The sequence below is a fragment of the Tubulanus polymorphus genome, chromosome 1 (assembly GCF_964204645.1).
Source record: "Tubulanus polymorphus chromosome 1, tnTubPoly1.2, whole genome shotgun sequence".
Taxonomy (NCBI): Eukaryota; Metazoa; Nemertea; class Palaeonemertea; order Tubulaniformes; family Tubulanidae; genus Tubulanus; species Tubulanus polymorphus.
In genome coordinates, this window is record NC_134025.1 from 12,620,512 (window position 1) to 12,692,600 (window position 72,089).

The 72,089-nt window shown below is 33.8% G+C and overlaps 1 protein-coding gene and 1 long non-coding RNA gene across 2 annotated transcripts; both read right to left on the reverse strand.

The window, feature by feature from the left end:
• Nucleotides 1-29,416: 29,416 nt before the first annotated feature.
• Nucleotides 29,417-29,730, reverse strand: LOC141900645 (uncharacterized). Its single transcript, XR_012618743.1, has 3 exons — nt 29,661-29,730; nt 29,519-29,578; nt 29,417-29,436 (listed from the first exon to the last, which is right to left on the reverse strand). It is a non-coding gene; the product is annotated as an uncharacterized LOC141900645 (long non-coding RNA).
• A 5,331-nt stretch (nt 29,731-35,061) lies between these two features.
• LOC141903171 (uncharacterized) lies at nt 35,062-35,742 on the reverse strand. The gene has a single exon (XM_074791242.1). It carries the CDS (start codon nt 35,740-35,742, stop codon nt 35,062-35,064), a length of 681 nt encoding a protein of 226 aa, XP_074647343.1.
• Between the last annotated feature and the right edge of the window lie 36,347 nt (nt 35,743-72,089).

Below are 72,089 nucleotides of genomic sequence, written 5' to 3' on the forward strand. Positions count from 1 at the left end.
AAGAACTGACAATGAAAAAGGGTTACAGCTGTGACTGATATCGCTCCAAATTTCAATTCCTATGAACACTTTTAATATAAAGACAACTATTAACGAAACAGTTTTTAGAGGCGAAGAATCCGCGTTACCATCGAATTTTCAAAACTTGAAGGAATGGTTAATGCCTCGGTGACCACTGGTCTAGTACGCGGTTTTCTGAAATGAAAGTGGCCAAGTCTAAATAACAACTATTGTATCACATGATTTCAAATATTAGGAACCCGATGCGTTTAATGATTTGATTAATTGGTATCGCGCAGATTGGTTGAAAGACGGGTGTTAGTCACCTTGTGATTTAATTGTTTTTCATGCATCGATTAATTAATCTTATTATAACTTATTTGTAGGCGCATCCCGCAAACATTTTCTATTCGTTGAGTTTTCAAACGCAGTACTGTTCAGATGATTCGAGTCAAGTAGTAAAAAAGTTTATGTATTAGCATTACTATGCAGTGAAAATAACGCACTGCGGCAAGTGAGGTGCTGTGATCCAGATGTGTAACCCATTTATGGGTAATAAATTTCCATCATGTCAACGCCATTCAAAAACAGTAGCAAAACTTTCTGCTGGTTTCTAGAAATAGCAATACGACGACAAGCACTTTCGAATTCGACCACGATATTTGAGAAGTTTCGCTGGTGGTCAGTGATGGTCAATTTATGAATTTTAATGGCGAATCCTTTCTAGTTTCACACCAAAAGCGGTACCGGTATATCGTTCTTTCAAGAAGTTTCAATTGGTCAGTGGTGGTCAGTGATGGTCAATTTATGAATTTTCAATGGCGAATCCTTTCTAGTTTGACACCATAACGCGGTATATCGTTTTCATATTGGAGAAGTTTGAATTGGTCATTGGTGGTCAGTGATGGTCAGTGATGAATTTGCAATGATGATTCCTTAGAGGTTTGAAAACAAACATTACATGATAAATTTCCGAAATTCGAAGTCAAGTGGTCAGACTCGGGGATATCTCAATTGGTCAGTAGTAATTAGAAGATGGCGTTTTCAGATCAGCGGTCGAGCGGTCGAGACACCACTCATCACCACAAGTAATTTTTTTCCCTAATAAATGGGGGAGAATGAACACCAGCCAGAAAACAATAATGTTAATAAAAATCAATATTATTGCCAATATTGTAAAAAATACATTGATAAATCCCAAAAATCACGACATGAAAAAACTGCAAATCATATAAAAAATGTAATAGATTTTGAAACTCCAGAAAATTCCAATGAAAGAAAAGAACGATTAGAAAATATGAATGTGGATGAAATAAAATGTGAAGTTTGTAATGAATTTATAGAAAAAAGGAATTATAATAGACATCTCGAATCACAAAAACACCATCAAAATTTAAGTAATAATGTTTTAGGAAAAGAATATTTCGATGATAAACCTCAAAAAGTAAAAAAACCAACTTCAAAAACTAAATCCATTTCAAATAAACCTTACATGGAAAATGTTAGAAATTATATTGATTCACTAGAAATAAAAGATACAATTGAAATTTTAGAAACATTACATAGTAAAATTGGTCCTGCGGCTATTATATTTAGATTCTTTAAAGGTACAACAATAGAAGATTATAGTAAATTTAATGAAATAATAGAAAAAATACTAGATTTGATAACAGATGTTGAATATCCAAAAATTAGTATCTCTGGGAAAGTAAGTTTTATAAAGTCAGAAGAAAAAATGAATTATAATATTCAAACACTCTCTGAAGAAATAATTTCAAAAACACAAATAAAAGAGAAGTTAGAAAAAATATTAAATGAATTTAAACGTCATATTGAAGAAAGATATTTTGAGGGTTCTGGCTTAACATTGAATGAAATTATATATTTAGATTTAAATGTTTACAATACAAAAAGAAATAAAACATCAAAAAGTAAAACAATGTTTAAAAATGATTCAAACTTTACAACAGAAAAGGATATTAAAGCATCATCTTATATTAAATTATCATTAACGACAAAAGCAGTAATAAATATTCAAAATGAAGATAATAAATGTTTTCTATGGTCAATTATTAGTTGCTTACATCCAACACAGGAAAATGTTTGTAGGATAACAGATTATCGGAAATATGAAACATTATATAAAATTGATCAATATCCAGTAACTATAAAAATGATACCCAAAATAGAAAAAATTAATAAGTTAAAAATAAATGTATTCGAATTAATGCAATTACCAAAGACAAAAGGTGAAAATATTAAAGATTATACATTGGAAGCTTTATATTTAACAGAATATTATGATGATGAAAATGCTATAGATTTGTTATATTACAAAAAAGATGAAAATGAACATTATATGTGGTTAAAACAAATTGATTTATTCTTTAGAACAGAAAGTGATTTTAACAGCCATAAAATTTATCTATGTAGAAAATGTTTATCTAAATTTAGAACTGAGAATGCGTTACTAAAACATAAAGAATTATGTGATAATAAAGATTTTTGTAAATTAATAATGCCAACAGAAAAAGATTATAAATAGAAATTTACTAATCATAAATTTAAAAATATTGTTCCATTTGTAATTTATGGGGATTTTGAATCGTTGAATAAAGAATTAACTGATCAAGATAGAAAAGAAATATATAACAAAAAGCAATTATTAAAATCAATGGATAAAGGAAATGAATTAAATGAAGACACAATACAAGACCCACCAATTATAAATACAATTAAAAAAGTTCATCAAAGAGCTGCTGCTTATGGAATTTACATCAAATCAAATTATCCCGAATTATATGAAAGTCAATATATTTCTTTTAGAGGTGAAAATGTAGTTAATGATTTTTGTGATAAAATGATTGAATTAGAAAGTGATTTTGCAAAATTATTAAACAAAAATAAAAGAATAGTTATGACAAAAGAAGATGAAATTGATTTTAATTATGCAACTCATTGTTGTTATTGTGAAAAACGTTTTTATTCATTTGATAAAAAAGTTAGAGATCATGATCATTTGAATTCAAAATATCGTGGAGCTGCTCATGAAGATTGCAATTTACAAGCTAAAAAAGTTAATTTCGTACCAATATTATTTCATAATTTATCAGGCTATGATACCCATCTATTTATAAAACAATTATCAAAGAAATTGGGCGCAATTAATCAGGAAATAGAAGAATATAACGCTATGAATGAAGCAAATGTAAGAAAATATGATTTTAAACTATTAGCTAAAACATCTGAAAATTATATTTCATTTCAATTTGGTTGCATTAGATTTTTAGATTCTTATAGATTTCTAGCAAGTTCATTAGATAATTTATCAAAAAGTTTAGTTGATAATGATTTTGTTATAACTCGATATTATTATCCAAATGAACAAGATTTTAAATTATTGAGATATAAAGGCGCAATTCCTTATTCATTTTATAAAACACACAATGATTTTAATGTAACAGAATTATTAAAAGATCAATTTTATGATCAATTAAAAGAGGAGTATGTGAAAGATGAAGTGTTTAATAGAACATTAAATATTTGGAACCATTTTAAGATGAAAAATCATGGCGAATTAGTTGATTTATATTTAAAATCAGACGTTATGATATTGGCTGACATATTTGAAAAATTTAGAGAAGTTAATTTGAATCATTTTAATGTTGATCCTTGTTATTGTTATTCAAGTCCTGGTTTAACCTGGCAATGTGGTTTAAAATATACAAATGTAGAATTAGATTTATTAAAAGAACCAGATATGGTTTTATTATTTGAAAAATCAATTAGAGGTGGAATTAGTGGTGTTATGGGAGATAGGTATTTTAAAGCAAATGATGAATACAAATTATTATATATTGACGCCAATAATTTATATGGTTGGGCAATGATGCAACCTCAACCATATAAAAATTTTATATTAACAGAAGTTGAAAATGGTGATAAAACTGATTGGGAAAGCGCAATTGCGAGTTTAAAAGATGAAGCACCAATTGGTTATTTCTTCGTAGTTGATTTAGAATATCCTGAAAATATAAAGTTTAAAACTAGAAACTTACCTTATTGCCCAGAACATTTAACTGTAGATGATAGTTATTTAAGTGAATACCAGAAGATAATAAAACCGAAAGATCATGTTTTTACAGAAAAATTAATACTTACTCAAAATAATAAATACAATTATATTGTTCATTATAGAATGTTAAAATTTTATCTAAAACAAGGAATGAAATTAAAGAAAGTACATAGATATATTGAATTTAATCAATCGAAGTGGTTAGAAAAATATATAGATTTCAATACTCAACAGAGAACCATATCAAAAACAGATTTTGAAAAAGATTTCTTCAAATTAATGAACAATAGTTTTTATGGTAAAACATGTGAAAATATTAGAAATAGAAATGATATTGAATTAGTAAATAATTCTGAAAGATTAAGACATTTACAATCAAGTCCTAGACATTTAGGAAATAAAAGATTTGAAGATTATTTAACAGCAGTTAAATTAAAAAGAACATCAATGAAATTTAATAAACCTATATTTATAGGTTCGACTGTTTTAGAAGTATCAAAATTATCAATGTATGATTTTTATTATAATGTTTTACAACCACTTTTTGGGGAAAAGCATATTGAAATATTATATTTTGATTCTGTAACAGCTGACACCCCAATATTATTAAAATGTAATGATAAAATATTGATAAGAAGAATTTCAGAAATAATTCCAAAACAAAATGAATGTTATATTTCATATGGAGAAAAAGAATTAATACAAATAAATGGTTTAATGGATGTTTGGACAAGAAATGGATGGAAAAAATTAAAGAATATTATTAGACATAAAACAAATAAGAAAATCTATAGAGTTAGAACTAAATTAGGATTTGTAGATGTTACAGAAGATCATAGTTTAATTAAACGAAATGGCGATGAAATAAAACCAACTGATATAAAAATTGGAGATGAATTATTGCATAAAAGATTTTTCCAAAGAATGAATCATATGTCATTTGATGAAATTATTGATAATATTTATAATATAGAACCCGAAACATTAGAAGAAAAAGAATATTTTATCAAAGGATTTTTCATGGGTGATGGTTCAGCAGGTGTGTATAATTATGTTAATCGCACTCAATATTGCTGGTATTTATGCAATCAAGACTTAAAATTATTAGAAAGAATTAAGAAATTCTGTGAAGAAGTTTATTCACATAAAACATTCAAAATCATAGATGTTATGAAATCATCGCAATGTTATAGAATACTTGTAAATAATCCTAAAGATTTTAAGCCATGTAGAAAATGAGTTAACAGAAGAAGTTAAGGATTTATTTGAAATACATAACCCATCAGATTATGTTTATGATTTATCAACTGAAGATGGTACATTTAACTGTGGATTTCCATTAATAGCGGTCAATACTGACGCCTACATACTAAAAATCAAGACAAATGACATAACAAAAGACTTAAAAACATTAAAACATTATTTTGAATTTAGCTATTATCCTAAAGATCATGAACTATTTAGCAATGATAATAAAAAGATTCCTGGTAAATTTAAAGATGAATTAGGGGGTGATGAAATGATTGAATTTGTTGGGATAAGAAGTAAAATGTATAGTTACAGAACAAAAGATCATGAAGCTAAAAAGTTAAAAGGAATAACAAAACATGTGGTTGATAAACATATAGAATTTCAAGATTATATAAAGTGTTTATATAAATCAATTGTTATGAAACACAAAATGAATTGTTTAAGATCAGAAGATCATGAGATGTACATTAATGAAGTTGAAAAAACTAGTTTAAATCCATTTGATGATAAAAGGCATATTTTAGATGATGGTATAAAAACATTACCTTATGGCCATTAAAACATAAAATCAATATCATCATACTCGAAATCACTATTGGCTTCTTCATTTTCATTTAATTGTTCAGGTTCTTCTTCCATTCCATTTTTCTCATTTAAATAAAGTTCTATCTTGTTCCACATTTCATCTCGCTCTCTTTGTTTCTTTTTGTTTGTTAATTCGTCAAATGGAATTATAATATCTAGGTTTAAATAATTTACAATCTTATTTAAAAAGAATTCATAAATTATTGAATCTGTTATTCTATTTTCCAAATGATACATTAATATTTGTTTGAATATTTTTTTTATATTTTCCATATCTTCTTCTGTTAATTTAGGTTTTTCATAATAATCGTTAAATAATAAATATAAATACATTTTCTTTTGTTTTGTGTTAAATGTTGGCGGAATAATTGTTTTTATAATATCTTTTTTGTTATTTCACCATTTTCATTTTCTATTATTTTCATTTTTTCAAGCCATTGCATATATTCTGGAGTATGATCTTCCATAGAAAATATTTTAAAAATTTCATCTAGATAATTCAATTTTGGATCTATGAGAAAATCTCTAGTTTTTTCTTCACCCAATAAATTCTTTTGCCATCCACATTCATTACAAAATAACACAGTACCTTCTTGTCTTAAGGTCGCATAACTACATTGTGGACATTTTCGTTTATAATTTACTGGTAATAGATCTTCATTAAGCTCTTGGTATTTTCTTAAGTTTTCTTTATGTTTTATTGTTCTATTATGTAGATTTGAATTACTTGTTGTAATAATCAATTTACAATATTTACAATAATATGTTTTTCTTGTTAATTCATTATATTGTTTTTCTAACTTTTCAACTGTTTCTTCATTATCTGGTAACGTTTTCTCATATTTTATTTTTTCTAATAAATTATTTTTTCTTTCATTAAATTCAGTTTCAAATTTATTATAAATTTTATATATATGTACTTTACGAAATTGATGATTCTCCCAATCTTCTATATTTTCAGGGCTATATTTTATTCGACAAGGCTCGCAGAAATGATCTTTTATATTATCCTTATCATAGAAAAAGAAAGGTCTTTTCCAAATAACTTCAGGTTCAACTTCAGCAGAATTACTATTACTTTCATTACTATCAACATTGGCCGTTGCGCCATTAATTCTACACTTATCTGAATGTTTTTTAACATAATTTCTTGAGAATGATTTATTACATTTTGGACAGTTTATTTTAGGGGGTTTATAATTTTCATCATGTTTTTTCATATGTCGAGCCATATTACTTTTTCTTAGAAGTTCATCACAAATTTCACATGCTATCTTCTCATCCATTTATTTAGGAAAAATTTTATTAAAATTAATTTTTAGTGATGAGCGGTAATTTTTTTATGTTATAAATAATGGTAGAATTAAAAGAATACAGAATATTTGTTGATTCTAGAAAACTTAAAAATTATAAATCACATAATTTACTAGTACAATTAGATAGAGAATTTAAGAATTGTGTTGATTTAAAATTAGTAAATATAAGTTTATGTAACTCATTTTACAATATATCGGATAAAACTCTTGAACATAGTCTTTTTAATTTTTAATAAAAATAATCATAAATGGTTTCATCTATTTTTAAAACCAGGGTTATATAATTTAGAAACATTAGCCCAAGAAATTAATCGGAAAGCACGATTAAAACTTGAAAGTGAAGATAAATTTTCAATTAGATTTATAAAAAGTGATAGTTCTGATAAAATTAAAATAAAGTTAGATGATGAAAGCAAACATGCATTTATGGTAAGGAAACCTTTAGCTAAACTGTTAGGAATTAAACCACAAATTGTTACAGGAAACGTAGACGGTAATTCAAATATAATACCTTTTACACATTTTTATATTTATTGCAATTTAATCGATCCTACAAAAACATTTGAAGCAACTAAAGATACAACATGTAATTCTAGTATATTAAATATTTTACCAATGAAGAACGTTAAACAATTTGGAACTCAAATAAATTATAATTTAACTGAATGTGATTTCAAACCTTGTATTCCACATTTCAATAATTTTAAATTAGAAATAAGAAATCATAATGGATATTTAATTGATTTGAATAACTTTCCTGTAATTTATGAATTAGTCATAAGATGTAAAGAGTAATTTTTTCATTATATAAATGAATATAACTGTTGGACCGAGTATATGTTTTGGGTTTGATTTTAAACGTGAGAAAGAAATGAAATTTAACATTAATGATGTAATTACACATATCAAAAATATTGCATTTTCTAATGAAACAACATTTGAGTATGAAACAACAATAGATAAAGAAACTTTAAATGTAGAAAAGATTACTAATTTAATTAGAGAATCTTTAAGATTTTATGAATTAGATGAAGATTTTATCATAGATGATATCAAAAACATATTATCCAAAATATATGATAATCATAAAAGTAGTAAAATCAAGTGGATAATAACTGGATTATATAATGGCGCCTTACTATCAGTTGCAACTGATGGTTATTCAATGGTATTAAAAAAAGTATTCAAAATGGGAAGTGTTAATGTTGATAGATTTGATATAAATGATATTTTAAAATTAACATTAGCAGTTACTTTATCTAATTTAACTATTGATTATTTGGAAAAACAAAAATATATTCCTCCCATATAAATACATAATTTTTTTGTTAAATAAATGGCTTCTGCAATTATAACTATTATAGGATCGGCAATTGTTAACGCTTTGGCATTTACTGGTGGTGGATATTTATTTAAACATATTGATAAAAATAGTTCATTAGGAGAACAAAGAAGACATAACTTAGCATTAGAGAAATATAATAAAGCTGCAGAAGAATATAGAGAAAAACGACAAAACTATATGGATTATATTAACAAGGAATTATATGATCAGAAGATTTCACATAGAGATTTTCAATCAGTTGATGATGCAATGAGTTTATATAACGCGGTAACCAATAAAGAAAAATTACATCTATACAAACCTAAATTATCAGATTATTATACCCCAAGTAAAGAACAACAGAAATATGAAATAATATGGATTTTAGGTGGAACTGTTATTGTTATATTTGTTGCTTATAAGTTTACTAATTAGTAATTTTTTTCTAAATAAATGGAAGATAAAGTTGATAGTATTGATATTATTCCTCATGATATAAATAAAACTAAATTAAAAACATATTTAGAAAAACAAATATTAGAATTTGAAAGTGACTTAAAGATAAAAAAGAAAAAATATTTAAAAAGTAAAATTATATATTATTTGATTATAAGTGGTTCGGTTACAATTAGTTCTGTAATAACATTTCTAGTAATATTCAGTCCATTAACACCTTTAGCTATATCAATTGGTGTGTTAGGATTAAGTTCAAGTGTTTTAACCGGAATAAGTTCAAAATTGAATATAAAAAGTAATAAAGAAAAAATAAAATCTAATATAAAAGAAATTAATAAATTAAAGAATACACTAGATTATATAATAAGTTTAAATGGCCATATAACAGTTGAAGAACAAGATAAATTATTAAAAGAATTAATAAATTATAAATTTTTTAATTATATAAATGGTAGATAGTTTTCCAAAAGCTTTCCAATATAATAAATCAATTAAATATAATATTCCAGCAACAGATTTTAATAAAGATATTACATATAGAAATAAAGTTTTAGATTCATTAACTAATTTAGAAATTTATGTTACTGAAACTAATAATTTTAATGCAAAGATGGAAAATATATTTCATGTATATTTAATTAATTTTAAAAAATTGAAAGATGAAAAACAATGGTTATTGAAATCTAATATGAAGTATTGGCAGAACCAATTAAATTTTGCTGTTTATTGTGCAACAACAGGATGTGGAATTAGTTGGAATGATCATTTGAATAATTCTAAATATAAATTAATTCAAAGTTTATTTAGATTTCATACATACTTTCAAATCAGAATAATATTAAATGAATTAGAGTGCGCTTTACCAGGATCTAGATATTTTAAAGAATTAGATAATAATATTAATTTATCTAAGTTTTATAAGATTTGCAATGAATTTAATATAGATATAAATAATTCTGATTTTAGAACAAAAATTGGAACAATAAGATCACTTCCTTGCCCTAAAAAGGTTGCAGAATATTGTGCACTTCCCATACCATCTAATAGTTTTTATAATATCTATAATAATAAATTAGGTTATGGTAAAATAGAAACTAAGGATTTAGAAACATTAAATTTCAATAAATTACCGAAATTTTATGATCATTTTAAACAAGAAAACAATAATGGTTGGGTTTATTTTATTTTAGAAAATAGTGAAGGTTTTACTAAATCAGGTATAGAAAGAATAAATCAATCTATTAGAACTTATTTGATTTGTATTCTAGGATCACAAGTTGAAACAAGATCACCGATAATTGGAAATTTGAATACATCATTCGACACACAAAAACAATTTAAAGTATTATTTGAAGATTCCATACATAATGATAAAAATAGATCGATTCCAGAAAACATTATTAGATATCAAAATTATTTAGATAAATCACATATTAGATTAAATTATTGTATAGGCCCTAATCTATTAATTATTTCTAATGATTTAGTATTAAAGATGGGAAATATAATTGGTTATAATAATCTAATTAAAACTGCGACAATAAATAATTCATTTGGGTTAAATGATATAAATAAAAAGATTATCACTGCTCCAAAATTAATGGAAGGTGAAAAAAATAAAAAACATATTCAATCAACAGAAACTAAAACTAAGAATATTAAATTGGATAATGATTCCAAAATAAAAGATTACAATACTACAGAAAATATTAAAACTGATAATATTCAACATGATATAATTAAAACTGATAATGACAATAAATCCCATGAAAATACTAAATTAGCTATAACTTGTATAGGAATTGTAATCGGAGGAATATTATATTTTAAATTTTAATTTTTTTATTATATAAATGGATGTAGAAGGTGGAGAAGGTTTTCCATTGGATCCTTTAGATGAACCTGGTATAAGTGATGAACAACCACCTGATTTTGATGAAACACGTTTTAATGACGGTAATGACCCAGAATATAATAATAATTTAAATATGCCTGATTATATTAAAAATGCTGAATCACAATTAGATCCTGAAAATTTAGACCCATATTTAGTAAAAGAAGATTTAGATAATAAAAACAAAATAGCTAAATTAGAAGATTTAATTAAAAAATCTAAACTTAACATAAATGATGAAGACGTTGGACCTTTAGCAGATCAATTAAGATTTTTAGATAATGGTAAATGTTATTATCATTTGAAAGATGATTGTTATATTGCTATCACTCATAAAGATAATAAAAATAAAATATTAACAAAATCAACTTTGAGTGATTTACATCCAGATAGAATTAGAAGAATAAGTAATATTAATGATATAGAAGAATATTTAACACAAACAGAAATGAATAAAAATAGAGAAGTATTTAAACAAAGAATTAATGAATTATTTGAAATAATCAAAAAGAAATCAGAAACAGAAACAACTTCTGAACAGAATATAACTTCCAAAAATAGTAAACTTAAATCAAATAAAGTTCCGATTGAAAAACTATTACCGAATAGATTACTTGATGCAACAGATCAAGAATTAGAAGATTTAGATATATTTTCTGATAAAGCAATTAGAGAGATTATTAGTATAAGAAATGCATCTGATAAAATTGCGCATGATAAAAGTATAAGAGATTTTAAAATTAGAACTTTAGAAAAAGTTAACTGATAAAAATAAAGAAATAGAACAATTAAAATTAGATAGAGATAATAAAGTTATTGAAGAAATTGAATTTAAAAAAAGAAATACATATTTAGAAAAAGAAAAAGATGATTTAGAATATAACATAGAATTACAAAAAGAAGAAATTAAATTATTATTAAAATCATATGATTATAATAATAATAGATTAAAAGTTATTTTTAAAGATTTGTTGATAAAACCAGATTCTAAAATATCATTGAAAGATAGAATAAAGTTATTGTTTAAATTAGAAGGAATAACAATTCTTTCAATTCTAACAGCTGTAACTATGTTATTTACAACAATTGGTTTAGCTATATCAAATGCTTTAAAATCTACTCCTACTCCCACTCCCAATAAACCAGATAAACCCCCAGGTAATAATTCTATACAAGATAAAGTTAAGGATGGTTTTTTTATTTTTTATTACAGTTGTAAGTGCTATTATTTTTGGGTAAGTAAACATGATCAAAAATAAAGAATTAATTTTTTTGTTAAATAAATGAGTGGGAGTTATATAAGTCCTTCTAAGATTTCTAGAATATCTAATAAGCAGAAAGATCACATCGTATAATTACTCATAACCCTTCAAATATTAATCCCGATGAAACTTTATATGTTAGAATTCCTAGATTAACACAAAATACTTTTTATGTTCCAAATAGTATTTATTTATCAGCCGATATAAAAGTAACTGGCCATGATAACAATTATGTTGTTGATAATGTTGGAAGATATTTGATTAAGAAATTAACTATAAAGATTGGTCCGGAAACAGTTTTCTCATTAGATGATTATAATTTATTTATGCATTATAAAGATTTATGGTTAACTAAAGAAAATAGAAATAATATGATATTTCAAGGCATCCAATCGGAAAACCATAATAAATTAAGATCAGGAGCTAATGACGCAATAGTAACTCGTGCCGCAGATAATTTGATTAAAAAGATTTATGGAAGCAAATATAAAATTCCATTAGATTTTGAATTGATAAATAATAATGCACCTTTATATAAATACGCAATTCAAGAAGATATTATATTTGAGATAACATTTGCTCCTGTAAATGAAATTGTATTATCTAGCGTTGTTAAAGATATGAGTTATAAATTATCGAATATATGTTTAGAATATGATACAGTAACTGATGAAAATATTTCAAGTATAATTCAAACTCAATACAATCAAGGATTTTCATTATTATATGATTATATTGATAAATTTAAAACCGTAACTATTAATGCAAATGATGAAATAATTAATGAGAATATTAACTTCCCAAGAAGATCTATTAAAGGTATATTAATATTTTTTACCATTGCAACATATTCTAATGGCGCAATAAGGTAGATAATTATTATAATCCTGAAATAACAAAAGTAGAAATAACTATCGAAGGAATAGCAAATAAAATATTTTGCCAAGGAATGAGAATGATAGATCAGTGGCCAGAAATTAGAAAACATTTTATGAATGAAAAAGTAAAATCATTTGAAAATTGTAATATTAATCAAATTGATTATTATACCGGCAATAAATATGCATTATGGTTAGATTTTAGAACAACAGAGGATAATTCATTACATGGTTCTGGGAAAAAACTACAGAACACTAAAGATGGAATACAATTATTCATGAAAAAGAAAAAAGGAAGCTTAAATTTTAAAATGCATATTTATATTATATCTGACGCGCAATTAAATATTGTAAATTCACAATTAGATAGTATTCAATATTAGAAATATAAAGTTAAAATTAAGGATATATAAATGGGTGGTAAAAAAACTCCTAATACTAAAGAACAATATTTAAGAAATTTATATTACAACCCTGAGAGTTCGGTTGCTTATTCTTCTACTAAAAATATGTGGCGTAAAGTAAAACAAGATAAATTAGATAAGATAATCCCACAAAATTTAGTTAAATATAAAGATATAAATGAATTTATGTTAGAACAACCAACATATACAACACATAAAAAAATTGTTAGAAAATATAAAACTCGTAAAACTATGGTAAGTTATGTAGATCAACAGTGGCAAGGAGATTTAATTGATATGAAAAATGTTAAGAAAGATAATGATGATTATTGGTGGTTATTGAATATGATTGATATTTTTAGTCGTTATGTATGGAGCTTCCCACTTTATAGAAAAGATGCTGTACAAACATCAAATGTTTTAAGAAAATTTCTTTCGGATGATAAACTAAAACCAGAAAGAAATACAATTTGATGATGGAAAAGAGTTTGATAATTCACTTGTTCATGAACTCTTAGACAATCATAATATTGAATATTTTTCAACAAAATCGGATAAAAAAGCAGCAGTTGTTGAACGATTTAATAGAACATTAAGAACAAGAATGTGGAAATATTTTACAGCAAATAATACTTTTAAATGGATTGATGTTTTGCCAAAATTGATAGAAGGATATAATAATTCTTATCATTCTTCTATTGGAATGAAACCTATTGATGCTAGAAAACCTGAAAATGCTGAAATTGTTTGGAATAATTTATATGGAGCATTTCTTGTAGATGATTTTGGTGAACCTAAATTTAAAGTTGGTCAAAATGTGAGAATTTCTAAGTATAAAAAGATATTTGATAAAGGATACGATCGAAATTTTACTAGAGAAATATATAAAATAAAAAAGGTAATAACAACAAAACCATATGTCTATAAATTAGAAGATTTAGATGGTGAAGAAGTTGATGGCTACTTTTACGAAGAAGAATTAAGTTTAACTACTGAAAATCTAGAACAAGAATATAAAATTGAAAAAGTATTAAAAACAAAAACTATTAAAGGAAAAAAATATTCTTTAGTAAAATGGGTTGGATGGCCAGATAAATTCAATGAATGGATATTATCAAGTAAAATTAAAAATATATAAATGAATAAGGAATTATTCATATTTGAGCCTCATAATATGTTAATTTCTGGTGTAACAAATTGTGGAAAAACTTATTTTAGATTAAATTTATTAGAAATTGTTTATGAAAACTATTTTGATAATATAGTATTATTTTGTCCAACATATGAATTTAATCAAACTTATGATAGAAATATTACTAGGAATAATAAATTTATTATATTAGATCCTAAAACAGTAAAAGAAAATTTAGATAATTGTATTAAAAGTTGGTCAAAATGTGAGAATTTCTAAGTATAAAAAGATATTTGATAAAGGATACGATCGAAATTTTACTAGAGAAATATATAAAATAAAAAAGGTAATAACAACAAAACCATATGTCTATAAATTAGAAGATTTAGATGGTGAAGAAGTTGATGGCTACTTTTACGAAGAAGAATTAAGTTTAACTACTGAAAATCTAGAACAAGAATATAAAATTGAAAAAGTATTAAAAACAAAAACTATTAAAGGAAAAAAATATTCTTTAGTAAAATGGGTTGGATGGCCAGATAAATTCAATGAATGGATATTATCAAGTAAAATTAAAAATATATAAATGAATAAGGAATTATTCATATTTGAGCCTCATAATATGTTAATTTCTGGTGTAACAAATTGTGGAAAAACTTATTTTATATTAAATTTATTAGAAACTGTTTATGAAAACTATTTTGATAATATAGTATTATTTTGTCCAACATATGAATTTAATCAAACTTATGATAGAAATATTACTAGGAATAATAAATTTATTATATTAGATCCTAAAACAGTAAAAGAAAATTTAGATAATTGTATTAAAATAGCAATTGATATTTGTAAAGGATCAAATACATTATTCATTATAGATGATTGTGCTAATCTACATGATTCAAAAGTTAGAGAAAGTGAATTATGCTATTTAGCTTTCTCTGGGAGACATTTTGGGATAACAACTTGGGTTTTAAATCAAAAATATAATTCAATTGTTAAAGACTTTAGAGAAAACATTAGATTTCTAGTTTTATTCTACAATAAAGATAGAAAATCTGTGAATATATAATGAATATATGGATAAGTTGAAAAATATTAAAAGATCAAAATTATTATTTAGATTACAACACCCATTTAAATATGAATTTATTTAAATTCAATTAGTTTGTTAATCTAGTTGAATTCTAGTTATTAGTATTTGTAACAAAAATCAAATAGATTTAACAATATTTCAACTAGCTTGTTAATCTAGTTAAATTCTAGTTACATTCTAGTTAAATTCTAGTTGCAACATCACAACTAATTTTTTTGTTATATAAATGGTAGGTGAAAAGAAAATAAAATCTAAAAATGGTGATGTTCCAATTGAAAAAACTTTAGATGATTTAGGAATAACAGAAAACAAATTAATTCCAGATGATGGTGCTTTAAATAATGTTACAACAAATAATAATTATGAATATTATCTTTATTGCAAACATCAATTAGAAATATTAATAGCATCTGGAAAATGTAAAAAATTTGTCGATAAAAATTTAACTTATAATGAATTAGATGCAATGAAATCAAATGAAATTATTAGATTATTTAAGATTTATGAAGCCGCGAGAACAGCTAAAATTAATGACGCGATATCAGAAAATGTAGTAAAAGGTTATAGTAAATTATGTAATTATATACTACCAATTGAAAATGAAAATAGATTATATTCCGATTTAAAAAATGACTATTTAGTTATGACTGAATTAAATAAATGGATTGGATATTCATCATTTCAATTAGGTGGATTTATGACATTATTATCAACCGGGGTTATAACATTTTCAAATATTGAAAGTAAAAATATTTCTATAATAAATGAGCGAAGTGAAAGAAGCGAAGGAATTAACTGTGAAGAAAAAACCGAGAACTCAGAAACAAATTGAATGGTCTCGGCAATTAGGAATTAAATCACAAGAATATAAAAAAGCTGTAAAAGAAAAAATGAGTAATAAAAATGTTAATAAAAATGGTGAAAATATTGTTATTTCTACTCCTTCTGATAGTAGAATATTTGATAAATATTTATATTTTACAGTTGGATTTGTAATTGTATTCATTTTGATTGGGTGTGATTGGTATAAGAAATCAAATAAAATTCATGATGTTAGTAATTCTGAACCAACTGCTATCAAAAATGAAAGTACTTCTGAAATTCCAAAATTGATAATAAAAAAATGGATTAATATTTTAGAAAAAAAGCAAAAAAAAATAATTTTTTTTAATTAATTGAATATCTCACTACTTTTGTCTATCTATGCGGAGCAATCAAATTGTCCAGATAAGTCATTTCGGATTCTAGATATTCATTATTTTTATTAATTTATTTTTTTTAATTTAATCAACAATTTCTAAATCATGATGGCCGTCTTCATTTTTTCCATGATAGATTATTTTAGATCCTTCTAAATCTTTTAATTCCTCTGTACTCAATGAAACCCATTTATCAGGTAAAAATACTTTAAATTCTCGCGATGTACTAACATTACAGTAGCTTAAATTAGCTGATACTTTCTCTCCATATTTAGTTTTTATCTTTTTAATTTCAATATTTTATGTTCAATTTCTTTTGTAACATCAACTAACTTTTTTATTTCAAATTGTTTTTTTTGCTGGTTTTATTCTGTTATTTATTGTTGCTAAGAATGTTTTTCTATCTCCCATTTATAAGGAAAACAAATTACTTGTGGTTAAGAGTGGGGATTACTTCCCCCTGTATATAACAAGCGCGCTATTAACCGTTCTCACCCAAGCCTCACAGCATCTATTTATCCGGGTACAGTTGACACGCAATCACTGTACTACTACAGTAATAGCACACGCGTTAACCGTTCTCAGTAGAGACTCACTGTATCGATCTATCCACGCGCAGTTGTTGTTACGCGCACTCACTGTATATGTGTGTCACAGAGCAATCGTCCGTTCTCACTAGAGCCTAGCTGTGATGAGTGGTGTCTCGTACCCGGTTGAATTATTATTTTGAGTTATGATATTTTGAATTAAGATGGTGTGATTTATTGCTTCGAGTATAATATTTTCAACAATCACATAACACTTTTTCATTAGGTTCATATTTAGGTGTAACAATTTCATTATCTAAGTTACATTGAACTGCAACATCTTTATATGATTTTTCATTATCTAATTCACATTGAATACCAATATTTGATGAATTTTCATTATAGATAATTTGTTTATCATCGAAATAATCTTTTCCTAAAACATTATTACTTAAATTTTGATGGTGTTTTTGTGATTCGAGATGTCTATTATAATTCCTTTTTGTTATAAATTCATTACAAACTTCACATTTTATTTCATCCACATTCATATTTTCTAATCGTTCTTTTCTTTCATTGGAATTTTCTGGAGTTTCAAAATCTATTACATTTTTTATATGATTTGCAGTTTTTTCATGTCGTGATTTTTGGGATTTATCAATGTATTTTTTACAATATTGGCAATAATATTGATTTTTATTAACATTATTGTTTTCTGGCTGGTGTTCATTCTCCCCCATTTATTAGGGAAAAAAATTACTTGTGGTGATGAGTGGTGTCTCGACCGCTCGACCGCTGATCTGAAAACGCCATCTTCTAATTACTGTCAGTTACTGACCATCATGGTGTCACCATTGTGGTCTATAGCTCAAATGAAACATGTGGAACCGACGAAGGGGCCCAAAAGCGTTAAGTCATTTCCTGGAGTGAAGTGATCCAAAAATGCCCTAACTGGAAAAGGCAGTCTCTCAATTGGATGAAACCAAATCGGACAGGACAATTAAAATTTGGGAAGGCCACAGGCAGTGGTCTTTCTACGAAGCCCACGCGGTGAGCGTATTATTATGAAATCTTTTTTTAAACCACCATGTACCACGAAGTAATAAGCATCGTTGTAAGCACTTGAAACAGCCATTAACCACTTGAAACTGTCAGATCAAACATCACACCGCATCCCCGCAAAGAGGGGTGGTTCAGCAAACCGGAGTTTTCATTAGCCTCTCTAGACTACCCCGCCAGTACGGGTAGCCGAGCAAACCGGAAAACTCATAATGCGCCAGTAGTTAAATCACGCTTCGTGAGGCCAGGGGCTGGTGGAAGCGAGTTCGGGAGTGATACCGGACCCCTGGGTAAGCGAGGATGACACAGGTGCATCTTCAACCGTCAAGGGATTCGAACCCACTACGCTAAAGCTGTTCCCGAACCCCTTGACCTCACGAGTCGTTGGAGTCGTTACTAGCCGACCAGAATCCGGTCGTACCAATCACAGCGCTTGTAACAAACCGACAGTAGACTCCTGTTGGTTTTCCCGTTAAATGGACTAATCAGCGAACGTTTTACCGAACAAGGAAGTATTTCGCAAATCGATATATGACGTCATGCGCAACAGAGCCAGTAATGAAATCACGCTTCGTGAGGCCAGGGGGCTGGGGGAAGCGAGTTCGGGAGTGATACTGGACCCCTGGCAAGCGAGGATGACGCAGGTGGCGCAGAATTGGACAGGCGACCAGTCTAGTTTTGTAACCGCGGAGCGTGCGAAGTCACAGTGAGTTGTCGCGCGTAATTCTCCGGGATTCGACCCTGCGCGCGATGATGCGGTGATGTGAAAAAGGTTTCATTGCTCCACACGTCCGAAGTTGTTCTTCTAGCAGCTAATCCTATGGAAGACCTCAGACGACATACGAGATATGAGATATAACATACGAGATATGAGATGCAACATACGAGATACGACATATGACATACGTTATTTACAGTACGGGTGTCCGTCCGCTAGCGCAACCGCAGTGTATATTTTTCAACATCTACTCGGCGTATACTACGACACGTGCGCAGGCAGTGGCGTACATTAACTATGAATATCAATATGCGAAAAACGTTTCATTTGAAAATAAAAATATTTAAAAATATTCGATCAACCACTCCCGGGGACCGGCTTCTCGCTGTGACGTCAGTGGGCCACTCTTAGTGTGAGACACCGATGGTCCGGTGATTCGAGTTGGCTCCAAATACGGGGCTACAGCCCCTAAATCCACCAAAAACGCCTCAAATTCCATTTTTGGGTGTACAAAAATCCCTCAAAAAGAGTTAGCCATGGCCCTTCAAATTGGTGGTAATTAAGAATTGCGCCTAGTCAAGGGTTTAAACTTCGCGTTCGATCGAGTGTTTTCGATGAAGAATGAAAGATGTATGTATATTACGAATGCCGATGACCAAAGAGTCTTAAAAAAGTCCGACACACGCGGAATCTGTTTAGTGTACTATGATTTCAACAAATGAATTGAAACATGGACATGAATTAAGAATACTAAAGATATCATAAATTTATTGAATGAATTATTCATTAAATATCAGAATGGAGTTCCATTGTATCACTCTCAGCTCCTGGCCCTAGTCCAGCTGATTTCGTTTATCACGACGTTTTTTGCGACGGGTGCAAACACACCATACGAGCAACGTTCCGGTGTTCCGCTAATTCCCTGTCTAAAGAAATGTTACTTGATATTTCCATGGATCTCTTATCTTTACAAATGTAAGAGCTGTTGTGTTTTGCTGAAGACTTATTTATGTGGTTCCTGTACTTTTGTCAATAAACAGTTTTAAAACTGGCCATGATAATTGATAAGAATGATCTTAAATTGGATTCTCCGATTATGAAAGTTATTCAGATTCAGCCATTGGCCCTTTTCATGAAAGATGTCGGAAAAGAAAGATAGCCAAAAAGCCTTCAGAATACACAAGTACCTAAATTGAACAAATTTTCAGGGGAGGACCCCAAACTATGGCTTCAGAAAGACAGTGCCGCATACTGCCCTGACAGTTAGCGAAAACTGGCCAGTCTCGACTCTCAACGGCTGGTCTAGTGGACTCACCAGTCTACCCCGGTAGCTCGATAGGGATGGAATTTAGCTGGGGATTTCAAACCTTGAGAGAGAGCACGGGAGTTCTTAATCTGGATACCAGGGTGATGTGCGGGTTCCCGGGTTGTTTGGGATTCAAGAACTCAGGCAGAGGTGTCAAACAGCGGAGGAGGGGTACAAGGGGGGCGGGATTTCCGGCTGCGGAGTTTTTTTTAGAATTTTGATTTCTGATGCAGAAAAGCCGGCGGTTACGGCGAGCGGTGAACAGTAGTTATTTTTTCTGCAGGCATCGAGTAACCGGAACCCCGGCTCCTGAACACCAGGCCGTTTTCAGACCAAAGGAAGACAAGAAATAGCATAATATTATGAACTTGAACAGTTTGATATCTTTTTAGTTTTGTGATTTGAAAAACTTTTCGTCGCCCGCGGGAGAGGAACGGCCGGCGCGCCTAATAAAAAAAATTATTAGTCCACGGTGTTCACAGTATGGCCTAATATCGTTGTGTCCAGTCCAGGTGTCCATTATCCAAAAGAAATCTATTTCTGGTTTGAGTAAAATGTTGACTATGTTGGTTTTCATATAATTGACGATGACTGTACGCGTCACCATGTTAAACGATTTATATGCAGTAAATATTGAAAAAACATACACTGTGGTGGCGCTAGCGGACGGACTGTAAATAAGTCGTATCTCGTATGTCATATGTCGTATCTCGTATGTTGCATCTCATATCTCGTATGTTATATCTCATATCTCGTATGTCGTCTGAGGTCTTCCATACAATCCAACCAATCATTGTCGTGCGCAAAAGAAAGCAATTTACATGTGGATGGTGCATGCCCAGAAAAAAACGTCAGTAAGTAGCCATTATTGATTTGGTTGAGCAGGGGCTCGTCACGCCTGGGGGTCCAAAAATAAAATCAAAATATGACTCGGTAAAAGTGCAGATCTGCACCTGCTGCGTAAACGGTTCAATCAATTACATTAAATATCATTGTTTGAGATTCAAAATATCATCAGCAATAAGGGATATCGACAAATTCAAGTTCTTGAATTACTCGTTTGATGGCGCTAGTCAGAACCGGAAATTGGAACCTAAATCCGCCATGTTCTAGGCTAGTTCATTTGCAATAAAAATCTCTCGCTTCAAGTTTTTAGTTAGCGATATTTTACTTACTATACATAGGCACGCATAATCCTTTAAGTATGATATCCTGACAATGTGTTGAATTCGATAAAACCTCACTTTGAACGCTAAAGATCACTAGAAATGTCAACAAATTATCCGGTCATCCTTATTACCGAGATGATGTATTTTACCGAGATCAACCGAGATGAAATTTAATATAACATATTTATTTATTCCATATCGATTTTAACCATTGAAATGAAAAAACCATGTTATATCTAATAAATACCTCCTAGAGTCATATTTTACATATTTTGTCGGATATTTTTGGAAAAATAACTTTTAACTTTACCGAGATGAGATCGTCGATCAATCAAATTCAATGAAATTTTATTGCCAACCGAGTTTACGTTTTTGAAGTCAAAATTTTTTTAAATAAAAAAATATGTAAAATATGACTAGGAGGTATTTATTACTGATATAACATGATTTCAAGTGTTAAAATCGATAAGGAATAAGTAAATATGTTATATTTAATTTCATCTCGGTTGATCTCGGTTCATCTCGGTAAAATACATCATCTCGGTAATAAGGATGACCCAAATTATCAAAAATCACAAATTTAGCGATGACGCTCGAAGCAGCTAACGGAAGTAATGACTGGTGCCGGGTGGCATCACTTTCTTGTTGAGTTCAAGACTCTAAGGTGAATTCATTGCAGACTACACTGATAAATATGAAATAATATTACGAAATGAAATTGATTTTAGAAGGACTACACTCGTAGATTCATAATAAAAGTATGAAAAGTACCAGGACTCGAACCAACAATCGAAATTGGGCTGTCAAGTGCTGCCACCATGTGATACCTGGCAACCAGTCTTTACATCTTCAGCCGTTGCAAAATGTTTTTTGATAATTTTAGGACCTTTATAGTGATTTCTAGCCTTTGCAGTGAGGTTTTATCATATCCAACATAGCGGTAGAATAACATATTTAAAGGATTACACTTGACGATATATAGTGGGTAAAATATCGATCATTGAAAACTTGAAGCGAGAGATTTTCATTGCAAATGAACTAGAGCATGGAGGATTTAGGTTCCAATTTCCGGTTCTGACTAGCGCCATCAAACGAGTAATTTAAGAACTTGAATTTGTCGATATCCTGTATTCATACATTGCCATTGGTTAATTTTAAGATATCTTCACTAGGAAGATTTTAGCCTGGATTCTGCCACGGTCCTCCTTATTACCGAGATGACGTATTTTACCGAGATGAACCGAGGAGATGACATGTGTGATTGTGAAATATAACATGTTTATTAGGGTTTTCGGACTTTCGTCGAAAACCCTCTTGGAATTCTGTGGATTATTATTATTATTATTAATATTATTCCACTTTTTGGTATACCTTTGTCAGCGATATGATGTTGGCATTGAGCCAATTCATGTAAAATCGCGGTACGTTTTTTTATGTGAGCATTTGTTTCATTGGTTCTCGGCTTAAAAGACGTATAATCGATGCGATTGAAGACATGGCGAACCTCCGTCGATGACATGGTCAACTGAGTTAAAATTCTACGAAAGACTGTTTTTGGCGGGAAAATTCTTAGCTCTCGCGTATAAAATTGCAATGACCTCGATTGGGGGGGCGTTGTCTCTACGAACAAATGGGATTGTTTTTTGGATAACGGGGAATTCCGGCGCTACTAAAATTATGGGAAAGCCATAGAATGGTGTACGTTTCATTGGACTAGGTGCCGTATACGTGCCGATTTCAAATGCTCATTGCTGGTGAGGATGTAATTATTTCACTCATCTGCCATAGGTATTGTTTCATTTTAATACCCGGTGATTGTTTTGATTGACATTGAGGTGTAAGCGAATATTCACTTACACGAGGCCTCCACATGCACGCGGAGTGCTACACCACACACACACAAGCTCGTACAGTACACTACGGTGATGCTGTAACGCGTGAACGTTTGATATGAAAATAGGCTGAATAATCATAGCAGAAGATGAGCGCTGTGTTTTCTGTTCGATAGAATTTGTAATAAATTGTAATTTCTTGTGACCTGAAAATACTAAGCAGCAAACTAAAAGGTCTGTCGAGGTCTGAATATTGTAGTGGTAAATTCCAGGACTTAAAACGATCTAATAGCCGATTTCTTCTGTACCACCGATATTTTAGCTTCCGTGGCCAACATTGGAAGAGGTTTCCAAGACCCAATATTCAGCCACCCTCTGATATGTGATGAATTTTAGGCCATCCCAAAATAATGGTCTGTTTGCCGTAACCCGACCAACCTGACTTCAGAGGTACCGAGTGAAAACTTGTTTCTAGGATTCATTGAAATAAATTTTATTTTTGATAAAAACAGCCGACCGACTATGAGCTACGTATGTTTGAATTCTAGTGTGCATGGTGTGAAAACATGCCTTGACATGTGGCCTAGTTTAAGTTTCCAGGAAACTGGCAGTGTTCCAATAAGCTGCCATTCATTCTAATAGTGACTAAAGTGACTGAATAGCTGGTAACGTGAAAGCGCGCACATATTCAATGTACCGTTTCATTTTTAAGACAGAGATGACGCTCTGGACGAAGTTATAATTTTAGAATAATTCTTGAAATCTACGCTATTAGACAAATTTCCTGTGCGCAACGTAGATGATTTTTTGCGATATTGTTTCCATGTAAAAAAGCCCAAAGGTGAAAAATTTGTTTTTTTTTTGCCCAAAAATTTTGCAAAAAAAAAATTCTACCTACCTACCGACTCATCCTGAAAAGTTGAGTCGGTGTTGCAGCAAACAGACAATTATTTTGGGATGGCCTTATTTGAATGTGACCGGCCTTATTTCCTCTATCGAATGACAGCAACCGATCGATTTCGGGTTTCTGGAGATCCACTTCTACAGCTGTGTTTCGCCGACTCCTCACGGTCCGAGACCAACAATAGCCAAGACAACGATCGACAAACCTGCGGCAACAGGAATAAACAATATATAAGTTTATTAACACACATAGGTGTTGTCGGTAAGGACAACAAACAATGAATAATTCCCTATACAACATATCTTATATTAACAATTTAACATTATTTCATATTGATCGAAATGAAACTTTCCAAAGAACCTTCACCTAACTCACCCTAAACTGACACCACATAAATTCGATTACTCCGGAATTTACAATTTGTATTATATAAGATACTTATAAAGTTATGGATTTAAACAATATCTTACCTGCGGCAACAGGAATAAACAATATAGAAGTTTATTAACACACATAGGTGTTGTCTGTAAGGACAACAAACAATGAATAATTGCCGCGAAAAACCAGAACGCCACCTACTTAGAAAAAGGATGGCAGCACTGTACGGAACGGTTTCCCCTACAAGTTCACCCGGTTACATCTACCTCCTGGCAGAAAGAATATCGTCCTCGATATCAGGAAAATAGAAAGATAGATATATCAAATATATATATTTCGAATAAAATGCGCTATTAATTTTAAAAGTTTTTTTAAAATTTTTTTTTTAGGATTATATACTATCCAATCGTACTTTTTAAAAGCTTACTCATACCATAGTTATACTATTTAACCAGAGAATAAAAATTTGACACATGACTTATACATATTTCTACGCAAACCTTACTACGTTCGATTTAGTTTCACTGGTCAATTTATCACGTCCCATCACAGTTACACAATTTCAAAATAGCCGCCATAATAGCTTCATTAGAACTTATGGCAGGATCTTTTCCTGCAGCAAAGAGAATCTCAATTTTCTTTGTCCATGATGGGCTTAACTGTGTTTGACCCACCACATAATCATCAAATCTAGTAGGCAATTTGCGTACTCGCTGAGGTCGAGGAGACCTGACTTCATTATCATTATCATTGCCCCCAGCCACCCCACTTTCAGAATTATTCCTACTTTCTACTTCATCCTCTGTTTCAGAATGAAACACTACTGGAGTGTGACTTGCAGACGATTCCGTGACAGGGTCAGACTGCTCAATAGTTAGCGGAGGTTGACTAGAAACGTTTCTCACAATTGGAGTGGTAGAAGATACTGCACTGTCAGCTCCGGTGTTATCAATCAAATCCCCAGATTGGCGATCCGACTCCACCATCACACTCTCCGGTGCAGCACCGTCTAATTCGTCGACTATATTATGACCCCTTCTCTCTATGATTACAAAATCATCTAACGACTCAGTTTCGTCAACCGACTCGGTTTCGAATACCTCCAGATCCAAGCATGGAGTAGGTTTTTCCACAACTGCTCTCTCTTTAAGAGACGCCTTGGGCATTCGCAGAGGTACTGACAAGACCAACAATAGATTCCTATGCAAGGTTTTACGCTTGTTGGTTACAGTACTCTCCACTACGTAAACTGGTATTTCAGGATTGGGCTGACCAATCACAAGATAGGGATTTTCTTCCCACCGGTCGCCTAACTTATTCCTAAACTGACACCACATAAATTCGATTACTCCGGAATTTACAATTTGTATTATATAAGATACTTATAAAGTTATGGATTTAAACAATATCTTACCTGCGGCAACAGGAATAAACAATATAGAAGTTTATTAACACACATAGGTGTTGTCTGTAAGGACAACAAACAATGAATAATTGCCGCGAAAAACCAGAACGCCACCTACTTAGAAAAAGGATGGCAGCACTGTACGGAACGGTTTCCCCTACAAGTTCACCCGGTTACATGAATATTTTTTCATATTATATTAAACATATTTTTTTGAAAATATAAAATAGTTTCCCTGCCGTGCCTACCTGTACCCTACAAACTTTTAGACGTGGACCGCAAACAAATGTATATCTTTGGTCTTATTTGACTACAAAATAATTCTTTAGGAAAGATAAAATACAATATAAACTGTGGATCTTTGAAGTCACGAATTAAAAAGATTTTTCAAGCAATGCCCTTACTCCAAACAACCTCTAGCTTTCAAGGTAAACCACACTTTGCCCATGGGCAATTTATTTCGAACATAAAATGTATCTCGTCTCAGATCCGACAACTAATCAATAATACATGCTCTAATAAACGTTGAGGGAGATGAAGCGCTCTGAAAGCATTGGGTAGAATCCTTTGAAATGTTTGACGTACCTTAAAATCCGGCTTAATAACTGAACCCAGCCTGATTTTGATACAGAGCTGGTAGGCCTATATGTAATATCCCATCACCTCTCCCGTCGGTTAGAATCCGTGGCGCATTGGAATAGCGTTGTCTTCTCAGGCGCAAGGTCGCGGGTTTGAGGATAGCCATATCCGCATTTTCTAATTTTTTTAAAAAGGAAAATCTCCGTTTTTATAAGTTGAAAGTCATTTGATGCAATCATAATATTTCATTAATAACATAAATTAAAACCCAAAGCGCCTATAAGTCGTTAAAACCTACTACTAAATTTAGTCGCTTTAATATTTTCGCCAACTAGGCCCATGCGCCGCCTATCGTAATAAACGGTTGTTGTTTGCGAGTACGAGTGCGTTACCGTTTTTGAGACGCCTTTCTGAGTCGATGAAAAAAGGGTGGCTCCGAGAACACCCAACTTTGCAGCGCCATGCTCTCTTCTAAAATAGATCTTTCACTTCGGTACTCATATCAGCACGCTAAGAATATAGTTACTTCCGTTTCCAATTGGTGGTCATCATCTTCTACGATATTTAACATCACGTCATAATTATTCTGTCTTCTTACACCTGATATCTTCTTTCATCCTTTATTATCCCAGCTAGAGTTTTTCAATCGTCAGAGTACCAACTACGCCAGCGATGCCGGATCTCCTCTCGCAATACTTCTTTGTATTCCTACTCTCATTAATAATCTTAATCTAATTACATTTATACCATCGACCTTCCTTCTTTCATTACTACTTTTCAACTTTTTCAATAATCTTTATTTCCATCATTTAATATTTATAATAGGTAATATATACCTAGACTGGTTACCGCTCTCTCCTCAGTCTAATATATACCTAGACTAATTGTTAGTCTCTATCAATACAATATAGCCTAACTTTATTGAACTCTTAATTACAAGTTAAGCCGCAATAAATGATCTACGTCGCTTAGGGTATTTGTTAGCATGTATACACTAAACTCATTTTCTTTGCGCTTATAAAAGACCAGTGATTGCTCTGCGCTAAGGGTATTTGTTGGCATATCTCCAAAAGACGCATTTTCATATAACTGTTGCCTTCCAATTCGACCGTTGATGATTTGAAATAATGTCAGAAAACCCATTATCGCTGCTCTGCAGCTATATTTTTATTTATTTATTTCCTTATCGATTTTAACACTTGAAATCATATTATATCAGTAACAAATGCTGGTGTCATATTTTGATACCTGTCACGTTACGGGACCGACTTTTTCGTTGCCGCAGAAAAGTAGCGCTACTATGACCTATTTTCGCTACTTTTTTTTCTCCACGACTCCCAAGTAGATCCGAAAACATGTTATTTTGTTATTCGTCAGAACGCCATATAAATTCGCTATTTTCCGAAATATCGTTATTATTCTCGACAGATCTTCTTTAATATTTGTCAGAACGTCATAAAAATTCGCTATTTTACGAGAAATCGCTATTTTTGATTTATTGGTTTCACTCATCCTCTCTTTTCGTTAGAACGCCATATAAATTCGCTATTTTCCGAAATATCGCTATTTTTGATTTATTGGTTTCACTCGATCTTCAATTCGCTATTTTTACGGAAAATCGCTATTATTCTCTTTAATAATGTTTGTCAGAACCTCCAGTTTTTTCTTACACCCGTAACTTAATTTCCGAGAGGGGGGCTTTTACTCTAGACATGTGAGAAAGGCTCTTTCGCTAGCGAATATAAATATACATCATTGGCTGGTGGATTTTTTGTTTTCGTGTCTAGGGCATCCCCCTTTTTTGTACAGCCTTTACACTAACTGACTAAATAGCCTCATCAGCAAAGAAAAAAGTGAAACTCAATTTCAATATACCGGTACAATATATAATTTATTCAGTATTCAGTATGAATCATCCCCTTTATTTAGAAGAATCTGGGCATGCCCACTTTCCCCTCAGTTTTCTTCGCACCCCAACACATCCGAAATGGAACCATTTAATCTGACAGTTTTCATCGTCGTCACACCCTATCATCTTCCCAAATTCTTCCTGAAAATGTAACAAAATCCTTAACCCAAATTTGGAATACGATACATTACAATCGAATGTTTAAAAATACTAATAATAAGTGTGAGATTTTCTACTGAATTTTCATGGATGGAAGCTACATGAACACCAAATTTCGACAGATGAACTGGCATTCACGTGCTTTATTTTCTTTCTATTACTGCTCTGCAGCCTTCTTTTCTTCACCCCTGCACTCGTTTCTCGAATCAGATCTGTATTTGAAAAAGAAAATAAATTGTTACCAGTACGATGTAATATTGTAACGATTCGTAATGGTTAAAATTGTAAATTAATTTTCTCTTTAAATGAACAATCATTTTAATTAATCAATTAATCAAACTTGAAATCTAGAGAAGAGTTGTACAGCAATCAAATTACTAACCAGTTATTTGGCCTTCCTCATCAACCTTCCTCTTTTTTCTTTGGGATAGCCAGATTGTCAAGTCATCCATAGCTGCAGGCTCCGGTTGAGTTTCGATTTCTGAAATATCCAACGTCATTGTTATTTCTTGATGATAAAATGCTGAAAAGCTTATATCAAACTTAAGTTAAATCTCACCTGGTTCTGGTTGATGGATGACATTGTCAACAATTGGAGGCTCCGGTTGAATTTCGATTTCTGAAATATCCAACAAACGTCATTGTTATTTCTCGATGATAAAATGCTGAAAAGCTTTTATCAAACTTAAGTTAAATCTCACCTGGTTCTGGTTGATGAAATACATTGTCAACAATTGGAGGCTCCGGTTGAGTTTCGATTTCTAAAAGATCCAACAAATGTCATTGTTATTTCTTGATGATAAAATGCTGAAAAGCTTTTATCAAACTTAAGTTAAATCTCACCTGGTTCTGGTTGATGAAATACATTGTCAACAATTCTGCCCATTTCTGACAAAAGGGTGTATGTTCCTTATGTACCGTTTTGAGAAATTTGGCGTGAAAGATTTTTCGTTAAAAACCATTGCCCCTCCAAACTAAAAAATCACAGAACATTAAGAATTATACCTCATAGTGTTTAAGTATCCCCCTACACTGTTAGAAATAATCTTGTAAATTTACTAGGAATTCTTGGCAGCAAAGTTGACTAGACTGGGTTGTAAATTTACAATAAATTGTTCAATAACAATACTTCAGTAAAATTACAAATGCAACTTGTAAATTTTTACAACCCAGAATTGTAAATCTAGAATCTCGTCCAGTCAACTTTGCTGCCAAGAATTCTATGTAAAGTTACATAAACCACATGTAAAATGACAGTTAAAGCAACAAGTAAAATTGCAAACTAACAAATTTTTTTTATTAGTTTTAATTACAATTTAAAACTTCAGATTCACAAAATCTCGAAAGACATCATGATTCAACTCATGAATCAAATTTTAAAAAAGAATGTATGGGCAAATGAATAAATGTCTGTTCATACATGTGAATCAGTTTATTAGCTTCGACAGGCAGTAGTCCTATTGTAAGTTTTTGGCATCAATTTCATTTTTGGATTTCATTTATCCATGCCAAATTCTAACTACACCACCGGAAAGTGTCAAATTAAGCAACAGCATATCAAACCATAGAAACTTCATTGATTTGAGTGTAAGTCACTTGCCATATGCATTAAAGACTTCTATAAAAAAAATCAATGTGCCCATCAGTAAAAAGTGCATTGATATTTCAGCCATGGCACAATTCAGAAAATGTAGAGGACAGAAGAACTTGGACAGTAGCCGATCTTATTCCACTTTCTAAAACAGTGAATCCTTAAAACCTGAGAGGCAATGAAATTAGTTTAAGTTGAAATAGACATTAGCTCAATGTTCCCTTATCCACACTGCTTCAGAAGACATAGTAAATCATGTGACTTTTTAAATACACCATCGCAATAACAATATTCTGCTAAATGCTTAACAGTATTAATTACTGCAGCATTATTATTGCATTCTAAACCATATAACCAAACAAATTCCAGTAAAACTCACTTAATTCGGCTGACGGGGGACTGCCGCCCAGATTTCTTCAATTAAGTAAAATCCGAATTATAAATATCAGTTTACATGGTTCTTGGTTACATGGACCAAATAGTTTATCCGAATTAAGTGAAAATCTGGATTGGAAAATCCGAATTAAGTGAGTTTTTCTATATCTTAAATCTTTAAAAACCTAAACTCTGCATCTTTGTGCTAAAAACAATGAAGGAAATTATAGCAACACATTGTTGCAGTGTCAGTAAAACACAAATTAAGTCTTAAGTTTTTAAAAACTACTTGAGAGCAAAAATAAACAGAACATTTTTGCATTGGAGTAATTACACTAATAACAAAGATATATTGTAGAGCCTACTTTTTTTTAGTAAGTTATGGATTTTTTTGTGATATTTTGCTTAAGATTTTGAACACATACCTCAAATTGGTCACCAATTAGATGTATGTGTTCAAAATATTAAGCAAAATAATCCCAAAAAATCGATACCAAATAAAATTTAGACCTAAGCCAATCTCAGGAATCAATTATCCGTAATACATGTACGCATTTTTGACTGGTCTACGAAGGTTGATTAGATTCCCCAGTCCGACTCCATGTCCTTTAGGTCATTGACCAGACGAAAAATCTTTGGATCAACAAGATTGTTCTTTTTCTTCTTGGACTTTTCAAGTTTATTCCCCTTCTCCGGGTTGATGTTCAAAATACACCTATGATGAAAAAGACAACATAGAAAATTTGGACTAATGACGTTCATAACGCTCCATGCACAATCAATTTTCCAGGCCTAAATTATTTGATACTCACAAGTTAGCCTACTAAAATCACACTGGTCCAGGGGATAAGTGTTTGTTTGTTTCAATACAAAATCAATGAGACATGTCTACATGAAAACTAATAGGGGTCCAGGGACACTATGCCTACTTGGTGAAATGCTTGATATTGTGTGATGATTTCAATGTTCAAACCCCCTAATGAACAAATAGAGTAATCAATGACCCTGAAAGTCAACGCAATTATAGAGCATGACATGAGCTACAAGTTTGCAATTTTACAGATTAATGGAAAGTGAACGCAAAATGGGACAATCACTCACAAAGATGGATGGTTACCATCTTTGGTACAGGCAAAGGTTGTTTATCTTGATTATACTAACACCAAACTATTATAGATGTTTACCTCTGAATGAATTCCAGAGTTGTTTAACATCTTTCACTATAACACAAATTGAATATGTAATGCACACAGAACCATATTTCCAGAGCCTTCATCCAAGTGTCCAAACTGTCGACGACGATGCAATTTTCAACACTAACTGCGAAATGGTCAGCATCAAATATATTTTCTCCTACAAATAAATGTGTCAGAAATCAGAAAATCCTTGCATGTATGAATTTAATGGTCTCGTGACAATTAGTCTTGTAGCATCGTCCAGCCAAGATGTTTCCGATATAATAAGATTAAGATTGATATAATGATAACGGTAGTAGTTTATTCATGGTTTTCGTTACAGCGCTTTTTAGCCTGCGCCAGGTGGCAGCATCATACAATGTACTATCCTACATATCTCCCTTTTTAGAAATATAATGTCACATATCTAAACTAAAGAACTAATACAAAATTACATGAACATAAATCTGTGAATACAAATATTTTATGTTGTTACAAAATCATTAAATTTAGCAGGAAGTTTGGAAGTTCTACCAGACCTAGTTACAATTGTTGCTTTCTCAGAAACAGATTTTTCATTAATACAATTTCTCGAACCAATATCAGTACTTACATCAGTAGCACCTGTACCAGAATTTATATTTCTATTATCAATCGTTTCAGGTAATTGAGTTGGCAAAATAGGTAAATTAATACTATCGTAGTTAACAGAGACTGGAATTTTTCTTAAGAACTTTGCATTTCGAATGTATCGTTTCCCTGTATTTACATTGACAATCTCAAATGTATTATCCGCTAAAGATTTTACAATAACATGTTTTACCGAACTATAGTTACAATCTAATTTCTCCCCTTTGAGCAAATTTGCTACATATACAATATCACCAATTACCAAACTGTGATCTTTTGCACAACGTTTCTGATCAATATATGATTTCATGGATGCATTATAATGCTTATGATCCAATTCAGCAGATATCCTTCTCCCTTCAGAATTATTGGATCGCTCTAACATAGGTAGTTTAGTCCGAATTTCTTTAGACAATAACAATTTAGATGGAGATAATCTCGTAGCCTTATGAGGTGTACTACGATACATCATAAGAATTCTGGACAATTCAAGATGCCAGTCCTTACTGGATCTTACAGCACATTTCAGCGCTTTCTTCAAATACCTATGAAATCTTTCGATCTTACCGTTACTACGAGGGTAATAAGGACTACTTGTTTTATGTTTAGTACCACATGAAACAAAAAATTTCTCTTTTTTATCACTTATAAATTGTTTTCCATTGTCTGTGACAATTTCTTCGGGAAAACCAAATCGAGCGAATATCTCGGAGATCTTAACAATAATTGTCTGAGATATAATATCCGGTAGAATAATGGCTTCGGGCCAAGATGTACGATAATCAATTAGCGTTAGCAAATATTCGCTTTTAATAGGTCCAAATATATCCATCGCTAATTTTTGCCAGGGTTTGTCGGGTAATTCTGATGGTTGAAGAGGTGTATCATGAATTAAAGGTTGATTCACAATGCATTCATGACAATTTTCTACAGCGTTTTCAATCTCTTTATCAAGACCGAACCAAAAATACCTTGTTCTGAGAAACCCTTTAGTTTTTACAATACCTTGGTGTGTCTCATGAGCCAGTTTAATCACTCTATTCCTCAAACTAGATGGAATAATAATACGTTGACCTCTAAGCACTAAAGAATCAATTACAGATAACTCATCTTTATGCCTATAGTACTGTTTAACATCGAAATCAACATCATTAGGCCAACCATTACATACAAAATTATGAATTTTCATAAGAGTAACATCTTTCGCCGATTCTCTTTTTAACTCTTCTAAAGTTATAGCATTTTCCGATGGATCAGAATCCATAATAATATTTACAATATTGAGTATATACTCATCAACAAATGCATCATGTTTAGAATTCAAGTTAGTTTTAAGTGGCATCCTAGATAAGAAATCAGCAATATTCTGTTTTCCAGGAATGTAGTTTATGTTATACTCATATGCGCTTAAACGCCATAATAATCTCTGACAACGTGGTGGTACAATAGTAGAAACAGATGGATTAAATATGTGTATGAGTGGACGATGGTCCGTTAACAGATTGAATTTGGTACCCCATAAGTAATTTCTAAAATATTCTACACCATAAACACATCCTAGGGCCTCTTTTTCTAACTGAGAATATCGCCGTTCAGTATCGGTCAAAGATCTGCTTGCATAAGCTACTGGTTTTAACGATTCATCAGATTGTGTTTGTAATAATATAGCTCCTAACCCAAAGGGTGAAGCATCCGTAATCAAAGTACAAGTTACACCAGTTTTATAGTAAGCTAAACAAGGAGATTTACCGATAATTTCTTTCAATTTCATAAAAGATATATCCTGCTCTTTACCCCAATTCCACTTAGTATCCTTACGAAGTAATTTTCTGAGAGGTTCACAAATACTTGCATAATCATGTATAAATTTCTGTACATAACCGAAAGTACCTAATACTGATCTAAGCTCATTAATATTCTTAGGAGCAGGAGCATGTATTAAAGCATTAACCTTTGAACTAGCAGGTTTTACACCTGTTGTTGTAAATCGATGTCCTACCACTTCAATATCTCGAAGACCGAGCTGAATCTTGCTCCTGTTCAGAACAAGATTGTTCTCACGACAACGTTTAAATATTTCTTCGAGTATTCTTAATAATTGTTCGTCAGTTTTAGCATACGCAATAATATCATCATATTCGCAAACGACGCTGTCTATGTCACCTAAAAGTTGATCGATGACTTTTTGAAACGCATCGCTCGATAATGACATTCCGAACGGAACACGCTTATAACGGTATGTACCGCGCTTAGTCAGGATTGTTGTCAGGTTTCTCGACTCTGGATGAAGTTCAATCTGCCAAAAGGCTTTCTTGACATCGAGTTTCGCGAAAACACGTGCACCTTCCATCTTCGTTAATATGTCTTCTACGCGAGGTGCTGGATACGGTTCACGAATTATGCATTTATTCGGTTCACGCATATCGACACAAATACGAACTTCGTTGTTTTTCTTCGGTACAGCTATCAAATTCTATACCCAGTTGGATCCTTCCGTAGACTTTTCGATTACGTCAAGGTCGAGCATTTTATCCATTTCGGAATCAATGAGATTTTCCATCGCATACGGTTTGCGCCACAAACGTTGAGAAACAGGTTTTACGCAGGGATCTACTGTAACTTTGTGCACATATCCTTTAATCAGGCCAGTACCATCGAATACGTCACTATATTTATCTAATAATTCAGCGTACGGATCTGAATCATTTTCAGTCTTGACATTAAATGTGTTCTCCGTCAAGATATCTAGCGCAAACGTTGCTTTGCGTCCAAGCAATGGCTCGACATCACCGTTTATGACGTATATCTTATATTTTCGAATCGTTTTCTCTTTGGTACTGATGTCAGCGTTAAAGTAACCCATACATTTCAACGTGTTTCCACCATATGCTTTAAACAATTTAGTCGTCGGTTTTAACGGGAATCTTGTTCGGAGTAGACCGCTGTACGTTACTGAACCAATAATTGATTGTTCTGAACCAGTGTCTATTATCATCTTTAAACGCTGTCCGTTTATCTTCAACGATCGAATACACTTATTCTTATCGCATTCGTTCTTAATAGTCCAAACAAAATCAGAATTTGAACTGTCCGAATCCCCGTCAGAAACATTTCGAACTTTACCGGGAGGTTTCGAGCTTTTCTTTTTGGACATTGACGTCGTTCTCCCACCTTTACGAGTGTCTGATTTCAGGTGCGTGGTCTGTGCCACCACATCGGTAACACTCAGAATGAATTGCGTCTCGGCTGGAGCTAGTATGATTATTCTTAGTATGTTCTTGAACACGCAAAGTTTTCGCAGTAGTACTGACGGTAGTACTCATATTTTGAGCCTCTGCTGTTGCGGTTTCAAAAGTGCGTGCACTTTTCAATAATTTGTCTAGTGTCAAATCTTCCTGACCTAGGAATTTTACTCGGAGTTCATTACTACGGCACTTTTCAACGATCTGGTCTCTGATCATCTCAGACTCTTTGTTGCCATAGTCACAAGATCGGACAAGGTCTCTGAGTGCGGTAGCATACTGGTCGATAGTTTCACTTTCATTCTGTGCTCGTTGGCGAAATTTATAACGTTCAGCTATAGTGTTCTTCTTTGGTTCGAAGTAGGCCTTCAATGCAGCCTTCGCTTCTGCAAATGAAGTCTTTGATCCAGGGAGTGCAGCAAACACCCTCTGAACAGATGCTCACAGACAATGGAGCAAAGTAGCTCTGCGTATCTTGTCCTCCTTCTGGTCCACGCCAGAGGCTACCTCGAAAAATTCGAATGAGGCCAGCCATGAACCCCATTCGGCTGCCAGGTCTGTGGCGTTTAAGTTCAACGGGGCCGGAGCCCGAAGATTTTCGGCCATTTTAATTTTCACGGGCGGGTTGAATGTTCAACAATCGTACCTGTTTCGACGATCAAATTCGACCTCCAACGAACGAAGAATACAAAAATACACGTACACCGCTCTATATCAACATTAGTGTTCCAAATTTATCCTCGTCGCCATATGTAGCATCGTCCAGCCAAGATGTTTCCGATATAATAAGATTAAGATTGATATAAAGATAACGGTAGTAGTTTATTCATGGTTTTCGTTACAACGCTTTTTAGCCTGCGCCAGGTGGCAGCATCATACAATGTACTATCCTACAAGTCTAGTTAAATATTGCACAATTCTTACCTATGACAATGATGACAGCAGCTGGTCCTAGGTCTTTGATGGAGCTCCTTTCCTATAAAGAGATTAATTCAGTAGATCACATAAATAAATCCCATAGGTATAAATTCAGCTTTAAATCATAGATGAGATGTACTTACTGAAAACACACGAAACACCGCATCCTGATCTTCATTGAAATGATTCACCAAAAGAGGAATGAATCCAATAGACAACGGTTCTTTGTTCAACTTCTCATTTGACTTCTTCGATAGAAACAATCCAGTCCTTACACTTTTGATTCTTACTAGATCTCATGAGAAACTTATAAAGTCTGTCAGCTTTATTGTTCCCCATAATCGCCTCGTCAAACAAATCCTGTGCAGAGATGTCCATCAGTTTGTCGAAGTGCATCAGTAGATATTTATAAACGGTGAGATATGGCCATTCGGTAGTGATCGCATAGACTGGTCTACGACTGTTTATAAGTTCTCGTTGAGTAGCGTAAGTAACTAGCTTTGCTTTATCTATTGTCTCATTGACAATTCCCTTCTTGAATTCAGCTTGCAAGAATTCTTTTTTCATTTCCTGTGATTGAACGGATTCTCCATCTGGTAGGGTGACTGACCAGTTTCTACACCCGTAACTATCTTTAGAATGATGTGTTTCAATGTCATCACCGGGTTTCTTTCTTTGTACGGGGTAGGGGTATCCAGAACTAGTACACAGACGACGTTGGTTAATGAGGCGCCACTGTAAGCTACTAACGAAGCTCTGAATACCATTACCAATAAGACTTCCATTAAAGGAAGTCTCTTTCAAACATGGAAATTCGACTACAATCTTACGCACCACCCTTTCGAGGCTCTCCTTCTTGGTAGAAATTCCCTGATAAGTTATCTCTGATGCAATCAATCTTACAAATGATTTCATCAAAATGGCATTCGGTTTTCTATTGGAACGCAGCAAATCTAATGTAACTCTGTCAATTTTACTGGGCGGAATTTGAAATTCGTCGGATTCCAATTCGGACTCTTCACTTGTTGTCGATTGACTTGATGAACCAAGTGATACGGAATTCTGATTTTGGTCATTTTGCTTCATTTTAGAAATCGCATTGATAAGGGCTAATCTTTGGCCAATTGACAAGCTAAGTTCTTTCACTGTATTTCCATCCAAACACTTCAGACTTTGTCGTATATTCAACTCTTCTTGTATCAGTATACTTTTCGTCTTATCACTGAGACCATTGGCCACACACCACTCTTCGAATTGGAAGTCATCCATCATGCTGAAAATAAGAAACAAACTATGATTTAGGAAATTTAAAACAAAATTTATGGAGTAAACCTCAACTTCCTCCACACACTTGGGACAGGGAAATTGCTATCGATATTTTAATTTTTTAGTTATCAACAGGACTCAAATAGAGGTAAACACAATTAATCTTCTCAAAGTTTAATTCAAAAGCATTACATTAATACAGATTAGCCATTCAAAAGTTTTGAATACTAATGGTTTACCTTCAACAAAACTAGTTATCCCGAATGGCATGTTTCAAAGCAATGTACTTCTTTCCACCCAATGAATATGAAACCAAAGGCTGATAATCTACTATGTTTTCAATATCTAGACACACAAATCTGTTAGGAACACTACAAAGTTCATAGAGTCCCAATGAAGGATCATATACACCCATAACCAATTCAACTATGAGAAGCCTTCTATTTGCATGTACCAAACACTGCACAATTCTGCCTAACTCTGCTTCACCAACACTATACCTCATTACAACTAGCATTGTTTTTTTATACAAGGTACAGTTCACACAAACAGAATCTGATACTGAAGTAAAGTTCGGAATATTTCCCCCACTTTGTAGTTCATAGTCTATAAGACAACTCCTTATATCAGCACTGTATAAATCTCTGTCAAACGGTATAGACTTTTCAGTGTAACTTTCCATTGGAAATAATGAACCCTTCATTAAATAAGCTTGCAAGAGTTCATGTCTTTCACTCAAGGTTTTTGTAATGTTTATAAAATTCTGGATTTGCCTGACTGCAGACTTGAAGTATTTATGTTTCTGCTCGAAGCGCATAGCCCAAACACGCATTGGTGGCCCAAAGCAACGTATAAGATAGGGATAATGGTATAGAAAATGGTGTTTGGGTCTAAGTTCATAATCATCAAAAAATGAATGGAGTTTTGCTAAATATTCATTGATCATAGTTTGGAGGTAAATCAATTGACCTTCATCAATGACAGGAGCGCAAACAAATTCTACAATTCTTCTTAAAAGAATGATCAATTCCCATACAGAATCATCTTTATCTACTTTTGCCCCTACTAAAAATGGAAGATTCCTCAGCAGGCACCATGTCTGCGCAGCATGTCCACCAACCCTTGCTTTCTTACCATCAATAATTGATGGTCGATCATTTGCATCATAATGTCGAAATGGAAATTTGTTAATTTTGCAATTTATATACTCATATGTGAACCATTTCTTAGTTTTGACCATATATGATAACAACTTAGCCAAATCATATGTAACGACTCCTTCAAACAAGTCATGTCCAAGACAAGGAGGCAATCGAGGATCACATACATGAAAATTTGGAAGATTGTTGAATACACTTTTCATCTTCACCCCTTGGTGGTGAACCAAATTAGGTGAATTTTCAAGTACTTGAAGTGAAGCATCGTAGGAAGTAGGGGTACGTAATATTGCTTCATGATTACCACTCCGGAAATCTTCCTTAGTGACCAAACAATATCTACAACAATAATCCCCAGAAAAGTTCTCTATGAACCCCCGATGCCGTGGCTTCTTACACTTTTGATTCTTACTAGATCTCATGAGAAACTTATAAAGTCTGTCAGCTTTATTGTTCCCCATAATCGCCTCGTCAAACAAATCCTGTGCAGAGATGTCCATCAGTTTGTCGAAGTGCATCAGTAGATATTTATAAACGGTGAGATATGGCCATTCGGTAGTGATCGCACAGACTGGTCTACGACTGTTTATAAGTTCTCGTTGAGTAGCGTAAGTAACTAGCTTTGCTTTATCTATTGTCTCATTGACAATTCCCTTCTTGAATTCAGCTTGCAAGAATTCTTTTTTCATTTCCTGTGATTGAACGGATTCTCCATCTGGTAGGGTGACTGACCAGTTTCTACACCCGTAACTATCTTTAGAATGATGTGTTTCAATGTCATCACCGGGTTTCTTTCTTTGTACGGGGTAGGGGTATCCAGAACTAGTACACAGACGACGTTGGTTAATGAGGCGCCACTGTAAGCTACTAACGAAACTCTGAATACCATTACCAATAAGACTTCCATTAAAAGAAGTCTCTTTCAAACATGGAAATTCGACTACAATCTTACGCACCACCCTTTCGAGGCTCTCCTTCTTGGTAGAAATTCCCTGATAAGTTATCTCTGATGCAATCAATTTTACAAATGATTTCATCAAAATGGCATTCGGTTTTCTATTGGAACGCAGCAAATCTAATGTAACTCTGTCAATTTTACTGGGCGGAATTTGAAATTCGTCGGATTCCAATTCGGACTCTTCACTTGTTGTCGATTGACTTGATGAACCAAGTGATACGGAATTCTGATTTTGGTCATTTTGCTTCATTTTAGAAATCGCATTGATAAGGGCTAATCTTTGGCCAATTGACAAGCTAAGTTCTTTCACTGTATTTCCATCCAAACACTTCAGACTTTGTTGTATATTCAACTCTTCTTGTATCAGTATACTTTTCGTCTTATCACTGAGACCATTGGCCACACACCACTCTTCGAATTGGAAGTCATCCATCATGCTGAAAATAAGAAACAAACTATGATTTAGTAAATTTAAAACAAAATTTATGGAATAAACCTCAACTTCCTCCACACACTTGGGACAGGGAAATTGCTATCGATATTTTAATTTTTTAGTTATCAACAGGACTCAAATAGAGGTAAACACAATTAATCTTCTCAAAGTTTAATTCAAAAGCATTACATTAATACAGATTAGCCATTCAAAAGTTTTGAATACTAATGGTTTACCTTCAACAAAACTAGTTATCCCGAATGGCATGTTTCAAAGCATTGTACTTCTTTCCACCCAATGAATATGAAACCAAAGGCTGATAATCTACTATGTTTTCAATATCTAGACACACAAATCTGTTAGGAACACTACAAAGTTCATAGAGTCCCAATGAAGGATCATATACACCCATAACCAATTCAACTATGAGAAGCCTTCTATTTGCATGTACCAAACACTGCACAATTCTGCCTAACTCTGCTTCACCAACACTATACCTCATTACAACTAGCATTGTTTTTTTATACAAGGTACAGTTCACACAAACAGAATCTGATACTGAAGTAAAGTTCGGAATATTTCCCCCACTTTGTAGTTCATAGTCTATAAGACAACTCCTTATATCAGCACTGTATAAATCTCTGTCAAACGGTATAGACTTTTCAGTGTAACTTTCCATTGGAAATAATGAACCCTTCATTAAATAAGCTTGCAAGAGTTCATGTCTTTCACTCAAGGTTTTTGTAATGTTTATAAAATTCTGGATTTGCCTGACTGCAGACTTGAAGTATTTATGTTTCTGCTCGAAGCGCATAGCCCAAACACGCATTGGTGGCCCAAAGCAACGTATAAGATAGGGATAATGGTATAGAAAATGGTGTTTGGGTCTAAGTTCATAATCATCAAAAAATGAATGGAGTTTTGCTAAATATTCATTGATCATAGTTTGGAGGTAAATCAATTGACCTTCATCAATGACAGGAGCGCAAACAAATTCTACAATTCTTCTTAAAAGAATGATCAATTCCCATACAGAATCATCTTTATCTACTTTTGCCCCTACTAAAAATGGAAGATTCCTCAGCAGGCACCATGTCTGCGCAGCATGTCCACCAACCCTTGCTTTCTTACCATCAATAATTGATGGTCGATCATTTGCATCATAATGTCGAAATGGAAATTTGTTAATTTTGCAATTTATATACTCATATGTGAACCATTTCTTAGTTTTGACCATATATGATAACAACTTAGCCAAATCATATGTAACGACTCCTTCAAACAAGTCATGTCCAAGACAAGGAGGCAATCGAGGATCACATACATGAAAATTTGGAAGATTGTTGAATACACTTTTCATCTTCACCCCTTGGTGGTGAACCAAATTAGGTGAATTTTCAAGTACTTGAAGTGAAGCATCGTAGGAAGTAGGGGTACGTAATATTGCTTCATGATTACCACTCCGGAAATCTTCCTTAGTGACCAAACAATATCTACACCAATAATCCCCAGAAAAGTTCTCTATGAACCCCCGATGCCGTGGCTTCCTAAGTTATCTCCAGGTATATTCACTTAAGCTCCCAATATTTTACCATCTTTGTAATCAATACCATTTATTTCTAGATCCTTTAAATCATTGATTAAGACATCGAATACCTTATCGAACCCAAACTCTTTTACATCTTTTTCAGTACATAACACACAAGTTGTATTGGTTCTATCTTACTACGAAAATGAGGATAAAAATTGGCCAAACTAAAATAAACACTGATAATTTTGTGCTTTGTCTTGGCACTCCCTAACGGGTTTACAATTTCAAATGCATCCTGACACAATACAATTTTCAAAACATTCTGAAGTCGTTGGAAGAGTTCAATATTCTTGTAGACACTTCCATCGAAAATATCTCTGTATACACCCTCAGTAGATATAGGTTGATACTGCAATTGTTCAATAACACTTTCATCTCGAAGAAGTACAGCCAATTTTTCTTTGATAGGTACATAGTGACAAAATCTTTCTGTATTTTTTTAATTCAAGCCTAAACGAATAGATATTGGATCCACATGATTAAAACTTTCTTTATAATACTTTCTTCTTTTATAAGTACTTCTAAGCTCCATACTAAGAGACTTAAAACAGTCATCAGTAGCCATATCATGAATAACACAACCTATCACATCATCTGGAATGTTGTATTTTTCTAAATGTGCCTTAAAATCATATTTCATTTTTTGAGATTGCAAACCACCAAAATCATTCAGGGACTCAATAATAGTTTTTATGACTGATTCAGACAAATGATGTTTAGCTTGAAGCCGAAGAAACAGCAATGCAAAGTGATCAAGAAACTGTTGATCGTCTAAATCTGTAATATGTTCATCATTATCTACCTCAATTTCATCAACTAAGTTATCAAACTGGTCAAGTGGAACATGATCATTTACATCATTCACTACATTAGTTTCGTCTTATTCAACTTCAAGATAACCATCTGCAATTTCTTCTTGTGCCCAGTTCTTGTGGTACCTTGATATATGTGATGTGAATGACGATACATTTTTGTATTTTCTAGTACAATTAGCAAAAGGACACAGTGTCTCCCTTTCTTCTTTGATATGAGATTTCAAATGCTTTACAAGCATCAGAACATTGGTACACTTTTGCTGACAAAACTGAAAATGACACACTAACTTATCCCTTTCACTCCTATCAAAACGTGATAGCCGAACTCTTTTCCTGAACTCTAAATGCTCTATTGAGACATGACTATTAAATGTTGAAAAGTTTTTAAACGTGCGATTACATCCTGGGACACCACAGGGAAACTGTAGATTTGGAACATTCCTATGTTATCTGTAGCGATGGACATAGGATTTCAAAGATGACGATCCGTGAGCACATTCAGCACATTCATACTGCATAGTGACCTATAATTAACAAAATGGGATTGAAAGAACTTGGCTACTTGGGCTATTCAAAAGGGATGCGTTTACTATACATTAGTCTAACTCTATTGACTTGAAAAAAAATTTGCATCACAAAATATTCCTAAAATTAGTTCTACTATACGCGGATAGGCCCCGAGCGAGGGCGAGTTTGAAGAAACTGATAGGCCAGCAAAGATATGATATAGATGGGCAACCAGGCCTTATCTAGACACTGAAAGTTACATAAACCAATAAGCCATTAACCTTACACTCCAGACACAAATTTACCTATCCACCAAACTTCAAAACTTATAATAATAGGCTAAGTATTAAATAATAATAATTATTAAATTATTAAAGGCGATAGTCCTTCAGGCTTGAGCAGTTCAGTAGCGTGTAGGTCGTGCAAAGCCACAGATTTTATAAAGATGTTTTTTCTTTAGATAATAAGAGTTAATACATGTAGAAGGAAAATATTTTAGAAAAAAAAATCTCAGCAATTTCGGGAATCGAACCCGAGAAGTAGCTTAGAATGGTCTCAAGGTCAGGTCCAAAAATTCTACACGCCAATTTCTTTTTTGTTACTTAGGTTACATTGACACCGTATTGCTACTACGTTTCATTTATTCAATTAACGCAAATAAATATATCATACTCATCGAAATAATCGTAGGAATAATATTCATACGTACCAGAGACTGGGAGTTACTTCTTGCTTTTAACTTTCCACTTTTGTCGTCCGCGCTGCGCCGGCAAAAACGTCTAACAGGCAGTGACTAATTCAAGTCCTCGAGAGTTTCACTGTCAGCAAGTGGGTTCGAATCCTGCACAGTGGATTTTCTTTTAAACTTATTTACATTTGACACAGTTCGCTTTGGTTCATTAAGTGACAGTAAAATTGAATTAACCTTAAAAACTTAATAATATCTTCTGTTGGAACAGAAAAGTAAATCTATTTGTTGACTTACATACCTCTTGTAAAAATGACAGCCTCACACAAAACGAGTTGTAATTTTACAATATTTTTTTGTAATTTTTACAAAGAAATTTGTAATGATACAGTTTCCACTGCAGTGTTACAGTTTTCCCCGTTATACATTTGCTTTACAGGGGGAAACTGTAATCTAACAATAATTTTCAACAATTATCCTGTAAGAATAACAATTATTTCTAACAGTGTACCTATATATGAAGTTATTACCGTAATTCATTGAGGATTCTGGGAGATTTTTGATATACTTCTTTATGTCAGAAAATATCGTTTAAATATCTGGCATTTTTAACAAAGTACGTCAACTTACTTCCTTCTGTCGTATAATCAATCATAAAAACACTTTTTACAGGGCCATTTTCTTTAACAAAAGGAAGTTAACGGACACATCAGACTAAAAATTCAATATCAAAAACAAACTTTATTATTATTCATAATTGATGTATAATGATGAAAAAATTTATCCCAAGTATACCTAACAAATTATGACAACCTATTTCAGATAAGTCGATCTAAGGACGTTTAACATAAAATCTCATTTTTAAATTCGTGGAACTACAGTATCCCCTATATTTCGATTGATCCGAACAACGGTGCAATAAACAGTAACATTGCAATGTATGTATTATTCTAATATAACGAATACAAACTTTGTAAACAAAACTCATAATTATTAGCCTATGCTTAATCATGCTCTTTAGTCTATTCATATTGACTTATCAAGTCGCGAGAACTATCATTGATGGTTAAGTTTTCCCAATACGACCTTCTGTTCATCGGTATAAGTGGACGTAGTTTTGAGCAAGTATCCTGTTTCTTTGGACCTGGTATACCCCTGTCATTTTCACGATGCTGATACGTATTTTGGCGGTTAAGGATCATGGCAGCAACCTTTTTTTTCAGAAACTCTCCCTCATTATATTCTACTGAGTTGTAGGATTCTTTCCAGAAAATCTTAGTCGATCCAGCTTTAAACATAACGATTTTAACCGCTGCTAAGTGTGGTTTCAAAGTATATCTTCCACTGGACATTTCATTTTCATACCTAACGCAGTCGGTATGTTGCATGACGATAGCAGTGCCATTTTTTTCAATGACTGATTTGTAATCGTCGAAATCATATACATTTTTTCGCCTTTTCATTTCTCTCTCAACTTTACTGTGGAATGTATCCGCACTCATAAATGTGTGACCATTCTCAAGGTATTTCAAACTACAGTTTTGTTTTCGTCATTCATATTAACCTCTCTACACAGAGCACTATATAGGGTCCAATTCTTATTCTGACCACTACAGTTGTCACAGTAAATGATAATATTTTCCGTATCTCGGCACGGGGATGATCTCAGGAATTTGACGAAACAACTGGCAATATCTTCGTCATTTCTTCCACTTACTGCCTCTGTCCAAATCACACCTGTAGGTTTCATACTCGAATAATTTGCTCCAAGTGGTGCAAAAGTCTCGTTGAAGGCAACCAGTCGTCTTGTAAACAGAGCTGTCTTCACACCAGGTAACCGGGGTAACATTATAACCTTTTCTAAATCAGCGGATACAATCATAGTTTCACCATCATACATTTTACTGGCATCATTCTTATACATACTTCTTGCTTCTTTCACACAATCTTGGTGTTTTTCATGGAATTGACATATCTGACAATCTTCTATACTGCATTGATGCTTCTTGTATTCGATACATATTTCACATTCCTCTTCCCCGAGTTTGGTGAAACTAATTTTCATCTCTTTTAGAATGCGGATATATGTAACATAGGAGACATTGGAATCTGGAAAGAGTTTATTGAAATCATCATGCATTACTGTGGCATTTATTTCTGTAGTGAGATATCGAGTATGAGGGGCTTGTTCTCTTCTGTAATGACTGATCGATGGGTTATAGGCCTCAACATGCGCTTTTAATTTTTCATGTAGTTCCGTGGTCATGGCATGTTTAGGAGCATGTTTTCCTCTCATGTCTTTCGGTGGCGAAAATACATTTTGACCCTGTTGTGCTGCCAAGGTATGCGTAAGAATCCGATCGCTCTTATACCCTAAGGTCTGTAAGAAGAATGTCTGGCAAACTTCAACATCAAGAGCAGCCGTAGCCACTGGCAGATAGAATTTACGAACTTTTCTATCGCTTGCAGATTTGGAATCGCAACACTTGACATGATAGAATACCCAAGCTTTTTGCTCACTATAATCAGTTATATTCCAAAAGCTGTCATGAATATTTCATCTTTCGATTTCTGTAAATTTTTCATGGCATTTCAAACGCTTGCATGCACAACTTATAAGTAATGGATGGTCCGAAACAAGTTTGTTGGAGTGAGCCTTTTTTTTCTTAGAGGGCGGCATTTCGTTTTCTTTGTCGTTATGCTGAGGTTCATTTTCACCCGTTGAAGCGCTGCTTTCAATTTCAGCTGGTACAGTGGCTTGCGTTGAATTCGCATTGAAAATGTTCTCTCCGTCATCCACAATACCTGCCTCTCGAAGGGTTCTAAAAACGTCACTAAAGCTAAGGAGGGACATCCTGAAAAGAGTAAAAATGAGAGAAAATGAGAAATTAGAAGCATTATATAGCTCAGGCCATGCTGAAAATGATAGAAACTCTGAAATTGCATAGCATAGGCCAGTTTTCAATCCAGTGGTCAGTTTTCAATCCAGGGATAGGCCTTATAATAATAATGATAATAATGAAACAGTGACGAAACATCCATGCTTGGAATAGAGGAAATGTTTCTATTATTTGGTGAAAACTTTAGATACATACCTGCAATTCTCAAGATCCAGACACTTCAAATTTATTCGTTTTAACCTAATGCTATCATGGATGATTGAAATAAGAATCCTTACAACACAAATTCCAACAATTAAAACTTTCAGTTTCAAAAAATGCATTGACAAAAGGAAATAGGTCAGACAACTTACCTGACAGAAGGAAGTATGTGCGATGACTTATCTGACAAAAAGAAGTATACAACATGATCTATCTGACAAAACGAAGTAAGTCAGATTACTTAGCGAAACATACTTCTTTTTGTCATTTGATACTTATATCAGTCGTTCAAACAATAACTTACTGCATTTTGTCAGGAAATATGAGGAAAATGATAAAACATACTTCCTTTTCTCATTTTTTATCTCCCCAACGGTGAGAGATAAGGATCTGAGGATTGTACCAAATGAAAGAGCAGGTCCAGATTAGGTAGGATCAATCAAAACCTGATTTTCGAAAAATTTTGACTTACACCCTTTTGTCAGAAATGGGCAGAATTGGAGGCTCCGGTTGAATTTCAATTTCTGAAATATCCAACAAACGTCATTGTTATTTCTCGATGATAAAATGCTGAAAAGCTTTTATGAAACTTAAGTTAAATCTCACCTGGTTCTGGTTGATGAAATACATTGTCAACAATTGGAGGCTCCGGTTGAGTTTCGATTTCTGAAATATCCAACAAACGTCATTGTTATTTCTTGATGATAAAATGCTGAAAAGCTTTTATCAAACTTAAGTTAAATCTCACCTGGTTCTGGTTGATGAAATACATTATCAACAATTGGAGGCTCCGCTTGAGTTTCGATTTCTGAAATACCCAACAAACGTCATTATTTCTTGATAATTCCTTTTAAATCTTACACATAATCTCATAACTTTTTTTTACATACCTTTTAAATGATTCCACAATGTGTCCGGTAAATTTGACCTGGGGATTACCATTCCCGACACAACAGTCTCGATTAGTATGCTAGTTGTTCGCCCTCCAATTTTGCCAGCTGCTTCTTTGAACTGCTTCAGAGAAACAGTTAAAAGCGATTGCCTCTGCAAAAGCACCTTAAACAGTTTCTGAGGCCTTACTGCAACACTCTCTTGGTATGTTTTATTTACATGGGACATTGATGTCTTGATATATTTTGATAACTGTAAAAAATTACACAAAATTTGAAAAATAATTCCATGTGTTATGTTATGTATATTTCATATAAGGCAGGTCATCAAATAATACTATTATTTATCCATTAAATTACCTCTTCCTTTGGAAGGCTTTGCTGGGCCACTCGCAAGGTCTCCAATACCGGGTTGTCGAAACTATCGCCGTTAATTTGATGCGCCATTATTCCCGTAGGAAAAATGTTATCTTTAAAATATTCTAATAATTCCTCTTTCTGTACCAATAAACCAATCGCATCAATGAACTGAAAAGAAATTTTGAATACCGGTACAATAGCATCTCTCTTGTAAAATCAAGTACATGTATATCCATTGCTTGACTATCTAGGATCCAATATAATATTTCATCAAGTCTATTACTTTTATACCATTGCATAGCTTTTGTTGTTGTCCTAGCATTATTGTCATTTAATAAGAAATGCCTGAGTCAGATATACCTTCTCTGCCATTGCTATAACCAAGGCATAATTATTGGCTAGTCGCTTTTGAGCCTCGTCAGTGTCGATCAATTCAACAATCGCTGATTCCAGCTCAACTACACGTCGAACATCGCTTTCATCAGGAGAGGACCTTAGAATCTTCCCCAAAGAGATGACTGCCTCATCCATGTAGCGATCGATTTCTCTATTAGGGGCGGCATCCGTAGTCAGAGGCAGAATGACCATTCTACTGATTTCACGCATGCTAAAAGATAGAAACATGTACATATAAATAAATTGAAAGTTTAATACAACTTCTTTAATTTTTTAAAAATTTCCATGAGATCATGTGCAAGAAAAACTATACCCATGACTGTGAAGCTTTTGTGGAACAAAAGCATTTGCTGTTATCAGCGGCGATGTGTTAGCCTCATGCTCCGAAAGTAAATTTGCCACACAACCATTTTCATATGACTAGAAATATATAAGCATGCACAAAAATATAAGCATGTACTAGAGATTGAAATACAAACATAGGGTTGAAAATAATTAAAAGATGTGAAACGTATTTCAATAGAATTATACAAATGCCTACATACCTTTGTCAAAATTGTTTTAATGATTTCAGTTGCTTCAGGATCTTTGTATATGGAGGTGGTCCCCATCTCTAACAACTGCACGGCTTTCGCTACTGATAAGTCAGACATCACAGCATTACGATGTAATCCAAACATTGAAAGGCAGACCTCTCCAAGAAATGATTTGTTGGTGTTCGACTGGCCAACTAAAGTCACCACTGGAACATGGTGAAAGATTTCTCTCACTGCTTTATAGTGGGCTATCATGATTGCTGTTCCTAAAACAATTCAGAAATACACAAAGTATGAAGTTAATCTAAATATCAAGCTCTGTTTCATGGGCACACTCAATAGTAGATACACTCAATAGTTCATTGAAGTTGATTAATTAAATCATACATACCTCCAAGGAGAACAGCACTTAGGAATGAACTGCGATTGGAACACTCTTCCAGCTTTAAATACAGGTTGTGAATTCCATCTGTATTCGGAAATTGATTGAATATTTGTGGACACAGAGGCACCCCTGGAAAATGTCTTTCAACTAACATTTCGCGCCAATCTTTATCTTGTAATAACTCTCCATTGGGCTGGAATTGGACTGTTTGGTTCAGTACATAATTCCCTTGTGTCTGCCATCCAAGGTGAGTACATGCACTTAATCTTGGATGTGTGTACCTGTATCAGAAAATTTTGACATAAATAAACAATATTTCTCCTATTTCTTTAAAAGGACAACCCCATTTAGAAAAAAATCTTAAACACTTACCCAAATTTCTGTTTGTAGGTGGAATAGTAGTTGGAAAATTCTTGGGTCCAGTATTGTCGCAAATCAGTAGGTGTCATTTCTACCATTGTAGCGGATGTTTCTTCTGCCATTTTTAACAGTGCTGATTCAAACTTATCAGGCCGACGTACAGCTAAAAATAAATGAAATAATAAATTAGAAACACTAATTGGGGATTGGGATATGAACCAATATGGAGCATTATGGACAGTAGTACATTTTCTCCGATAGGAAAACAAATTATGGTAAAAATCAATCGGCTCAAGAATATATGGCAATTAATATTGACAATAAAAAGTAATCTAATTACAATACCTACACTTCTAGATCTGGCTCATAAGGGGTTTTATATTTCACCACTATCCCTGTGCCATCTTTCGTTGAAACCAGGTAGGTGGGAGTGAATGGAGTATGAACGAGTCAGATATGTTATCAGCTAGTCGGCAATTCTATTCATGATCAAAGAGTTTTCATACCGCCCGCGGCTAACTGGGTCACCGCTGCAGGGAGTGTGTGATGGTAAAATATCCCATCACACAGGTCCGTTTCCTAGACGTTAGGCGTGTGCCGTCAAGTTTGCCAAACTAGCACATGCTGTACTGACAATAGCATCAGCCTTGCGCATGCGCAGTTGAATTCTTCTTGTACGGCGTGTCGCGGTCAACTTTCACGTTTTTCAGAGGAAAAAATCGGATGAATACTGAATATTTTACGGCAAAATAACCTCAGTTGGTAAGCAAACTTTGACATAACACATACTTTGAAGAGACAATCGGCCACATATTAATTTAACACCATAAAACACGTTGAAATGCATTGCATTCCTTTGCCTTCATCAATGTAGTGGCCGCTAACCGGGAACACTTCTAAATTAACGATTGAAATATGAGAATTATTCATTGACCACTGCGCATATCCGGATATGTGTAGTCATGTTGCTATGATACATATATACAAATACGTGTCAATTGAAGCCTATCTAAGAAAAAAGTATACAATACCATCGTGATATCAAAAAGGCCTACCCCCTTGGTGACTAAGTCAAGAATCAGTGATTTAATGATAATGTCATTGTTTTTAAATTTTTTCAGTAAGATGGCAGATGATGTTTGTCGCCATTGTTTTGCCAAAATCAGCACTTTTTACACATTTTTGAACTTTTTGAAGGAAATTTTGAAGACGCTTTGATCAATTACCTTGATCATTCGTATATATTTGAATCCCCCAAGGGCCCATCAACATAAGAAAAATTGGGTCGATCGGACTCAAGATGGCCGTCCCATGACCTTTTTCATGGCCAAAAATGTAAATTTTGGCCCAAATTCTGAGTCCTGTAGCTTCCTACTGGTTTGCCATTTCTCATTGCAATTTGTGATGGGTATTCTTTGGAAAGGGATGTTTTATACCTGAGACATGTATTTTTGATCAGCCAATTATGGCGCAATTGGCAGCCATCTTGGCGTCATCAGTACTCATTCGTAGGTGGGAAAAAGTTTTTCCACATTATATTGATACCTAAGCATATTGTGTTTCCACAATGTATTGGAAAGTTGTAGCCCATAAAGTTTTCTATGATTTTGGTGAGTTTCAAGGTCATTGCTTTTTGTATATGGCCACCAGGGGGCATTGAATAATACAATAACTTAGTATTTCTATATTATATTTGTACCTACGCATATTTTGTTACCACAATCAATTGCAAAGTTGTAGCTCATCACATCGCCTATGATTGTAGTGAGTTTCAAGAACAAAAGTTATTCTATATGGTCACCAGGGGGCGTTGAATAGTAGAACTTGGTATTTCCTTATTAGATTGGTACCTAGGGATATTTGGTTACCATGATCGATTGCAAAGTTGTAGTTCATGACATGTTCTATGATTGTGGTGAGTTTCAAGGTCATTGGGTTTTGCATATGGTCACCAGGGGGCATTGAATAGTAGAATAACTTAGTATTTTCTTATTAAATTAGTAACGAAGCATATTTTGTTATCACAATCAATTACAAAATCGTAGCTGCTTACATATTCTATGATTGTGGTGAGTTTCAAGGTCATTGGTTTTTGTATATGGTCACCAGGGGCATTGAATATTGAAATTGTTAGATTGTTGAGCATTTGAAACCATTTCCCAAGTGGGCATGGTGTCCCTAGACCCCAAACTAGGGGTCCAGGGACACCATGCGTTGAAAGCAATCAGTATACTTTGTATTAATGCGTAACTGAAGTCACATTCGACCTTTACTGGTTGGAGTACTTTATTTGTAACTTGGTAATACCGGTACTTTATTCTGTTCAGGAAAAAAGCGACAGTTGGTATATCATGCGACGTTGATAACCTATCCGCAATCGAGCTAATCTGGGTTTATTGAGAACAAGTGTGGAGATAAGGTGTTTTTGTCCTTTGATTGCATTAATAATTCAACCGGTGGAGTCGAAGTACAAATAAAAGTTACTTTCGTTGATCAGATGTATCTGCTCGTCAGCTATGCATATGACGTTAAACGGATAGACTCCTAGATTTATAAAGTAGCTATCGCCATTTGCAGTGAAAGCTTCCCAGAGAAGCATCAAATCACGAATATAGTCCCTGTGATAAATCTCTTTCTCCAGTGCTTCAGAGGCAACTTTTCTCAACACTTTTAAGGTTTGTGGCTGTGTCCAATTGCAACTTTCGAGTTCGGTCGTAGGCATCTTCACTAGTTCTTCGCTGTTAACATTCAATGCGCCCTCAACTGAAACTCTCTTAGCTATCTCTTCTCTTCTTTTACCACAAATTTGTCTCTTGTTTTGTTCGTTAGAGGTATGCTAGATAATTCCAGTCCTCGTCACTTGAAACAAAACCGGCTTATTGGGTGGAGGTTCGTTTTTTATCTTGAATTTAAATTGAGCTGAGCATTTGTCTCCTTTACATTATGCTCTCCCAGAAAAGAAGTTCTCTGATTCCTGAGCAAAGAATAACTGCTTTTAGTCTTTATAACCCGGTTATAGGTGAAACAGAGAACACAACCATGATATTGTTTGCGAAAATTGTTGTATATGGTATCAGACCAATTATTCAAGAGTCGACGGTTGTTGCCGCTAGTTACTGGGTGGATATTCTTGTACTCTTCCCATGACACAAATATTTGTATTTCATTCGTATCATCATCTTTGTCATCATTATCCTCGACGTTTTCATGCTCATCATCACCACCAACTTGATGATCATCATCATCACTTTCATCATCACCGCCATGATCTCTACCATCGTCACTATCGTCATCGTTGCCATCGTCATCATCATCTCCATTATCATCATCACCATTATAAAAATACTGTTCCCAATCATTAGAACCATTTTTTTCACTTCGAACAGAATATTCATGGTCGCTTTCTGAGCGGCTTGGCATCATCAGTGTTGCTTACAGCTACAGCAGCGATGCTTCCCACACATTTGCTATCAGAATAAGTCACCAATGTTGTTTTATCGCATTGAATTTGTGGTTTACATCTATACCAATAACAGATATGTGCGTGTGACCATATCTCTTTGGTGTCTCCTTACAAGTAATTCATTTTTCGTCCCATTTGTCCCTCAGCCTTAAGAGTAGGATGCCGGGTTAATTGTAGAGATAACTTTCTGTGGTATTTATCATTGTCATTATGCTTGAAAACTATCCATTTTTCAAATCTGCATTGTTCGAGCTTAATTCTCTAATCAAATTTGACTTGGATGGTGCTGCTGTCTAGCTTACACAGGTCGACCACAACCCTTCTCATTTTTAGCTTGAGGAGCTATCATGACGATGCCTGGAAATAGGTTGTATATGTTGCCTGTCATGCAAAAAACACACTTGTCCATATGAATGTGTCTGCAAAGAAATAGTTCCAGGATTTTGGCTAAAAGTTTTTAACATTGTATCAAATTAAATAGTGATGATAGTTGATCACAATCATTTAAGAAATATTTTGAATTAGAGTTCATCAGCATGGCATTAATATTTATTCATTTACGAAGTCAATTGATATGCGGATATCTACATCGCTTTGTGTAAACAGGTAGCTGTGCCGAGAGGCAAAGAGGCGCTATAACAGCAAAGTTATTTCAATGATAACATTAATTCTTACCAGACAAACTTCAATAAGAAGTTTGTTGGCCTTGTTGATGAAAATATTCATCCACAATTAAATCTGAATGTTTTTTTTTTACCTTGATGTGACATTGAGTATCTCAGGGATGAAAATCTTCCGACCATAGATGGATTTCCGACCTTTTCTTCCATTTTCTTAATTCCTGAGATCAGTTTAAATCAGGTCAATCACGCGCGTCATGTCGGAATGCTTCGGAGTGCTCATTAAGACAGTTTTCAGCAGTAGTTAGCATAACTGTGGAGTCAGAGAAACCTATATGGCATCTCATTCCAAAAGCGGCTCTAATTCAGGCCCAAACTATTAACATTTTGACTAAAAGAAAGTTAGTTTTTTGGCTAAAAGTTACTGATCTATATTCCCCAAAAATTCATTTCTTAAAATATTTTCTTAACTTTTCAATAAAGGCCGTTTTCATCCCTTGTATCTGCTCTCTCTTCTTTGCATAATACCTACCAGAAACAATGAACAACGAAATCAGTTCATCAACAAGTGAATCACCAAGTGAATCTTTGACATTTACTGATTATATCATAACTGTGTTCATTAGAGATCCGATTAAAATCACAGGAGAGAAACTGACTACTTTACGTGTACTTGATGGCAATCGATCTTCTAACATTTGAAGGTCATAATCATTAGTTCAAAAAATTAAACAGTCTCATCTGACATCTTCTGACCCGCATTTATTTCTATTTGACTTTCTATGAGCACTATTAAAAACACCCCAACCATTTCCATCACAGGCGATCAAAAATCCGGTTTCTAATACTTGAAGTGCCCTATCACAGGTTTCTCACTTAAATCTCTTCCATTTCGTATGGTTTGCAACTTTTCTGAAGATTTTTGGCAATTGAAATTGGTCACATTTTAATCATCATCAAATACATAACGGAGCATTTTTACTACAAATATATCAAACGGTTGAGATGATTGCTGAAATATGTTGAATCTATGTTTTAGAATTTTCGTTCGGTAACATCGTCTGCCATGAGAAGGGGATTATTGCGTTCAGTAGCTATGGTACGTTATATTGGCTCAACATTAAATATAATTCTGACCATGTTTCAGATGAAAACCAATTTTTCTCGGACAATTTATCAAATTTATCCAAAAGTTCGCAGGGATATTATTCTTTATAAAACTGAGAAATTCATTAGCGAGGAGAGTGCGGGACCGCACCTGTGGAGCACCGGTTGAGGGCAGTTCGTTTACGTTAGCGTTATCGTAAAATTGTGTTTTTTGCCATATATCCGCCTAAGTTGATTTATTTGTCTTTCAATTAATAAATTAGCCAGATGCGCTTAGAAACCGGGATGCGCTGTAAAATCGATATAGCGAACGTAGTCGTTTGAACAACTCTTGGAACTAATCAATTCATCAGGAATCACTTTGCATAATTATTCCGCATTGTTTAGCTACTTGTGGATATGATTCCCTAAAAAACTATTGCTGTGATATGCTTGACGATCAATGCCGATTTCTATCAGGACTTGATTTAATGGTTTACATAAAGGTCCTATTTGGGCCAACCTTTATTTTGGCATTCCTTTTTTAAACTTGTCTGGATTTAAGGTTGGCCAGATTTTCAGTGATGCATCTGATGATTTTGTTGGCCGACAATTGTTTTCCTGTAAGGCATAGTTCACACTGAGCTTTCACTACCCTTAGATTATTTGCTGCATTCTGTTCATGGAGGGCAACTGATAAGGATTCAAATTTTACCGACTGCGGACAATGAGATGATCCCTGGTGCTTTCTCAGGTCATCGAGCTTCACTTGACCCCACAAACAAGGGAATTTGGCCGCTGAACCCTGGTGACCCATACATGTGCACAAAAAGGCAAGAAAAAAATGGATCGCGACGGCTACATCTTTCCATTCACTATTTACAATATCTACTCTAGAGATGGTTTTCTGGTCATAGAATAGTGGTGAAAAAACCTGCTCCATATTCTCATAGGAATCTACAGCTTCAAAATACGCGATCATCTCTGTAAAGTCTGTACTATTGCACGATTAACAGTTGATAATTGAAAATACAAGTTTCGTACTACCTCCCCCCTTGTCCGCCCAATCTTAATCCATATTTCGGCATGAACCTCTGCAGGAAACAACAGTTGTCTTTTTTCAGACAAACGTTTAATTTTTACAAGTAACTGAACACGGAAATTATTCACTTAAGCGTACGCAGTTGTTTTCTTCGAGGTTCTCGAATTTACAATCATTTCGGTTTGACCTACATCAAGATTGTTTTTTAAAGCTTCAGATCAACTGTTAATTTCCTCGTGCAGTTTGTCAGCTGATGGCAAAAAATATTGAAATTACGATCGTTAAAGTTTTCCTAGTTCTAAAGACTGGGTCATTGTCAGCCGAAGATGCATTTTGATTTTAAGGTACTCTTGAGCAGTGAGCATCTGCACAGGTTTCATATCAGGAATATGGGAAATGGGAAAGTTCAATTGTCTACTCACCACGCGACGCCACTGTACTATGAGGGGAAGTTTTTACTTCCTGTTCACTGTTCACAGCACGTGTATTCAGACTATCTTTTTAATTCATCATGCCTATGTATTGTGCTGTGCCATCATGTAATCAAAGTGGTGGACATCAATTTCCACATGATGAGGAACAGAGATAGAAGTGGATTATAGCCATCAAACGACTGAAACCGGTTACTAATCAACTTTGGACACCACGGAAAAAACCCAGCAATTAAAAAACCCAGCAATGTTGCAGCCCGGAGTAGTAGTTTTTCTACATACAACAATAGAAATTCGTTAAAAACGATGATTGGTTGCACACCTCGAGGTGCAGTGTCCTATGTAAGCGACGGCTATGCTGGGTCAGTGTCTGACAGACAGATCATTGAAAGATCTGAAATTGTTTCTCGGGCATATTTCAACGCTGGCGACTCCATCATGGCTGACCGGGGGATAAGAGTACAGGATTTATTTGCCCCGTTGGATGTGAAGGTTAATATCCCGCATATGCTAAAGGTTAAAAGCCAACTTGACCCAGAGGAGGTTGTGTTTGACAGGAGGGTTGCCTCAAAGAGGATCCATGTCGAAAGAGTGATTGGGTTAGGGAAATCGTACCAGATTCTACAACAGCCCCTTCATCCTCACAGAGTTCAACTTGGTTCAAGAATTGTATTTGTCTGTTTCAATCTTATAAATTTTAGAAAATGTATTGTGGGTAAATATGCCTGATATTGAAATAAAAAGAATGTATTATTCGATTCATATGAAAAATGCATTTATCCTTTATTTCTAAAATGTCTCTGCATATTGAGGTTTAAAGTACATATTACAATAGAGCTCCAGCTTAGGTACAATCGACAGAGTGCTATATTTCCTATCATACGGAATCCTAGACGAAACAGTCTATAAACGTATATACAATGAAATAACATGACTTCTTATTAGCGATAAGTAGCTGACCCTGTATCTGGAAAATAATTATGGTTTCTTTTCAATCTCAGTTTGCATAAATTTAAGAAGTTTGAATTTTTTCAGGTTTTCTTTTATTATCAAGTCCCTGCCACTGTACGGGCATATGACTTCCACAATTTTATCACTTCCAAGCAGACCATCAGGGCTCACAGCAAGATAGGGATGTTCGATAGAAATAAATAGTCCACATGGCGTAAGATCTGGATACAACTGTTCAAATTTTGTTATTGCTTTGCTTTCATGTTGTTTCCCATGATTGATGGCTGCGTTGTTAAGAGGCACAGGGTTTATCAACCGCACTGCAAGTTTCGACCTATTTTTTTCTTTCCGTTGCTTTGCAAATCTCGCCGAAGTGTGATGCCGTTAATCTGGAAGACTTGGCCGAATGCCATAACGCAATTTCGCTCTGCCCTACAGTTTGTTGTTCTATCTGTTTCGCTTCAGACACAGTAACCTGCAACATAAATGGTAAAAGTGGTAAATGATTTCATAGCGCTACCTTTCACTTATGTTTTCACATATGAACCCTAATTTTCGCGTGCGATCTGTCGCATGCGAAAATCGCACCGATCAAACATCGCCGCCAACCACTCGTAATCGAACCAATCAATGACAAACTTTGTATCATGTGATCAATAAAAATTATTTGATTTTGTTGAATTACAATGGCGAGCGATGGAGCGTGGACTTGTGACAAAGAAGAGAAACATTTGTGGGCCAAGAAGCCGTGTTTATTCAATACGACTTTGCCGTTATACCGTGACAGGGTAGCGCGAGAGGTAGCATTGAAGGAATTAGCCGAAAAGCTCAATACAACTGGTATTTTTTAGAGATTCTTTATGTACATCACACTAATTACCGCCGATAAACGACACTGACAATCATGTTCTTGACACCAAGCCAATACTATTATCACGAAACTCTCTTGGACTCGGTGGGTTTTTCTGACAGAAGATTGTTATAAGGCCTAACGATGATATTTTTTGTTATCCAAAAACAGACACTTTTTAATCCATGCTTTTTTTAAACGCCCGCTAAGCACCACACAATGCATTATAAGCAGGTTTGATGTTTCTTTTTTCCAATGGGGAGAGACCAGAGAACCTTCGAACAAGAAACTCTGTCGCCACCAGTGTTCAAACCCATAAACCCTGGATTGACGAGAACAGTGACCGGCGGCTTAAACCACTCGCTTATGATGTCCTCTGTCTTCCCTTTTTAGCCCACTTGGGACTTAAGTCCCAGCGGGCTATTGCGTTCACTTGTCGTCTGTCCGTCCGTCCGTAGACGGAATCCAGTTATTTTGGGAAGTTTTGAAGACACTTCAAGGTAATGTCTTGATATTTGTTTTATACATGTATCTACCCTAGACACATCTTCAGCCCAAAAACTGGCCCTGTCAGAATCAAGATGGCCGACTGGCAGCCATTGTTGTTCGCCAAAATCAACACTTTTTAACTTTTTGAGGGAAATTTTGAAGACGCTTCGATCAATTACCTTGATCTTTCGGATGTATGTGAATCCCCCTAGGGCCCATCAGCATAACAAAAATTGGGTCAAAAATCTTTCGTAGATATTTGAATCCCCCAAGGGCCCATCACCATAAGAAAAATTGGGTCGATCGGACTCAAGATGGCCGTCCTATGACCTTTTTAGTGCCCAAAAGTGTCAATTTTGGCCCAAAATCTGAGTCCTGTAGCTTCCTACTGGTTTGCCATTTCTCATTGCAATTTGTGAAGGGTATTCTTTGGAAAGGGATGTTTTATACCTGAGCCAGGTATTTTTGATCGGCCAATTATGACGCAATTGGCAGCCATCTTGGTATCATCAGAAAAAGTTTTTCCACATTATATTGATACCTAAGCATATTTTGTTGCCACAATCAATTGCAAAGCTGTAGCTCATGACATTCTCTATGATTGTGGTGAGTTTTAAGGACATTGGTTATTCTATATGGTCACCAGGGGGCGTTGAATAGTAGAATAACTTAGTATTTCCTTATTAGATTAGTACCAAGGCATAATTTTTGACCATGATCAATTGCAAAGTTGTAGTTTATGACATGTTCTATGATTGTGGTGAGTTTCAAGGTCATTGGGTTTTGCATATGGTCATCAGGGGGCATTGAATAGTAGAATTACTTAGTATTTCCATATCAAATTGGTAACGAGGCATATTTTGCTATCACAATCAATTACAAAATCGTAGCTGCTGATATGTTCTATGATTGAAGTGAGTTTCAAGGTCATTGGTTTTTGTATATGGTCACCAGGGGGCGTTGAATATTGAAATTGTTAGATTGTTGAGCATTGGAAACCATTTCCCAAGTGGGCATGGTGTCCCTGGACCCCTAGTTTCACCCAGTGAACAAAGTAATGAGCAAAATGAGGTTGCTCAGGACACAATATGAAAAATTGATAAAACCATCGCCTAGCGGCAGTTCGGCAAAACCAAAATCAGAACAAAGCAAGTTGATTTTGGAAAGATTGCAGTTCCTACTAAGGTTTATTGGCAACTAAGAAACGCAATCAAATTTACAAGTGGGTATTTCATATTCATATATGTTTTATCATGATTTTAAACAATAAAAAAAATTAACAATCATTTCGAAATGCCATCTTTTCCTGCCATGGAACCATGCCTTGTTCAGAGACAAAATACTTCTTCAGTAAATCCTGATGCGCTTTTGCACCTGCTGAAGCATTTCTTAGCTGGATTGGCTGTAATTTGATGAAAGCTTGCCTAGAGTTGTCTGTCAGATTATTTTCCTCATTCAAAGTACTGGTATATTAAGCTGAATTATTACTGACAAGGTAATTAGAGGCAACAAGAAGCCAAGATAATAAATTAAACATGTTTTGGTGCTTAAGGAATTGTAACTAACAGCACTCTAAATCTAGAGGCAAGGACACCAAAAGCATTCTCAATGACCCTATGAGCCCTGCTGAATCGATAATTGAAAATCCTGTTTTCCCTTTCGAGATTTCTATGGGGATAGGGCTTCATGAGATTGACATTCAACGGAAATGCATCGTCCTTCACGATATGATAACTAATGGCATCCTCTGTACCAGGCAGTAATCCAGGATCTGGGAGATTTAATTTGTGCTGCTGCATCCCCAATTTCAATATTGTCGAATTATAAATCGCCTGCATCGCTGCTTCTACCTGTTGCCCCTACATCAACATATACAAATTTATAATTTGCATCCACCAAAGCCATTAAAACAATACTGAAATAACCCTTATAATTAAAATACGTCGAACTGCTGCATTGTGGACTTTGTACTTTTGTAGTGGAAAAAACTTTGTACTTTTTGCGGTGCTGCCCTCTCTCTTCGAATATGGCGGTCGTTCTTCTCGTCGTCTCATAAATTCGTCGATATAATCGGCAACCATCCAATTTGTCAGGATGTCTAAACAGGTACAAATCTTATCTTCTAAGCCCGCTACGGAGTTCGCTCACGTCGAATGATTTCTGGTAGTGAAATCAAAAAGGGAAATAAGTAACGGTGTTGTCATATCGCGGAAAGACGGAATCGCGGAATTTTCCAAAAACGCGGAATTTCTTCGTTTTTACTTTAAATAGAAAATGGGTTTTCCCACGGGGATACCCACTGTCGGACAGGGCACCGGACCGATCGATGCAACGAGTTAGGTTCGAGTCCCATTATTTGCAGGCAATTTTATATGGAATTATTATATTACGATACCGTTGACTGGCTGCCACCTGTAGAAGAAGTCAGAATCAAGTGGGGTGAAAGAGACCAGGCACTTAATGTCTATTTCTACTAGGCAAACTTCGGTTATCGAAGTTCATCGACTTTTTGAGAACTTCAGAAACGAATATTATCAGATAAATATTGAGCACGTTCGCGGTGTCGGACCGTAGTTGTAGATGGTTGCAAACATGAAATCCTACGACCAAACAAGTACCGGTTCAAATTCCTTCGTCAAATTCGTCCAGTACCGGTACCAATAAGATTCTTTTGATCCAAATAATCAGCATAGGAACATATGTTATAGCAGTCACAAAGTAAACATTAAAAAAACGAAACCATTTTATAATCTTTCATATCATTTAATTCTAAAAGATAAACCACATTCGCTTATAACAACAATGTAGACACCCAACACGCATGAACAATCCTAAGCCAGAATGAAATATACATAATGTCTATTTATTTTCGTCTGACATCGATCCAGTTCCACAGTTGTGAGTTAACTCTGAGTTACTTAGAATCAATTCATTTCCAATGTTTTAAATCCAGAGACCAGAGTCAAATCTTAACTCGGAACTGAGTCCTGGAGAATGACCCATGGTGTCATCACAAATCCTACGTTTACGTACCATCGATTTTTATTCCTTCAGTTAATGCAGCGATACTCTGTATCACTGAATTCGCAAAGCACGTATTGCCTAGGTTCTACATTATTTGGAACAGTATCGTTAAGTTGTTGACTGGCGATATAAAAAATTATCAAATACTAATTCCCGGTGTTGAAAACCTGGGTCCGATGCCCTGTCCGACAGTGGGTATCCCCGTGGGAAAACCCGTTTACTATTTATAGTAAAAATGAAGAAATTCCGCGTTTTTGGAAAATTCCGCGATTAACACGTTCCCAAATGTTTTGATACTTTCTCAGTTTGTATCAAAAATATTGCCAATTTCTGGTCATTGGGTCCTGAAAAATGATAAATTTACAGCGCAAAATCGTACAAACGTGTCAATTATACTTCTAAACACTTTATTTGCGGACCAGTTTATGAATTGAGCGTGGGCCATAGAGCGCTATATCCGCCTGTGATCTCGACTTTCAATTTATTACGTAAGCTATTCGTGAACAAAATGCGGCCGGCGTACAATAGAAACTTCGCTCTATGTATTCTTTCATTACCGCCGACAAAGAGGACCGATATTTCGCAAATTGGATTCGGGAGGTTTAAACCTCCCAAGGTCAAATCACTAAAATTGTGACCTTCGTGGAGATTATCTAAAAAGCCGATGGTAATCAAATTTAGCAGAACTTTTTACCCAAACGTTTAATGGTTTGAATATCTTTCAATGGCATTCCTAAGTATTTGATGAAAGTTGAGAAATCATAAGATATTCATATAACCATGGACTCTAAAACCTAAATCGTTTAAGAGTCCCTGGTATAAAAAAAAAACTTTGCATAACGAAGAAGCAAAAATTCGAATCTGATTCATCTGTTTGGAATTGATTCTTATGAAATGGAAACAGATGCGTGAGCACTACTCATTGATGCGTTCATTATTGTACAATATGTTTCATTTGTTGACCGTAAGACGTTGACATTATGTCAATTTCATTCAATTTGCTTTGCGGCTTTACAACGGCTATTTCACTGGTTCTGCGTGATGAGATTAGAGTTATTGTATTAATTTCTACATGTATATACGTAATGATACTCTTTCTGAATAAAAGATGCACGTTATTCGAATCCCCACCATTGTTCTCTACAATGTACGTTAATCAAACTCACGATAAAACCAGAGCCAAAACCATGGACTCAAAAACGAAGAATCCGTGGTCAAACATACAATTCTAATTTCCCCGTTAGTTCACTGATGCCGTCAGTTTCTATCGAATGCAAGGATTCTAGCCAATCAGAGAGGCGCATGCAAACATCCATTGGCATGTAAGTTATAGTACAACTTAGACAATAATCAAGGTGCGAGCCAATGTCAGTAACTAGAATATGTTCTTTCATCAAATATAAATAACTCAGCAGTAGTCAGTTAGTTGAGTTTGTTTGACTTGTTTTGTACTTCATCAATAAATCTATTTCATTCTATTTTAAAGTACAAACTAAACGCTTGAATTGCCTATAACACGACCAGGTATGAATTAGAATAGATTGGCTTAATATTTCGAATGCAAATTTGGCGATTAAGCAATCGGAAATTCGAAGTGCTTGAGAAATTTTTCAATACGCCCATTACTTCGAATAGCGATAAGTTCATTGACACATGTGACCATTGTTTTGTTACTTTCTATAGCGATTCGAATAAGCTATGCGACAGCTAACGACAGCACAATCGCAATATCAACAGAAGTTCATTTTATCCTACATGATGTGGCTAAATTCAGTGAAATCGATCGTGTTCTGAAATATATATTTTCCTGGATACATTTTGTTTATTGTAGCTATTCTTTGCGGTTTATACATTAACCTGCTATAACATATTGACCGTTTTCAAGAACCCAAAAATTACAATTTTCTGGGAATCTGTTTTTTCCAAAAACAACCCAAACCCGAAATTGTGTACAGTTAGTACGCAGCGTATATAATGTCGGATTAGAGAATATTGAAAAAACTTAGAAAAAGTTCAGTGAAGGAAAATAAGCTCAGCAGTGACAAATTGTCATTTCATCTCCTTCACGTGATTAATTGATGTCCAAATATGTTCTACCGTGAAAACTCTGCATTTAGCGTCAAACGAATTTTTGTATACGTATCTCAGGATGCATGCTCTTCAAAAAGGTAGCCTATTAGGAAAAAACTTATCCGGTAAAATCCTAATTTGTCCTAAACGATATTCCAACTATTATTTTGTTAATTATTCAACTATCATCACTAACTGGGTAAGTTAGTTGAACTTACATAAAGATATATCATTAGGGACACTTCAATTTCACACCATTCAATATCATAAGGGAACAAAATTCTTTGAAACTTGGTTAATGGTAGTTCTTAAGACTAGGTTTTGTTTCCGGAATTTACTAAATGTACCAATTCTAATAATTCACTCATTGAAGCTTCTATACATCAGAAGCGAAAGCTCGTGCGTCGAAATAAATAGTTAACCTTTAAATATAAGTCTTTATTGATTCTTTTTTTGTTGGAATATGCATAACTTTTTCTGGGCAAATTTCTATATTCTGTCAAGTCATGGACGTTTTAGAGTCCATGGTCAAGGTATTTTGGCTATAACGAATATAACTAACTCCCTGGGGCAACGATGTGGCTGATGAAATGATCTCTCCCATTGTAATCCCACCATTTAATTACTCATTGTATAACAACTCTCACAATTAAGCCTCGGACTCTTCAACGAATTATGAGTGCATGCTTTAGTATAGGCTCTGATATAGAGCATATTGTCTTTATTTAGAACATGTATGCATAAACTCTAGGCTGCAAAGAAATACGTATTCAGCGGCTCTAATCGAGTTAAATCTTTCGTGATAAATTAACACAGAAAGGCGGCACCCAATCGCTGCTTATTGACATTAGGCACAAGTCACTGTTATGTTCATTAGTAAAACTAATATAGAATTACAAGTGAGGAGGGAAAATGTATAAATTGAATTTATAAATGAATTTATAAGAATTTAGCATGCATCGGAGTGCACTTAAATTGGATTATTACAAAATAACTCACTTCAAAATTTATGATATTGTTTCATTGATATTTATTACTTTAAAGCGATTCACTTTAAGAACTTTGGTCAACAATAAGTCTGACCTGCAAATCAAATCATCGGGAGACAAAATACTGTTTCAAAAAATCATATTGCTAATACATTCCTAATCTTAACCTTTCGCCATAAACCTACTGGATTTAGGGCCTGGGGTAAAATCTAGGTAAAATCCTCACTTGGCGATTTTTCAAGAACATTTGAAAGCACGATATTTATTCAAACATATTCATCCACAATACAACTGCAATATATTTAACTGTGCATTGATCTCTTTTGATGAAATAAATCTTTAAATAAATTCATAGAATAAATGAAATTAATGAACTTTTTATTCATACTATCTTTTCATATTCTTATTCATACTATATTTTAATTCGAACTAAATAACTCTTTTTAACTTGTGGTATAGTATGCTTATGATATGGATTCGATTTACGTATCAATATTTTCATGTTGACGGGGGCCTGATGATGGCTAATAGCATTAGCCGAAACATTGCTCGTAGAACATTTGATTTTTAGCTGAATTCATTGTGGGATTTGTCTCGTTATTCACCATACACGGATATTGTGTATTTTCTTCTCATTTTCATGTTGGTTTTGAACAACTTAAATTTTGCGATTCTAATCCCTTATTAACTTTAGATGACAGTAATACCTTCAATTTACATGTAAAATATGATCACTGCTGAAAGTGTAATAAGGAATATATATTTACTCCAGTGACAATATATTGATTCAAAGATTTAATTCAATCATCTAGTCCGAGTCTGTATGGTAAAACCTCTGGCTAACCAAGAGCTAACCGAATACCGACAATAGAAGGTGGTCGCTTAAAAATTAGTTAATTTACGCAACAGGAATCTATCTTGATTTCAAGGGCACTTCAATTAATCGTTTCAATAGTGACCACTGTAAATTAGCCAGTAGTTTCAACGACCGAATTCAATCAACCGATTCGTATCCTAAGAATGAGAATTGTATCTAACCACAGTAGTAATTCCTCATCAAACGTTCGTTCATCATATTATACATCTATACATCATTACTATCATCTTCAGTTAATAGAAGTGCAATAAAATCTTGAATCTATGAGTTGAGTTTTTTTGAACATAATAAATTGTGTTGATTTTATGTTAGTTAAATCAAATATTGGGAATATTTTACCGGGGGATTTTTACTTTGGGGATAATAAGCTAAATTATTTTATATCATCGGTTTTCATTAAGAAAAAAAAACAACTATTAATCTTAACTACACTTATATTCCTTTTGGAACATTAAGATTCTTTCATTGAATTTAATATGTTATTTCGTACATAGTTCATCACAGTGCGTCATTCACGCTTAAATGTACAAAACTTCTTTACAGAGTTCAAAATATAAACCAACAATCTCATCTCAAGCATGTACTAGCGCTGACGCTATGGGATAAAACCAAGTCTCGATTCATTGCCTAAAATGTGGGTACATTCATTCAAATCAGGACTAAAATACGCTTATATGAATATCTTGCATGATATCATTTTACATTACGGGTGTCTCATAGGCCTGGTTTTACTTGTACATTGTCATCAATTGATTAAACATCCCAAGTAACTTCTTTATTTACTTATGGCTTAATCACTGGTATTCAATAGCTAGTCGGCTATAGAAAGACTAACCCGATAAAATTCTATTAACCGTTCGTCCAGAGTCGAACACTCGCGCGTTAATTCGCAACGATTTTAAAGAAAGAAAATGATTGCATGAAATCTACTTTTCGTATCAATCGGCGTCCAATCTCTTAAACCATCCTAAACACAGTAGTGTAGTAGTTTGTGTCTATTTGCATTTGCTGATGTCATTTAACATAACAATGGAAATGTATTCGTTTATTTGGAAATTATATGAAGATATGGAGTAATCATGTGACAAATCAAATTGTTACTGCAAGGGAAAACATAGCGCACTTCAGATATATGATATGGCCTTAAAGACTTTTCATATATTAACAGTCCAGTTTAACGTCTATTGATATGAATGGTCCAGTTTTGATATGACTGTCGCAACAGTTGGAATAAAACCTATGAAATCTAGGGGCATTTATCTCATGAAATTTAGATTTGAGATAATTGTATTGTATTGTATGAGGATTAAACATTTCAATGGCTGGTGATTATTTGTGATGAAGTAATCAGTGAGATGGACTGTGATTGAGGCACTCGGGTCAGATAATATTTTTAGATAAAACAGTGCATTTGTTAAAGCAGAACACATGATTTTAAACTATATATAAGTAGCTAAACCGTTAATTTTCATTCCTAACTTTTCATCACTCCCGATTATCAAAAATAATTCAACAGTTTGATTAACGGATAGTTGCAGTTAACAACATTTCTATCTGATAGAGAAGGTATACAGGTATACAGAGGAACAAGAAAAGAACATCCAACTAGACACTGAAAAATCTTTATTCGGGTTTTTTACCTGGGGCCTTTACCTTGGGGTATATTTAACAAGGGGATTTTTACTGAAAGGGACCTTTACGGGGCGAGTTTTTACCCGATCACATCGATTATTGAATGACATGTTCGATAAAATCATGACAAAAACTGGTATCACTGGACGTACAATTTGCTAATTTTCGCTGTTCGGGTGGTTCTGTAGACTATTGGCTATACCGTTGGTAACTGACTAGCTATTTGTATCACTGATCGGACTGTGAAAATATAGCTTTGACAAAACCACAACGAGAAATGAATCAAATGCAATATTTTACTCGAAAACGAGCTTAACCACGGAATCAGTAACGTTTTTTTTACAGTGCATGGCTGAAATGACGCTATTGAAAAAATCAATGAGAAATACTGCCTCCGATTTTTATGACGAAAATATAGGAATGAATTCTGAACAGAATCAAATCAGGTTGTTCTTATTGGTATTGTGTATACATTTCATTTATTAGATATTTCACGTAATTCGTGTAATTAGGAAAAACTCGATCCAATAATTGGTTTTTCTTTCGGTTTTACGTAATTTACAACTTACCAAATATGGACTACATGGTTTGACATTAAAACCAGCGAGCATTATGGTATCAAGTTCAATCAAAATTGATAACGATCGGCCTTTCGTAGAATCTCCCTGAAGGTCACAATTTTAGTAAATTGACCTTGGGAGGTTTAAACCTCCCGAATCCAATTAGCAAAATATCGGTCCTCTATGTCGGCGACAATAAAAGTACCCTGCGCGTAACTTTCTATTGTGCGCCTGCCGCGTTTTGGGCACGAGTAGCTTACGTAATCTTAATTGAAAGTTGAGATCACAGGCAGATATTGAGGTCTATGGCCCACACATAACATCATAAATTGGTCAGGAAATAAAGTGTTTTGAGGTATAGATGACACGTTTGTACGATTTTACACTGTAAATTTATCATTTTTCAGGACTTAAGGACCAAAAATCGGCAATATTTTTGATACAAACTGAGAAAGTATCAAAACATTTGAGAACGCGTTGATTCCGTCTTTCCGCGATATGACAACACCGAATAACTAATTTCTCGCCGCAAGGGATGATCCTCATGCAGTGCTGCCAACCTTATCATTTTCAAATTCAGGACGCCTTTAACTTTTTTTCATATTTTCAGTGGTTCAAGGAGTAACATTAAAATATCACTTTTACGTGATCAAATAGAATTAAGAACAAGTAAAACTTAAGTAGGAAAACTTTTTTATTCCGCAATAACAATCAGTTTTGATGGAATATGCTGTATGCGCAACATTTTTTAATGAAAAACTTTTAAGAAAATACAACTATAAACTGCCAACAACTATCTACTTCAGTCGAGACCTCTGAATGTATTGCATCTTATTGCAGACTAACCCTATCAAATACTGTTAGTGTTTATATTCTAAAAGAAAATAAAGCTATTTATGCCAACACATATTTCCTTCAAATGAGATCTTTGTTTATTGCATCTATTGCTGGTTAACCCTTTTAAATACTGTTTATATTCTAAGAGAAAATAAAACTATGAACTGCCAACAACTATCTACTTCAGTTGAGATCTTTGTTTATTGCATCTTATTGCAGACTAAATCTATCAAATACTCTTTATATTCTTAAACCTCTTCTTCACTACTGTACATGCAGACGGACGGATGAACAGTGAACACAAGTGGGCTAACAAAACATATGAGAAAATTAAGTTGAAAGAGCGTGATGAGTAGCAGATTTTGCTTTTCTCAATAGTCCCATTGATGGCTCGAACTGGTGACAACATCCTGGTTGCGATTTCATAACCATTAACGATTCCAAGGTTCTTTCACCAAGTGAAGCGCGAAAGTCCGTTTTATTCCTTTTCACAAAACTAAATATTCTTTCACATGAAGAGTTGCTCACGGGTATAAGAAGGACGCTACACATGGTCCTAGGGAGAACTTTAAATCTGTAAATCAATAATAAGGTCACGGAAATTAGCATACTTATTTAATTCAAAATATAGTATCATGATTTTATCCTCAATAAATCAATCAGCCTGAAAGCATAAAATTAATGGTAATGTATGGATTCTTAAACTTATTAAACAGGTAAACTATCATGAAATTATCATCACTTCATGTCCCAGTTTCTCTTAATAAAATCAAAATTATTTCTTACCTTACATTTCCATTGGTATCCTTCATTTGAGATATAAGCCTCCACTGGTCTTCAGCACTTCTATCCTCAGGGGGCTCACTCTGCTTCTTAAACAAATCCTTCGGCAATTCATCTTCCAAAACTGTTTGAAATTCAAGGAATTCCATTTCTAGGTTATCTCTTGTTGGCAAATCACCGAGAATCACTGGAAATCGATCGAGAAAGTATACCAGCGAGCCATATTGTGCCTTTGACCTCAACTTAATATCTGCCACCTAAAATTCAAAGGGTTAAAAATTGGCTAAAATTGCATACAGTCAAACCTATTTTTTTGGGGATTTCAGGTCAATTCACTATATTCCTACCTCTGCATGTTTCCACAGTGGCTGCTTTGTCGGATTAAGGAGGCTGCTCACCATGTAATTACAAACTGCTTGATAAAAGCCAACGACCCGCTTGAAGAACTCTTTTTCTGTATCATATTTTACTTGGCGTAGAGCTTTACGGGCACCATCACCAATTGATATGTCTTTTTTATCCTTAATGTTATATCTTGACATGTAGTCAACATTGAATGAGGAGTAGTTTCCAGCAGCAGTGAATGCTGATACTTTAACAAAGCACACAAGTAGCTTCTTCATCAAACTCTCCATTGTTCGGTAGACTTTGTGGATCTGAGATGCCTCTGATTGCAAGATACCATTGATGTTCTCCAATATCTTAAATAAACATATAAATGAATGAAAACAGTAAACGACGCATGGGATGAAATATCAGTAAATCTAAAATCTAAAAAGTAAAGCTAAGAAAATGAGGTTTCTTATATTCAGCACTTTTGTTAACTGCAATACAATCTTACCATTATTGTTTTCATCAAGAATGCTGTATACAATTTGGCTGTTCTGCGTTGGAGAAAGTTGTGAATCTTTACTTTAATTGTGGCAGCGGACACTGGAGCATCGTCATCATCTTCCAGGAGTTCGGCATTCTCATCATCATCATCATCATCATCTTTTCCTGATTCTTCAGCAAAGAACATCTTAAGGGCATCCCACTGTTCAATTAACCTTAATAATAACGACAATAAGAATAGTAATGTGAATAAATAATACATAATTTCGACAGTGTGTTACATAAAATATCTCAACAGACTACAGTTTACCGATACGTAGCGATAAACTGTAAAACAGTGGACAAATATGAGACAATAGTATAATAAATAAAGGCCTAAAACAGGCTGATATGTAAAATACACCTTTCCAATGCAGAGCCCATAGACAGCCAGCGAGTTTTAACATGCCTCAGAATCTCGTGTGTTGGCACACCGCAAGCTTCCTGACACCTCCTAAGATGGTCACCACGTTTACTCGATTTATTGATATACCAATGCATCTGTCTCAAAATCTCGTCGAAATCAAACAGGTCCTGGGAGATAAAAAACAAATGAGGAATTAATAAACATCTAAAAAATCAGTAGGCATTTAGTTAATGAGAAATTGATTTTAGTTGCCATGGCAAATTCCTACATCAAACCAATTTAGAATATTCAAATATTACGTATTTGCTTTTTAGATCAAGTTTATTCAAATTGCAATAATTTCTAAAATCTTTTTATAAGATTTTCATTTAGACTTGCCTTTAAAGTTTTGACACCCCTCTTTGCAGCTAGATGTAGCAAATGGTTAACACAACCAGCTAGATGTATCTGTGGCTGTTGGTCTTTGACAAATTTTATCACTCCCTTGTGGCGACCAGTCATAACGTTGCAATTATCGCATACGAGTGACAAAAGATTTTTCCACTCGATATCATGTTTCGACAGTTCTCCTTTTATCACGTTATATATCGCTTCACCGTCATGAGAACAATTCCAAACCGGATTAGCTAGGAGTCTTGTGCAAGTTTCTAACGAACGATCGATGTAACGTACGACAATTGGATAATACGTTTCATTCTTTAAGGTCGATCCATCGACTCCCAAAACAAATGGACCATTTTTCAAGGCATCGACAGCATTCGAGATTGTATCATCGGCAAGTACGTTAACGATGTGTGTTGTTTTAGTCCTTCCACAAGCATAATTAACCGCATTTTGGTGACCAGGGAACATCTCGCGAAATAGAGGCCCAGCATGGTCAGCAGCAGCTAACGGGAAATTATGTTTTACAAGAAACATGGTAAATAGGACTTCCGCTTTAGTCGTGCCACCAAC

Bases quoted from the DNA above. Each gene is read 5' to 3' on its own strand.
- LOC141903171 (XM_074791242.1), bottom strand. From the start codon at position 35,742: ATGTCCAAAAAGAAAAGCTCGAAACCTCCCGGTAAAGTTCGAAATGTT.